Raw genomic sequence first — 60948 nt, 5'->3', positions numbered from 1 at the left:
CCCCCTCCTACTGAGGACCTAGGAAATCTGACGGGGAGGCGAGGAGTCTTTAAAGGCCGTTTCTGTTGGGGTAACTGTGTCAGCACGTTTGATCGTTTAATAATTTTTGAAGGGGGAAGTGTGTCGGCACTTTGATCTTCCTTTCTTAGGGGGTCAAAAGTTTACTTTTCTGAGGGGGTGAAATTGAAAGCTCCTCAATACGGGGGATGCGGATATTAAATGGAATGGCCCAATTACTAGTTGAATTACTATGTGAAGAATAGTCCGTCTATATCACCGAAAGCTCTCCGCTCCTATGAATTTCGAAGGTCGTTTGGCCCACATGGAAGCGATGGTAGTCACTCTCGAATGGGGAGCGCCAAATTGCAGTGCTCTGGTCAAAGATATCGGAGGCTTAAACCACATTAACAGTTTTAAAACGTTGACCATTGACTTTCTCAGACTTAAAAATGGGTGTGACACGTACAGTGAGAGTAAGCCCCGTCGAGTTGAACATCAGGAATTGATGTCCCTTTACATAACTTTGCTTCGACAAAATGCCCTTCTCTCGTCCAGCTCTGCGATGTAGCTTCTACGCGACTCGTCGACTCGAGAAAAACATGCTTCTTTACGATTGACACTTTCTACCCCAGGTCCGGGGACTTTCCCCAAAGCCAATAAAGCGTTACGTTGTTGAGAAGCAGACTTTCAAAAGTAATTCAAAAGTCCTTTCTCCGTTTGTCACTTCGTAGCAAGTCTTCACTGTGTCGCACAACGTGAATGGCGTGCCTTGCGTTTTTATACTTTACCTGTTATGTAAATATGTAAGAATTGAGAAGGAGCACCAGGGAGGAGAATGATGTTTCAATAATCAGCGGTCAAAACCATGTCATGCGCGTCAGAGCCAAGAGACACATGGAGTAAAGGCAACATGGCGGGTTTTACGAAAATACTACACTGACCTGTCGTCCCAGTGGATTTATTCAGTTAACCAAGAAGAAATACTAATACAATAAGGAAAGATTAAATTCTTGTCAATCATGTCGTCGAGTTTTGGCGATTTGCTGCAACAGGCAGAGCAACTGACGGCCGACATGGATAGTGGCTGGGAACTCCCGCGTGTAGAGAGAAATCTTCACCAACTCGCCGAGGCTGGGCAGAGATTGTGGTCTCAAACTACGGGAACTGCTGGAGATAATGCTCAGGTCAAGGCGTAAGTACGGTCATTGTGTGGTACTAAATTACGTTATAAGCCAGCAAATACCGCAGTTATTAAGATTAAAGCTTGTAATGTATGTAAGGTTAAACTTGTAAATGCCAGGCTGACTTAGAGTGATACATGTAGTTGTCAGAATTTAGAGAAACAGTAACAAAGTGCGTTTATTTGTGTTCTGGAAGGAGCGAGATTGTCATCTATCAAATTTTCTGTGGTTGATTTACATGCACATGTTAAGCACTTGATGACTGGCCCCACGGGAAACAGTGAGCTTTGTTTTCCCAACACCCCCAATAATAGGCCCTTTGCAGCTGGGGTCACGTGACCAAATTTTTTCGAGAAAATTTTCATATTATGGGCTATGACTTGAAGAATGCCAGAAATGGAAAGAGCGCATCGAAAATACCAAAATGGCCAAGTTTGACGCCCCTGGCATTAAAGAGTAAGTTTATATGACAGGTTGATTTTTCGGAAAATTTAAAGGATTTGTTAGGAAAATGTTGCTGGAGAGCAAGGCCTTGCTCTCCAACAACTTTTTCCATACAAATCTTCTTATTCTTTTAAATATTCAGACCGTCATAAAATCTCATTCCTTAATGATGGGGGCCTCAAACTTGACCATTTTGATATTTTCGACATGCTTTTTCCATTTCTGGCATTTGTTAAGTTATAACCCATAATTTTATGAAAAGTAGGTCACGTGATGGCTTAGCTGCAAAGGGCCTATTTTATTCACTGTTTCCCGCAGGCCAGTCACTAAGAGTTTTGTTATATCTCCCAACTCAAAAATGAAAAAAAGAAAACTGCAAAAAAATTGTTTGCCACAGTTTCAAGGAGCACAACCTGATCATGTGCAAGTCAAAAGTTCAAGTCATTGTTACCCTTGGGAGTTGGTGTGTTTTGTTTGCCCTAGGGAGTTAGTGAGCTTTGACCAACAACATGTGACACGATTTGGAAAATGTATTTGAGTTGGCAGGTAAAAAATATGGTTTGACACCCTCCCTCCCCTACAAAATAAAAATGGTAAGACATGCCTTCATCATACATGTATGTAATAACACTGCCAGTGAAACAGGAAATAAAGTTGGCAGGAAAAACAAACTGTAGGATCACAATCATCAGTGTTATATACAGGCAAAATTGTTGGTACATTGTACTAGTTTATTAATCTGTTTTATCACAGTTCCATTCTGCTGGGTACCAAAGGCTTTGATGTCCCACGGCTGTCAGAAAAACTGGATCGTCTGGACACAGCTAAGACGTTTGAGCCTCTTGAGCCTGTTAGAGAGACTGACATTCAGGTAAATGTGTGTTGTCCAAAGTATACATAGTGGTTTGAATCCCTCTCCTCTTCTACCTAGCTTTATAGTTCCCTTTATGAACTTGAACTTTATAAAATTCCCCTCCCCCCAGCATGAAAGCAACAATCCTTTTGGTGTGTATGTATGAAAAGATATTTGTAAGAACCACCCATTAGCTTGGAAGGTAAAAGTCCTTGGTAGTTTGGCTTAAAGGTGTGAAATTTCTTTCAGGGTTTTCTTCGAAATGAGAGGGAAAATGCTATCTTAGCTGCTATAGAGGAAGCTCGAAAAAATGTAAGTTCCAACACAGGCAGCCCAAGCACAAGATCAGAGGAAATAATTAATGTAAATGAAACATATGAATGTGACTCTTGCCTTTGAGCGGTGTTGTGTTACAAAGATGCGATTTACAAGGGTTTGTATGGGAACTTTACAGGTTTGCTTTAAATACCTAAAATTTAATGTTCTGTGAATAAAACTGACTTACCTTTCCTGTCGTATTCTTTGTTGTTTCACAGTGTTTGAGGCCGTTTTGAAGCGTTTTCAGCAAGTTAGCGCTGGTGGTGGTGTCCCACTAGAAAAAAACACAAGGCTGGCTGGCTCAGAATTGAACCATCATACTGCAAAGGCCAAAATATTCCTGAGGAATGGACGGAGCCGATTCAAATCACAATCAGCTGAAGTGTGAATACCTCGCTTCCCAGTCCGTCGGTGGCTGGTTCACAAATCTCAATGCAACGGCCTGAAAATCGCTCCTTTATCAGCTCAAATCTGCCTCTCTCGCTGCTGCATCATGCGTATAGCCAACGGTGAGGATACCAGATTTGAAAATCGTCAGATTTCACCGGATACTGCTAATGCTTTATGGGTTATTTGAAACCCTGCGAAAAGCCACGAACGCATTCAGAGCATATGTGTCATATTTGATGCAGTGTACCCTCGCACGGTTTTGATATGCATTTTGGCAATAGTTCCGTCCCACCCCGACCAAGTGCTGTTTTTGTTGAGCGGACGCGGTCACTAAGCTTCAATTTTCAAATCTGGTATCCTTACCATTGGCTATACGCATGATGCAGCAGCGAGAGAGGCAGATTTGAGCTGATAAAGGAGCGATTTTCAGGCCGTTGCAATGAGATTTGTGAACCAGCGACTGACGGACTGGGAAGTGAGGTATTCACGCTTTGGCTGATCGTGATTTGAATCGGCTCTGTCCATTCCTCAAGAATATTTTGGCCTTTGCAGTACGATGGTTCAATTCTGAGCCAGCCAACCTTGTGTTTTTTTCTAGTGGAACACCACCACCAGCGCTAACTCGCTGAAAACGCTTCAAAATGGCCTCAAACACCGTGAAACAACAAAGAATAGGACAGGAAAGCAAGGTAAGTCAGTTTTATTCACAGAACATTAAATTTTAGGTATTTAAAGCAAACCCATAAAGTTCCAGTACAAACCCTTGTAAATCGCATCTTTGTAACACAACACCACTTGAAGGCAAGAGTCACGTTTTCATACGTTTCTTTTACATTAATTATTTCCTCTCATCTCGCGCTTGGGCCGCCTGTGGTTCCAATAACCATTCATTGCAGAGCTCTGGTGGCCCAAAGGGTTGCCAAGTGGTGCCCATAACTATAGGAACAGCACCACATGCATGCATGCAAATAGAAAACCATGCAACTCTTTTTTGATGGTTAATATGGCTAGCGGCGTGGATTGTAGGTGTATGTGTCCAATGATGATGACAACGTTGCACAACATGGCGGCCATATTCCATCTTATAGGAAATACAGCCTTGGTTTACAGCATATATCTTTGATATTGGATATCTATTTTATGGTCAAGTGACACCTGCCAAAACAAGGTATCTGCTGACCAGTACCATGTGACCACATTGCAGGCTCAAGTTTTGAGCTCGTGTGACGCGTTTTTTCTTTTATTGAGTTAACCTCGGACTAAGTACTGGCTCTTCCATTGGATCACAGGCTCAAATTAGGTTAATTTACTGTAATCAGTGTCATGTTGTTCGGAACTAAGGTGGTTAACGCTAACCCAAGATGAAAAGCTAACACCAAAGTATAAATATTTATTGTCTAAACATATTTTTCTTTGCTTATGTTTTGTGTAGTTTGAGATTATTTAAACTCACAAGGCCAAACAGTGTAAACAGAAAACCTCACCGCAATGTCAAAAAAACTCAAATGAAAATTCTCAATCATCCTGGGTTACCTTAGTCAGGCATTGAACAACCTCCGCTTTTAGGCTTAGCTAAATCTATATATAATTTATTCAGGTATACATAAAGCATGCCAAGTGTATTTAGCCATTGTTACAATGCAGTGTTGTTTAGAATCTCTGATAGTATAGGTTGTACATTTTAAACTGATGCTAGTATTCATTGTATATATACCACTTTATGCAATTAGACATTTAACCAGGCTGAGAGGCATCAATGGTCCTGTATGGAGAATGAATGGGAAAAAGAGAAAGAGAAAATTCTAAATTCGCTGCTGGGAGCTGGACAGGAGACATTAGACTTCTCTGCAGAGGCTGAGGTTTGAATTAAAATCAACTTCTTTGTGAACGCAAATAGTTTCAAAGGTGCGACATAAGCATGCTATTGTTTGAGTAGAGAATAACGTATACAGTCTTAATAACCCCCGTTCAAAGTAGTAACATAATGACATGCATGTAACAACGTAAGCATGGCAACATAAGAAGGACATTATTTGTTATGTTTGCAGTGTGAACATCCTAAGATAATGACATAATAGCAACATAATATGAATGTAACTACATAAAGAAAAAAAGATCTTTTCCTTATGTCTTTACGTTGATCATAATCGATTATGTTATTATGTCATTTTTGTCGTTATGTCACTAGTATGAACCAGGCCGTACTGCCAACTTCCCACTTTAGAGGATACTTAAATTGGTTTTCAAATTAATTTTTATAATGCGAGCGGTTATAGTTTTTGTTAATTTTATACCTATGTATATTTAGGTATTCACCACCAGTTCATTAAATTTACAAGGAAGAAGTGCCCTTGATGCTACTGAACTGGCTTATGCCAGACAGGTAAGACTGAAAATGAATATTAAGATTTTCACAGTTAAAGTGGTACTGTGACGAAAATCACATCTTTCCTATCTAAGACATTTTAAAACATAACCAAGTAGTCTGCATGAGAAGAAAAATGCTGTTTACTATTTTCAAATATCTCTTTTTGTTCCAGAGATATTCAAGTTTTTAAAATATACAAATTAGCCAAGTGATGATGTCACACACTCAGCCAAATATGGATCAAATATTATGAAGAAAGATATCTCGACCAATTTGTATCAGAAGTGTTTGATTCTTTGCAGTAAGATTCTACTAAACGTGCTACACAATACAAGATGAACAGTTTTGTTACCATGGCAACATACTGGGTTCCAGACCTCCCCACTACTAAAGGTTTTTCTGGCCAACTTTGGTCTTCCATTTTGATATTTGCTAATGGTGCCTCATATGCATGATTCAGCAAGCATATAAATATGTTAGCTTGAGTTCGTGGCCTCATTTAATGTTTTTCGACCTGAAAATCACTAACATATTGATATCAAGTGGGTGGGGACTGGAAAAGAGTCAGTTGCCTTGGGAACAGAATTTTCATAGTAGTAGGTGTGTTGCCTGTAGAACTATTAGCCTACCAAGTTTCAATGGTCTGTGCTGCAAATTGACCGAGATACATGTAGCTCTATTCATAGACTTGATATAATACTGGGTTGAGTGTATGACATCATCAGTCATCTTATTTGCATATTTCACACATTTTTCAAACTTAAATATCTCCAGAACTAATGCAGATATTTGCAAATGGTAAATGGCGTTTTTATTCTTTCATGGAATTCTATGTGATACACCTAAAAAATCAAGGGGTAAAAATTTGATCATAGTACCTGATTTTAATTAGTTGAATGTATATTAAGTTTGTTGTTGTTATTTTTGTTGATCTTTGAATGGTTTACAGGTTTACATCCATAATGAAGCTCTGATTCAGTCAGCAAGGCACAACATAGTGGATGGATTCCTTGAAATGACAGACAGATTTGGAGATCCGGTGAATGTCAATTAAATGTTGATCACTGTTAAGGATGAGCATACATGTTTTTAAAAGTTGCAGAACCTATTTTATATTGTAGACTGCCTCCTGTCTTCTCTTGTCTGACTAAACTCTGCTTTATTTCTTGCTTGTAATGTGTTATGACCTTTTGATTGTGTTGTTTTTTGTTGTTACTTTGTTCTTTTTTCACAGATCATCAAGGATATGTGGATCTTTATCAAAGACCTGGGAGAAGAACTACAACATTCTCATGGTTCCTCTCAGGTCCAGACAGAGAAAGTTCGGTGAGAGTCTTACCCAATGACATTAACATTAGCAGTGTGACTATCACCTTAAAGCAGATTCAGCATTGCTGCATGTACAGGTGTACAGTGCCAAAGCCTACATTGGCTACAGCAGATAAAAACAGTGGAGGTCACTTATAATTTGTAAATTTATGTAAATTTATGTTCGTTTGTGACTGGATTGGAGCCATGACTATCATTAGCCCAGCAATCAAAGACCTTAATCTTATTGGCATTACCTGCTTCACATTGTTTGGATAAAGTGTTCATATACTAAGATAATATTAAGTATTTAAGTTTGAAAAATTACTAATTAATGATAATAAATAATAAGAATAATGTAATTCAGACTTACTCCTATTGTTGCTTCTTTGCTTGTTTTTTGTCACAGGTTTTCCCTTGATTTTCAAATGGCATTTATTCAAATGGCAAGAATTTTCTTAGAAAAAAGGTATGAATTACAATTTTCATTTTGTGTAAGTTGCACTTTTTATTTTTTCATAGCAGAGGAAATAATTTTACAAGTACATTAGGTTGTTTTCGGGTTATGATTGTGTGACTGTGTGTGTCTTGTTTGGCATTTAAATATCATCACTGTGATTTAGTTATTTGCAGTTTTTACCATCTAATAAATCCACTGACAGCAAGAATTGTTTCAGAAAATTAATCCTTACTAATTTTTCAAGTTGACTACAGTACGTGTATGACATTAAAATAATATAATTGGAGTATTTGAAGTGTTATGAAACATCCAGTAACAGAGCATCTCTTTTATGGGAACCAAAGCAAAGTAAAACACTCTTTTGTACCATAATTTTCTGCATCTCCAGGTACAAAAATTTTGTCCAGGATACAGTCTATGACAACCTGCATCAAGCAAAGTTAGGAGGAGTGCCAGGCACTTTTCACCTGGTCAAGAGCTTTCTGAAGATTAAACTTCCAACTGTTGTCCAAGGATTAGAGGTACAGCTGTAAATTTTTACCTGCGTATGTGTGTGACACCCAGCCAGTTGAACCTTACAGAGTAATGAACAGGATGAATTCCGGTTCCTCGAAATCATAACAAAATGACACCTAGGTATCCGACAGACATTTTTAAGGACTGCGCTTTAATAGCAGTAACTTCTTTGTCTTTTAAAGATTAACTTCATTTGTAGCTACATTTTTGTACTATTGCGATAGAAAACTGATGTGGCCAGCTATTTCACCTTGGTCTTTTTAGCTCTCCTGATGCCATGGGGCACATGACAGTTCAAACTTGGTCTGGATGTTAGAGAATAACATCCAGACCAAGGTAATCAATCTCATTATTATGTTCATTTTCCTCTCATTGTTTTCATTTTGACTTACCTAATACAGCAACACTTGGAAATGCACAGTAAATCTCAAATGCACATACAACTCTTAATGTCAGCTTTCCTGTTTCACTCACATGGTCACTAAAGGTAAAATTCATGTTGTTGTTGTTAACAGGATGGGGATGTTGATGGTTCCCCATTATGGCCTTTGATTTACTATTGCCTGCGATGTGGGGACCCAAAGGCAGCTTTACAGGCAGTTCAGTATGTGCCGTAAGTAGAAATCATATTGAAGCATTGTGTTAACCATTATGTTATATTATAAAATAATTAAGTCAATTCCAAATCTTTCATCCTTTTACATTAGTATTAAGCAGTGTAGCATTGGTGATCAAAATGTGACAGAATACAACAACATCAGTAACATCCTGTAAGTTTCAGTTACATATTCGGTGTTAAATGTTACTCATTTTGTTATATTCAGACAGCATTTGGGAGAATTCAGAGACTTTTTTGCTGAGTACATGAACAGCAAAGAGAGAAGGTCAGTGATCCAACTACATGTGTATGTTCATCGGAGTAATTTAATGCACAAATCAAGTACAAAATTATTCCATGTTAATTGTGGTCTTTCCAGTTCTCCTGACAATTTGTAACCCAAACACAGCTCAGCCTTATTTTCAGAAGTGAAAAAAAATAACATTTGAATAATAAATTTATTAACCATCAGGTATTTCATCCCACCCTATGGGATTTTCAAACTGGAGCTGCACTCAAGAGAATGTACTGTAACACTACACACAAAATGTCTCAAGATGGAACAATTTTATTTTAGGCATGTGTTAAGTACAATACAGAGTGATGCAATTATGATCATAACATACATTTATTGTGATTATCATTGTCCTCAGACTGAGTCCCAGCTCAGAAAGTAAACTTCGTCTTCAGTACAGGCGATCTATCCGTACCAGCCAAGATCCTTTTAAAAAGTAAGTTGTGCTACTCAACATTTCCACTGAGGAGGAAATGTCAGTTCTTCTTTACTGATTGCAAATTCATTTCCTTGTTAAAGGCTGGCACCGATAATTCTTTGGTACACTAAGTCAACAACACAAAGTCTGATATAATTATTGTCTCTTGCAATATGCATGTAGTTGACACTATTTAGCTGTCTATGTGTTGCAAGGATCACATTTTGTTACTCTTTGAATTGATGTTATTTTTCATGTGGTTTTTTTTTTTCGTGATTGGCAGGGCAGTGTACTGTTTGATTGGTCACTGTGATGTGATGCTGGATTCTCATCAGGAAGTTGCTAACAAAACTGAAGATTACTTGTGGGTAAAGGTATGCATGGATACTGTGATACATGTACACATGTAGAATTTCTAAATGATCTTTTAAAATAAAGTGCGATCAAGTGGACACCTTAGTGACCAGACAAAGTATTCACTGAGGAGGAGTGTCTTCTAATGAGATATTAGAGTGTGCATGAGTGACAAGGTGTCTTTGATTTGATTTTCAACCGTAAGACAGTTACTGTGAAACTATCATGGATTAGCGTTCAAGATCTTGTCCCAGAAAGGTTACACTGACTGTGTACTGATGTCTAGTTAAAATATTGGGACATTTTGATTTGGCTAATGCTGAAAAACCTTGTCTCGTGATCAGTCGATACTTATATGGCCACCTTACTTAAACTTTTTACAGCCGGCTTAACTGCCTGAACAACAGTTCATGTCTCTAGACAATCCAATATAGCCTTGGCAGATTAGTCGATCTGTTATCTGGGGGGGGGGGGGGGGGGGGGGGAGTCCATTCATTCCCCCAACCTCAAAAAATAAAATAAAATAAAATTTTAAAAAGCTAAGCATGATTAACCAATTAAAAATAAGATTAATACAATAATTTCATCTCTTACAGTACATGCACTTTCCTCAAATGTTCTTTCAAAACAGAAAAGAATCCACCATGCCAACTACAAAATCCACTAGCCCTCTCTGCACACTGCCATTGTATATTTTACAAATTTTCTCAATGTTATGATTTTGAAGCTCAATCAAGTGACTGTGGGTGATGAAGAAGGAAGCCATGACAGCCTTACATTCCAACAGCTACAGACCATGTTACTGGAACAGTTTGGTGAGAATTTTTTTTCTTTTTGTGGCTTTCAACTTCAAGAAATAATCTTGTTACAATTAAGTGCTTTTTTATAAGCTTCATGTGCCAGATATAAAACAGTTTGATTTTTCTATAAGTTATGATTTGGATGTACATGCATGTGGTTGTTGTCTTGTGGCAGGAATTCATTTCTGTGAGTGACTATTTTTTCATACCTTCTTTTATAATATAGATACATGTAGGACCCTGTGCACATTCTGATTGGTCAAAAACCCATGTTTTATCAGAGTATAAAACATAGAAAAAGCGTGTTTTATTCTTTTTCTCCACATTACCTCTGTATGATGAAGCAAATGATGAAGCCTTAACCGTGTATTACATGTACACTGTGATAAAATGCGACGGGCATTTGAGGACAAGGGGGAAATGTTGAAAACACAAGCCGCAGGCGAGTGTTTTCTACATTTCTTGAGTGTTCTCAAATGTCCAGAGTGTTTTTATCACAGTGTAATACACAGCTTAGGCTTTCTTATTTGTTAAATAATTTTTTATGTTTTGTGTATTTTTATTGGTAGGTATATACAGTTTATTTGTAGCTCTTTTCTGAATTGCTGGGTATTTTTTATAGGTGAGGCTCACTTTAACGCATATCAGAAACCTTTGTTGTACTTTCAAGTTCTGTTTTTAACAGGCCAGTTTGAAGCAGTAAGTTAACATCAAACCAGTAATCTCAAATTTATTATGTAATAATTATTTTTATAGTGGACTGTAATTGTAGTTGCTGAATGAGGAAATAAGTAATATTAGATGAGTAATAATAGATGAAAGACAATATTATTTTATTGCAAAATGACTTAAAGAAGTGTAATGCAGTATAACACAAGGAAAATGTCCGAAGTAATTCTGTAAATGATTGTATCTTTTGACAGGCCATCGAGTTCTTATCCCGTGTCGAGACCTTCAGGAGTCATGCTGTGCACTTTGCCATTGCACTTTTTAAGATGCATCTTCTCCTGTTACCAGATTCAATCCAAGCTCAGCTTTGTAAGTACATGTATTTTGTTACTTGTCCTGTTTTGGGGGGTTCTTTAGATAGGCAGCCTGCTTTTCTCTATTTCAGTTTTAGTAAGGCTGTGGTCTAAGAGAAATTTCGAGGAGTCCAAAGGTTCTTAACTATGAAATCCTGGGTGCCCAGCACTTAAGCTTATATGAGAAAGTGAGTTTTTCCAGTCATTCAAAGGCAAAAGTTAGTCGCCTGTGCACCTGGGCACTTCTAGGGTACACCCCTGGTTGTAGCCATATGTTATTTTCCACACATTCAAGACTTTAACAATGCAATGTGCAAATTGGTCATCCTTTTTCTGCTCAGTTTATCATTACTTCTTTGCTGTTTTCTACCTTGATAGACCATTGTTTGATTTTTCTGTGAGTTTGAAGGCCAATTGTTTTTTTTTACGTAAAGACTGTACAGTTAACAAATATGGTTGGTATATATGGTAACAGAGCCCACGTAAGGACCAACCTAAGCTAGTAATATACTACCCACATTCACTGAACACACTTTAGCTTCCTTGATTTACAATGTAGTTCATGACAGTCTGCAATGTGATCTAACAGGTCAAATATGGACCGCATTTGACAAACAGCTGAAACTGTTTGTTATGGTGGCCAAAACTTTTAATGATGGTAATGTTTGTGTTCACTACAGTGACACCTTTCTCTGGAGATCCTCCACCCAGTAGAAGATTGAACTTTGCTCGACTGATCATGTCTTATACTCGGAAATTTGAGGTTACAGATCCTCGAGAGGCTCTGCAATATTTTTTCTTGTTGAGGTAGACTGAAGTGAGAATCAAGCTGTTCTTGCTGTTCTTAATATGTACATAATTTAATATTTAATAGACATTTGAGTATGTGTAGCAACCTCTATGCCATAAAAAGTCTGGTACATGACTGTACCAATATACATGCACAGGAGAAAGGTTGTCCCACAGCATCATATTTAAGCGAATGCTGAAAGGTATTATGGCTAGTGATAGTTAGCCACTGCTTGATGAACGTTTGCTGTGTTTCACAGTGAAGGAAGGAGACACCAGGCACTTGGTTAGTCTTTCTATAGCATTTAAGATGGATTCCGCTCAAAGTTTGAGCTTTAAGTGCAAAAATTATTTACTAAAAATCAACTCATAGCACGGTAACTTTTGGAATACTATCTAAAACAACTCACTTTAGTTCACTTCTTTAAGTGACCACATGATTAAAGTCTCGAGCATTCTCAAGAAAGTTAATGTCAAACCTCATAAGAATGCTTAAAGTGTTTGTTGTTGTGTTTTCAACTAGAGCGAAACATCTGTTTGAAGTGAAATATAGATAACTTCAAGTTCAATTTTCTTTCATGGGGTCAGCCTGAGAGCTTAAGTCTATAAGTTCTTATTATATCTCTCAGGTAGTGTTTGTGCTGTGATTGGTCAGTTTAGCAGGCTGTATTCTACTGTGCGGCCTGCTAAAATTTAAAGCCGTTATTGTTGCCAAAATGTTTTGTGATTTATTGCCAAGTTTTCTTAACTTTTTTAGCAAGTAAAAGTTTAAAACTTTCTTTTACTTCTGAAATTGTATATTAAAACCGGCTAACGACGTAAGAGTCATTTAACAACAATTTCAAATTGACTCGTTTTGCTTTCGAGGTGCGTCAGAAATTTGAAGCCATTCCGCATGAGTAGAAATCGTTCCCGAACCCATCAGACACATGGTAGAGATATAATAAATATCTTACTAACCTCGTTTTCTTGGTCCGTACTGTAAGTTACGGAACCTCGTTTTTCCCCTTCGATTTATGGCCCCACGCTTTGCACTTGGGCCATAAATTGATGAGGAAAAAACTCGGTTTGTAACTTACAGTACGGCCCGCAAACGCGGTTAGTAAGATGTTTTTCTTAACTGTATTTAAAATAACACCATGCCATGAGGGTTTTTGGTAACTTAATTTTGGCCATTATTGCACGAATGTTCTGCAGAAATCATCTTAAACATTGTGAACTTCAATTGAGCAGTGGTAAACTACATTGTACCTGTCCACTACCCATGATACCTATTAGCACTGTTGCAGATGCTTTTATACCTCAGTAGTACAACCTTTTCAAAACTGATAATGGCTTGCTGCTACATAAAAAAGCTTTTCAGAAGCATAACACCATTCAAGGTCAGGGAAAAGTCAGGGAGTTTTGTATCAGGTCAGGAAATGTCTAAATGTTCAAAGTCAGTGAAAAGTCAGGTAACTTTATCTTCAGGTTGCTGCAAATTATTTTATTAGATGTTTTCATATAGTGTTCCAGTGGGTGGCAACCCCAATATCATTGACCATATATTGACAAGAGTAACATGAAGTATGCAGCTATACCTAAGTACTATTTTATGAACATTATATTAAACTTTGAGAGAAAGTAGGTGGACATTCAGCTCCAAATTATTGATGTTAGAGCTGCAGAAGTAGTTCAGTTATCCTTTGAAAGAGAATGGTTGCATTTGACAGATGTTGGTCACAGCTTACCAGTTCTTGATGATATCAGAGTCAAATCTCCCACAAATAAACACCCTCGGGAACTCAAAAGTGTCTGCCAGAAGGTTCCTGTATATGGCCGAGATCATGACTAGGTGTCCATCTAGTGGAAGTTAGCAAGGGTTGAAACTGTAGCCCCTATTAGGCCATATTATTTTATTCATCTTATTGAATTTTAGGGGAATGAATGGCCCACAGGGTGAAGACCTCTTTATGTCTTGTATAAGTGAACTGGTTTTGGAAACTAGAGAAGTAAGTTGGAAAAGGGAGGTTTACTAATTGCTTACTTTATTAATTGACTGACTTACTGACTTACCAACTGACCAACTAACCTACCAAACTACCCATCTGCTAACTGACGGACTGATGATTAGATGGATACGCAGATCAACAGTCATTTGTTTGTTCATTCATTCATTCATTCATTCCCTTTTGTGTTTTTTAAAGTTTGAAATGTTACTTGGCCGCCTAGAACCAGATGGAAAGAGAAAAGTAAGAAAATATGATCATTTTACATTAGTAGAAAAATGGCAGTTTACTTCTCTCTGTAAAATTTCATTTCATTTAAGTTTCATTAATAATTATTGTTCTTTTTGTTTTGTCTTAGCCTGGTTGCATTGACAAGTTTCACAAAGATACACTAAAGATAATTGAGCTTGTGGCCAAAGATTCTGCAGAGAAGGGTCTCTCTGAAGAGGCAGTCAAACTTTATGATCTAGCCAAGGTACATACAATGTGTATTCCTGTTTGTATTTATTCCACCATGATTTCCCCTTTCATCATGGGTTTGGTGCGTACTTCTATCACGCAACCTTTATGTATGTTAATATTACAGAATCATGAAAAAGCATTGGTAATCTTGAACAAGCTCTTGAGTCAGGTAAGCTTCTTCACCTCTATTTGCAAAGCTTGCAGCTGTCGAATATTAGTTAAGCTTTTTTATTTATAATTTAGACAATACTTTTCCATAATGTTGTTAACTTCTTTAGCAAGGACAATGTACAGTATGCAATTACAATGGTATATTCTTTGAACATTTCACCCACTGCCTCCACATGTGGTGAAAATGGTGCTTGTAGTGAAACTTCTGGGATAACATGGATTTAGTAAGATTGGGATTAGACTCATTTCCTCCTGGTCTCTTGCGTGCGGAGCTCCAGTTGTTCAAACGGTGGATAATGTTATCCACCAGATAACACACTATCTGGTGGACAGCATAGTTTGTTTTTTCAATGCTTATCCACTTGATAGCAATTTGTCCGGTGGATAGCATTATCCAGCCTTCAAACAACTGGGTCCAGATTCACAAGTCTCAGGTTAGTACACATCGTAAATTTTGTGCCTTCAAAGAAAGCCTCTAGGTACTTAAGATACAGTTATCCTGGCAAGGAGGGTGCAGCAGGTTAATTTGATAATTATTTTTTTCGTGTTCCCTTTTACTCAGGTGGTGTCAACATCCAGTGGTCTCCAGTCTCCAAGAGACAGACTTCAAACCTTGGCAGTGGACTTAGCACAGAGGTGTGTATTTATTTAGTTTGGTTGTAGATAATAATAGCTCTGGGATTTCAAGCCAATAATAATAATAATAATAATTTAATAACTTCTAGAGCACTATTTACATTCACTGATCAACAGCGCTTTACAACTTAAAATACTATTATTATATTTTTACTGCAGATTGCCATACTGTTGCCTTCTAACTTTTGTAACACAAACCATAGGACTAACAAATCAGATTGCAAGAATAGTGGGAGTCACACACAGATGTCAATTGTCAGAACACACCATTTCTAAAAACATTGTCACGTATTAATGCAAACTGAACATGAAAATCACAAACAGTCTTGAAATTTGAACAGCTTTCTGCCCATTATTTTGTGATTTGTTTATGCAAGCTCGAAACCTGTGAAATTTGTTTCATTACCTACAGAAAGTCATTGAGTCTATGTCATTGCAATTATCAAAATAATGAATTTTCTGTCATGAGGTGCACATTTATTTCTCCTTTAGATACAGAACTCTGGGTCACACAGCAAGCCAAAGTAGAACAAGCACATTTTTCTTGCTGTTGGATCTGATGCAGTTCTTTGACTTGTATCATGCTGGTCAGTTAGACACTGCTTTGGATGTAAGTGTTACTATAGAACTCTTATTTACAAGGATTTGTATTTGCCTTTATTTTCTATTGTTCTGTACGTTTACACTGGTAACATCAAAGCACTAATACAGCACATTGGTCAGGCAGTTACTGTACATGTAGATCTTGTAATGTCTTTGTAGGCAAGACACAGTTCTGTACTCTTGTAGTGACAGTGTCATTGCCAATGTTGCAGCTTTTCAGGGCAGACTTCATCTTCACCCTTTTAACAAGCCTACTGTCTGCCATGTAATATATCAAACAAGAGAGACTGTTTCATTGGGATATCCAAACACAGAGAAGAGAGTTGAAAATACGACGCACAGTGGAGTACATTTTATTTTTGATGAAATTTGAGGTGATTGGATAGCCGTTGAAACACTGTCTCAAGTGTTTGATATAATTATCTTCTCAGTCGAAACAAAAACTAAGGAGTAAATGGAGAACTAAAATCGTCAAAATCTATGCTAATTAAGAACAGTTATCCAAACCTACTTCAGGGTTCCCAGTTGTGATTTTCTTTGTTTTAACTTGATGAATTATGAATGAGTTTGAGAAGTTTGGTTGTGAACATAATATAGATTGACTAAGAGAAACTACACGTATCCCAAGTTAAGAGAGTGGTCATTATTAAATGAATGAAGTCCATTCGCATGGTTAATCTTCATTGCAGGTGATGCATAAGCTGAGACTAGTTCCACTTGGAAGTGAATCAGTGGAGGAGAGAGTGGCCGCCTTTAGACAATACAACGATGAAGTAAGGAATTGAAGTATATGCTTCTTTTAAGAGAAACACACTCAGCTCAGATTGTCCGTGGCTCTACCATCCTTTTAGTCACCATTCTCTTTAAAGCTCATCTGTTGTTGATGAGTTTAATGAGAAAAATTTGGGAGAGCAAGACAGTGTTGTTTATGGCAAATCCTTGCATGGTACATTTATGCTTAGAAGATCTCTTACTGTTTAGTTACTTGGAAAAGCATGTGCCTTCACTTAGTTATATTACATTTCCTTTATTGCATATTTGATACAGATTCGACGAAACTTACCAGATGTGCTTCTGGCAACGATGAACATTCTTTACACAAAGTATCGCAATACAAGGTCAGTAGACTTAATAAAAGGATTATCTTGTTTCATTTGTATCTTTTCTCTTCATTGTTGTAAGACATAGCAAATTGTTCAAATTTTTTTCTGTCCATTTGTTGTCTTCAGAGGGAGTACTCAGAGCCCCTTAATCGACAGACAAAGAGATGATGGTGGCCAAGAAAGGGTAAGGATGTTTGAGCAAAACATTTGTTAGACATGATATAAATAATATGTTTTTGGGATGAACACAGTTACCCACAAATTGAGGGATACCACAAAAATAAAACCTTTTAACTCTTTCACTCCCGGAAGTGATGGATTTGTAGATTCTCCTCACAATGCCAATACATTTTCAAGCAGATGGGTGATAAGAAAAAAGAAATTAATCAACTTTGAGATGTTGTTTTGAGTCACCAGTAAAATTAACACAACTAAATTCAAATGAAATTGTTAGCAGTCAATAAGGAGAATTTGCATTCAGATCTTGCGAACGAAAGGGTCTTGATTAATCTAGACAAACACCAAAAACAAAGATGTCTAATGGCTTGAGATGGAATGGGTAAGCCAAAGGAGATATTGTTTTGACGTTCCATCAAATTTTCTGAGCTAACATCGAAAGCAAAATATAACAGTCACTAAGGGGAAATGGTATTTCAGGACGTCTTAAGTTTCTTCACTGCACCTGCCACAGGTCATGAAAACGCCAAGGGATTATTTCATTCAGTGTCTGGTTAAGGAAATTCCAAACTGCATTCTCTTGTCAAAGTCGGGATTTCATTCAATCGTTCCTATTAGTGATACATGTAGTGAATGTTCTGGTCGGTGAAAAATTAGGGAAGTTTGGTGTTCTTCACCGATGGGACCATTTGAAAGCTACACAACCAGTAGTCACACTTGCATAGTACTGTGGATCTCTCCTAACCTACTGACTCCTGTGCCGGCCGTAACCGGCCGTGACGAGCGTTGGCCTTTGTTCCACTTCTGACGTCATCACCTTTTACCAAAATTAGCATCATCTATACTCAAGTTCTGCAGGAGGAAACGATCTTTCCAGTGATACCCAGATCAGAGTGATTGGCTCAATGGAGCCCGAGATATGCACGAAAATGCTCAGAAATTTGAGTGAAAAACTCGGAGCAAAATTTCCTGCAACTACACTTGGCTACTCCATGGTAAAAATTGCCCGTCTCGATGATGCTTTCTCAGAAAGTTTTGAATTGAAAGCAACCCCAGTAGAAGGTCAATCTGCCGCAAAAAGATAAGAAAAGGAGAAAAAGGAAAGGCGAAAAAACATTTTAAAAAACCGCCCATGCCCGAGCAAAAATGTCGTAAAATACGGTGCTAGTGGAAAGAAAGGTATACTGTCATGTTGCAAATGCCTTCTTGAGTAGATTAGAGCTAATTTGGCTTATATCCAGGTTGAAAATCTCCAAAATGTCCAAAAATGCGTTTTTGGCAAAAAGCTTCGGGAGTCAATGGGTTAAGTGAACGCCATTGGAGCCAGAAAGTGTTTAGCCGAATGGGTGTCCACTCATCAGAAATAAAAAAAAAATGTATTGTTTCTATGAGGCCAAGTATCCGCTTATTGTAGGTGTCAGTTAGCAAAGCTTAACACCTAATTTCTTTTCAGTATCGGGACATTTTGAGGCGCCAAGCCCGAGCCTTGATCACATTCGCGGGATTGATCCCGTACCGTCTTCCCGGAGACACGAACGCACGCCTCGTTCAGATGGAAGTCCTCATGAATTGAAGCATCCTACCAAGCCCCCCTCAGCTAACAAGCTGGTGCCCAGTTTCCTGGCAGTTTTTGAAGCGGGGAATGGTACGTCAAACGTCAACTGTAAGGTAAAATGACGTGAGCGAGTTCAGTCGCCTTCCATTACCGACGGTCCTCTCAGCCCTTTGGAACCAAGAGCATTCATTCTTTTTCTATTCCATCATAATTTACCTTCCCTGTAAAAAGGATTGATCTGAAACGTGGATAAGCGTGCAAGTATAAATGTTTACGGTACAAGTTCAGTTTATTGCAGACTGAAAACAAAATCGATTACATTTCTCATAGCAAAACAGTTTTGTAATTTTGACGATACTGTACAGTTTGTAGTCTTAATTGAATAAAAAGTATATATATGTTCTTGATTGTCTCGTATTGAATAACTTCATCAACCTTGCATTTACATTGGTAGTTAAAAGTTTACACCATCAAGTTTGCGGTCTCATGGTGACCCAGAGGAAGTTAGTTGGGGCGGAACGAGGTAAACTTGGCAAATATCCTAGCGGCAAGAGTTTTCAAGAACTGTTCCTCCATCCGTTCTTGTAAACTTTTGCTTCTACTCTGCTGTTGCCGCTACGCTAGCCTACGGCCCTGGATGTTTCTTACTTTTCTTATAGTTTGTCGCTGGTCTTCGAGTTGTCACACAACGCTTTTCGCACTCATTGCGTGACAGTGACGACCCCAGTTAATCCGTTAAGGAAACTACAAACTTAAGGATTAGAAATGCTCGCGGCCAAGTTATTTTGCTTTACCTTTTGGACGATTTTCCGTGCTTTTCTTAAAGCTTGACCGAAATCAAAAATTCTTGTTTTCTCTTGCTATCTCTTTAACTGTGCGATAGAAATGTTATGCAAATGATTTTAAAAACCCAGACATTTTTGTCTCTGGTGTTAACATTGACATGATTGTTTTCTGATAAGTAAGTAATGACAGCATCGTGCATAATACACTTATCTGCTTGACGAGTTTTCTTTCTGTAAACTCCTATTATTTTCATACTATAAATGGTCGATCACTTAGCTTGGATGTTGTTGCCTTTACGACAGGCAAACGGACTGAAAAAAATCTTTTAACATAAGAGGAGCCCACTATTCGCGAGGTATTTATACTGACGATATTTGGCTCCTTGGCGTTGGGATTGGCGGCTTTCCTTGCGAGCGACTGGCCAATCGTTGTACTGCTTCGTTGTGCATAAATGCCTGGCTTGTATCTCCAGAGATATTTTGATATGGCAGCGTAGCTGATCTCGCGGATCCCAGAGCGAGGTTTACATAGGGAGGCATTCCCACTCTCCGGCTCATTTCCCCATTCGACTTTGGGTAGCTTGAGCCGACTGCGGAAGTAAGATCCGTGGAAAAAGTTGTAGGTCTTTCGTGAGAGGATGGCAAATTGACATAAGGGACGTGAACGCGACCACCTTCAGCTCGTTCTCTTTTCACAGCTTCGGTCAGCTCCATCCATTCATCGTCGGACCAGTTTATTTCTAGAATTGCCTTCCTCAGATTATTTTTGGCCTCCCTTTCCGTCAGCTCCTCGCCGAAGGCGTCTGTGAAATAGTTCTGACAGCTCGGGCATATTTTGTTGAATTCCTCATGGCGTGGTTCTCTATCGTCGCTTTCTCTTCTGCCAGTACCACGACCGCTGTCACTCTGGCAACTATAGCCAAGCGGCCTAACTGATTCTGAATCATTCGCGTTGCTGGCAGGGCGTGTAGGTCCGTCGTTGGGTATCCCATGTCCTTCGCTGGTTTCGCCGCGGCAAGGATCACTGTCTCCGTGTTCCAATGGATTCTGGTATTGCCAGGCTCTGGAGCTTTCTCTAAATCCGAAGTGATGTGGCTCAGGCAACCCCAAAGCTTCTTGATCTTCCGGTGTGTTCGCCGGTGTGAAAGGTAGCGTCTTGTCTGGAATCTGGCTGTCTTGTGTTTCGACCTCTCTTTGATTCTTTGGCCAGTCTTTTCCACCATCGTTAGAGCTCTTTTGTTGGCCATTTGCGAACTCTCTGTTGCTGTCGGATGTAGGGGCCGTTTCCACACCCCTTGGTCGCTGGCTTTCTAGGCGAGATATGTGGACTAGCGCTTTCGTTAATTTCTCTTGTGTTTGCAGGTACTTTGTAATGCTACTCATGCACTCAAAGTCATCATCTCGTGGGCTAGATATTAGAATGTCTTCACACGAAGCTGCGTGTCTCGGTGGAATTTTCATGGATTTGCTTTTTGTTTTCAACACTTGCCCTTTGTCCTTTTTCGCGGACTTGCTCCCATCCTGACGAAACCACCTTGGTTTCCGAGTCAAGGAATGGAAAAAATTCTTCTTTGGGTTGTCTACGTTTGTGCGACTAAATTCCCCTTCGCTATTTCCTTCAGGACTTTTCAATTCTCCTTGCTGAACACTGCCTGCACTTTCGACATTGCTTTGTTGACACCGATACACATTTGAGGGGTAGTCATCAGATAGCTCTTCAGGATAACTGAGGTCGAGGTTTATATTGGTGCTATTTTCCTCGTTCTCGTCGCTTTGTTCAGGGGAGGACCTATCGCACTTCTGCTGCTCTCTTTTTGTAGCTTTTTCGCTGGTTTCTGTGCTGAAATTTTGGCTCAAATCGTTTTCCATGGAAAGCAAAGGCTTCCTCGGCAGGTGGGGTTCATGCACCTCGTCCGCTGTTTGAGATCTGATTCTCGGAAAACTGCGGGACAGTTGACACGGTGTCTGCGTCGGTTGGAAGGACTCAACTAAGCTTTGTTTAGGTCTGCTGTCCGTATTGACTCCTGCTACCAAAGTCAAATTTGCATTTACTTCAACTTCTGGTTCGTAAGCAGCTTTCTCGCTTTCAGATAAATTGTCACCTAAGATGTGCATCTTGGAAGATGAAGTTACGTCAGGCTGCCAAAGTGTGTTTTTGCTGGACTGATCGGGAGGCCAAAATAAGCCTTGATCATGAAGGTCATTCTGTAAACAGTATGTTGGTGCTTCCTGTTTACCGGGTATTTCGAAAGAAGTCCATTTCTTTTCACTTTCCCGCTTACTTTCGTTATCGTGAACTTGATTCTTTTTGGAGGAAACATGACATTGTGTCGCAATCAAGGTCATCTTTGGTGGAAGAGGAGGTGCCTCGTTTTCCGAGAAACTATCTGACTGGATTCCGTCGCATTTAAATGTAGGCTGTTGCTTTTGAGCTGTGGAGTGAAGCCCCAGGCGAAAGAAGTCTTGTTTTTGTGCTCTTGCATCTCCCCTTCCGGTCGTTACAACTCTTTGTTTTCTGGTGAAAGGGAAAGAGACAAACTGTAACATTTCCAAACCGTACCTCTTCACGGGGTCGCTTGTAAAATAAACACAGTCCTCGCTCAACCTGCTGTGCAGGACTTCGTCATTCTCTATTGCGTTCACAAGTTGTTTGTATTCAGCTCCACTGGAAGAGAGAAAGTCCTTCTGAGGCATGAATTGGGCAACAGAAATATCCAAAGTACTCGGTAACATTAAAATGCTGTTCCCTTTACGACGAGAAATTGCGAAAACTGTATCCCCTTCAATTTCGCGCTCGAGGTGAATATTTCCAATTGTATCAATCGGCAATGGTGTACCATGATTGCAAACGTTATCCACCGTAGTTCGCTCCAAAGCCACCACACGCACCTCGACCGGAAGTGCAGATTCTTTTAGAACTTCGTCAATGGAAAAGATTCCATATTTAGAGAGAACCTGAAACTTTCCTTCCACGCTTGCTGGCAAATCGACGTACACGGGATCTTTTAAGCTCACGAGGAGACAACGGACATCACATCCGTTAGAATACGGACGCTCCCGACTTAACTGCAATACGTCTCCAGCGAGAAGGCCGAACGATGTGATATTTTCAAGAACACGGATGTAACGAGAGGGAAGTGCTACCATTGGGTCCAATGTGCTGAACTCCTCACGGGAAGCATCTGGAACCAACATCTCCACTTTCAAGTCGCACGTTCGAGAGAAGCAAAGTCCTCGTCCGTTGCTTACTTTGCGTGCCAATATTTTCTTTTTTCTTTCCACTTTGAAGATGATCAGGACCTCTCCTGTCTCGACGCTTTGATCCGCTGATGTTCCATGAAAACCCTGTCCAACTTTGACAATCTGAGGAAGCTTGGTTCCGTGAAGTGCGATGAAATCGTCAAGTCGATGACAACGCATCTCGCGGCTAATTGTTGTTGGTGCTTTTGCCATTCTTGTTTATTTGTGATGTGCTGTTTCTTGCACACAGTATAACACGATGACCACTAAATGATTTGTTGTTTACAAACTGTTAAAGGCTACTCACTTAAGTTGCTTTTGTTTCGGAGCAATGTAAGTTGTTTTGGTTTCGAAGCCAGTCATGCAGTCCTCGGCTGCTTTGTTTTGTCTTTGTACGCAAATCTCTGCCGTGTCTTTATATAGATAGCGCGCTGCGGGGGAGAAGTCAAATTCTTGGAAACTTTAGAGTTTAGGGTCATAAGGAATATGAAAATATTTCTATTGCTGTCTCTGTGGCCATTAGTTGTTATTTGAGTCATTTCAGCAGTATTAACGTCTTGAAGACCCTATTCCAAAACTTCAATCCTTTGATTAGCCTACTGAACATAAGTACAAGATTTCTCGTCCGTGGAGTGTGTAGTTTTGATAGATCCCAAAGCTTAGTGCAGCAGTGCAATGGCCGGAAGTGCATTCGATTCCAAGAACCGATGTCATTTATCAATTCAAGTGTAAATGTTTCGTAAGAAGAACAAATTGCCCTTGTTGAATGTTTCTAATTCAAACAAAGGAAATTAAGCTCAAAGAAAAACAAATAAACATTTATTGAAGCGAAAACTGCCAAAGGTCACGCAATTTCTCGTGAACGGGCAATATAAACACTGTCAAGGAATACTGCTGATAAGAATATCAACTAGCGGATGTTATCTTGATGTAACTCGAAATTCTCATAACTGAAATTTCAAAAAATGTAAGGGAATCAGTAAGGAGAATTCGTATGTATTTCGAAATTGTGACCGTGAAGGTTGATAGGTTTGTTTAATTTCCTTCATGAAGAGTGTTCCGCTTTAGGATTTTGAGATAGAAATTGCAATGCACTTGAGTAAGAGAAGTTCAACTATTGCTGATGTTGTTTTTCCTTCTTTTTTTCCCACGCGTAAGTGTCTTAGTGCTTTTTATACGGAGTTACACAATAATCTGTTCACAAAGCGAGCGCACGATTGCGCGAGAGCGTAAAACGCGAGAGCGAACTTTGGCGTGCGTTCAAAAGAGTGAAGTGTAGGGGCGTCTGAGATCCCGCGGGTATATTTTTCTCAGTCGTTAGCAGGAAACGTTTGGAACCTTGGGCGTTTATCTTTTTGGGGGATCTACAGGAAAATACACCCTGGACTATGTCTTAAATTACAAAGAAATCCTGTAGATAGTTCGGCCAGATCAGCTGCCATAATAAACAACGGAACCTGAAACAAAGTGGAAACGGAAGTTGAAACGGAAGTTCAACATTAAATTGATGGCATAATGCAAATTCGAAGTAAAAAACTCTCTCTCTCGGTGTTGTAACTGAACGGGAAATAGAGATAGCACTTCCTTGTGCGGTTCGATTCAACTTCGCGGTAAGAAGCAGAACACGGAAATAGAGAGCAGGCTCTTTCTACAGCCGTTTTTTTACTTTTTGTCTTGGCATGTGTACACTCTCGATCTCTCATATTTTTATGACTACCTAGAGTGTGAGATTGAGTAAACTTTCGTGAACACGATAAGGACATCCCTACTGAGAATACACTTATTTTACTATATTTAGCAGCTTGCTCCACTTGCTTTTGCTTCCACCTTTATGTGTAGTCCTAGACTACTTCCTTAATGTAAACAATTAGAATGTGCAGTTCAGGTGAACCTAGAATGCTAGAACGCGTTTATGAAACGACGAAAAATTCCTGGAGAATAAAAACATGGTAATACTTTTAACACTAACCAATGACAAGAAAAACGCCGATTCCAATGTATTACTAGTAAATACGTAAACCTGGAAATTTGGTTTAAACTGAATAGCACATTCTCAACCAAGACATCTAAGACAAATTTGTCCATCTCAAGATAGCGATAAGCTTTTCTATACAGTACAAAACACTTTCTTTTTCATTTTTTTGTGGCTAGCTGACAAGCGTTGTGACATGACAATTACGTATTGACAGCAATCATGTACATTTATTGTTTGGTAACTTTCAACTGCCCTATAAAGAAATTACAACTCTTGTATTTTGCTCCATTATTTTAGTCTTCGAACGAAAAATAATAGAAGGTGGCAAGCCCTATAATGCTGTATGTTTCTGCTGTACAAAAGAAATTGAGAATTTTTCGGATAAGTCGCCAAACGATTCCGTAACATTTCAGCACCTATGCCAGTGGAATTAAGTCCTGTGCAGTGATATTAATCTGTACATAGTTTTACGGCTGAATCATCTCTTCCACCTGTAATACTGGGTGTCCTCGTATTAATAGGGGCTGATACGAAATGGTTATTTTTATAACGATCATATCATATGCATGCATTACAATCACAAATCGATGGCCGATTTCATCTCCAGGTTCTGTGAGTACAGTTTGTTTTCGTTTTGAGGAAACACTGGACGTTTCGTGACACTCCACTTCCGCTTTAATTGTTATGTTTTCATAATTTGCGGATGTCTTTTTTTTCTGTCATTCTGTGTCACGCAACGAAGAAGCCCGTTTTTTCGGTGGAAGGGGTGGCGGTTCCTCGATACAACCGACAGCGTTTGGAGGACCCTTACAGATAGATTTTTTCATTAGGAAAGTCTCTATTTCGGCAGTGACTGCCTTAAATGTGGCTTGTTGATTTCCTTTTGCCTTAATCATTGCAAGCCCTTTATCGCTCTCCTGCGTGTCGACATTCACGTGAACATTTTCTTCTACATCGTTCGGGTTGTCAAGCTACAGATAGTGTAATGTCAACGTTTCGTCCCTGTGTGTCTCAAACTCCTCAGTGTTGTAGTAAATCGAGTTGATTCCATCATCTTCATCTTCTATGTCATTACCACTTTGTTGTTGCCTTTCCACATTCACGTAATGATCGTGGAACTCTTTTTCACTGGTCACTTTTTCAAATGAATAATTGACTCCTGTTTGTTTGTTAACGTATACTCTGTCGTGACATTCTTCGTAGTCATCGTTGTCGTCTGAATCGTCGAGTTCTTTGACACTGGTGAGAGAGCACTTTTGATGGTAACTCACATTACCAGGGACAACTTTCTTAGGCGCAAATGAAGATAGACTAGGCTTTTTGTTTTCGAAATCCTCTGCTTCAAGCGAAGGTAGACTGGGGTTTTTCTGCATTTCGGTTTCATAATAATCTCCTCCGTTCAACGAGACACTCTCAGGTCTAGTTTTAGCATGGGTGCCTCTTTGGGAATGGTTACAGAACTCTCCAGATGAATCGAGGCGATTATGATTCTCGTCCAAGGAGTCGGCTTTGTCCATATGTGGTGGCGCTTGCCTATTGCGATCAGATGTTGGTAGTTGCTGTGTCTGGCTTTCAGCTGTAAGGCTTTGTCCTGTCACGGCGACCTGTTTTTCTAAATCGGCTTTTTTCGCAAGAGCTTCACTTAACTGTTTCCTGAGTTTAAGAAAATGTTCGATGTCTGTAAAATCCATCCAGTCCTCATCTCGGCGGCCAGATATTATAATGCCCCTTTGATTCATCGGACAAGTCGCGATCTCCGCCCGGCTTGGTCTTGTATCAGAGGAACCTTGGGTGGTTTTGCTCCTAGGACTCTTCAAGGGGCGTTCGATTTTTGCTTTTTCCTGACTCACTGCATTTTCCTTACTTTGATTTTTTCCCTGCGATGATTCATGTTGTTCTTCTATCTCTTCATAAGGGCAGTCTTCGTCGCTACTTTCCTCTTCAAGATGCTTAATTGCTTCATCTCCATTTTCTCTACCTGCCTTTCGAAGTTGTGAATTCTCCACTTCTTCAGAACCCCCTGTTTCATCAGGCTGAATAAGATCCTCTTTATGGGAATTCTCTCGGCCACTCCGCCTTCCATCCATTTCCATTTTCTCATTGCTTTCCATATCTACACAAGGTCTTCCATTCACCCCTGGGTTTTCCATGTCAATGTAGGCTTTCCTCTCATCTGGTGGGTACATCAAGGATAAGTCAAGATGTCTAACGCTATCTTGTTTAAAAACGTGTCCATCATCCTTCGCGTCGCTGTACAGACCCTCGTCCATAATAGTGTTTGGCCTGAAGGCTTTCTCATCGACTGCTCTCCAGTCAGTCACATCAACTACTAGATACGCCGGAAAACCAAATTGATTAGGTCCTGGACACCTTGGAGGTAGTGGTGGTGGACGTTCTTCCCTCGATACGTCGTCATCTTCTTCATCCTCGATACTCCTTACCCTTAGGAACTCCGGTCTAGGTGGTAATTCAGGGCAGGTGTCCTCGGCGTCATCTCCAGAGAACGGGCCAGTCCATTCAGCAAGATTTCTGTCTTGTGATTGTGCTTGCGTCACACATTTGTTGACGTTTTCTTGGTTCCTTTTCAATGCTGCATTAAGTCGCTTTCTTGGCTTGGGTACTGGTCGACTCTGCTCATTTGCTTGCGTAGTGTCCTTGGGTATTGTCGACCGTGATGTTCCAGTGGATAACTTGGGTGGAAGAACAGGTACTGCGTCTGTGCCTTCGTCCACGGCTTTTCGAGCCTCGGTTCCTAGGGAATTATTAAAACTCTCGTCAGTCTCACAATTTTCATAGTCAGCTGCATGTTGTTCAGAAAACCAGCCAGGTTTGGACGCTGATTGGGGACATGACATGGTTAACTTTTTTCTATTTATAGCTGTCTGTTCCGCTGTTTTGGTTTGTTTTGCTTTAGACGATAACTCCACTTTGCGCCCTTTAGTTGGCTGTGGAATTGAAATTGAAGGAGGCTGAAGTGACTCGAAATTAAAACGCCTGACAGGACATACTTTAAAGTAGAAAGAATTACTTGCTATTATGTCGAGTCGTTTTAAAGTTCTTTCACTCGCCGCAAGAGTCTGTCTGCATTCTTTGATCCTCTTGCTTGTATCCGCCGTGACTTTAAATCCGAAACTAACGTTAATGTCCAGTGTTCTCGGGAACAGGTTTAATGATAACGGGTCATCAACTGAAGCTGCGAAGATCATTTCCACTTCGGTTTCGTGCTCTAGATGAATGTTTTCCAAACTTGACAGTGGATTCGAAAGGCATGCACCATTATTGGCGCGAGACGGGAGAACAAATCGAATATTTACTGGCAGTTGATACTGCGCTAGAACCTCTTCTAAGTAGTATTCCCTCGCATCCAAGAGCGGCTGAAATCTCCCCTGTAGTTCCAATGGCAGTGAAACCTCCCTGGAATCATACAAGTCAACTACTTTACATTTCGCGAAGTTCGGAAAAGGCTGGTTGCTCAGCAGTTGAAGTGTAGTCTCTGAAGATATTTGAAGGGATGCAAGGTCTTCGAGAACGCGGAAATACTGTGTCTGATGAGCATTAAACAAATGTCGTACTCTTTTATATTCTCCGTGGTGTTCAAGCGGAAGAAGCTGAACTTTATTTTTCGTATTCCGTGGCACACATATCTCTTGATTGAGCTGATCAAATGCAATTATCGTGTTCTGCCTCTCAATTTTGTAGATAACGAGTATCTGGTCTCCTTCCAACGTATCCTCAGCGTTGGTTCCACAAAAGCCTTCCACAACCTTAACTGTGCATGGGAGTCTTGAGCCATGGCGCTGAAGAAATGCTTCGAGGTCCACCGGAGTGCTGGCGTCCCTTGTAGAGTCCATACTTCAATATCTAGTAAATTGTTTGTGAGCTAAGACATTGCCGGATGTTTTAGGCTCCAGCGATCATCTGATCATGATAAGAACAATAGAGAACTGTCTAATACAAAAAAGAAAGTCGGGTGAACTGAAAGGTCACGCTTGTGGTGTGAAATCGCATAAATTAGATACAGAAAACAGAAATGACTGCGCCGGTTGAGCTGCTTGTGAATTGTTTAGAATTCAACATGAGTGGTTTGGTTACAGCGTTGCTTTCACTGCCAGCTAGATGTTACCGCTACATGCGATGATGATTTAATCATCTCGAGCAGAAAGCAGGGTGTTGTTATCGCCATCTAGTAGAGTGGGTGTTTAGTCTGCACGTATCCGTAATTTTTACCCTTGTGCGTCATATCCCGAAACTCGATCACAGTTGAATAACATCTTGAACGCGAATAAAGCTGTTCTAACCGGCGGAAATTTGGTCAACAAATGTAATACCCATTGAGACTAATCTCGCTGATCAGTTTAGCTGGACATAGTACGGTGGAGAAACAATTGCAAGTTAATGCTTCTGTCTATTTTTGTAATAGATACTTGACAAAATGCCAAAACTTTTAGGCTGTGAGGGCGGCTGTGACACAGGCTTCAAAAATTTCTTTTTGTCTCGTTTTAATAGGTGGGATATGGAGTCACCAAGGCATGGGTAACTTAGGCTTCAACTGGTTCATATTGCATCCTGTATCACAGCGATAACGGTTTCCCAAGACCGCCAAGTTTGTTGTTTTTTGAAAGGCTGCGTAGCTTGCGGCTCCCCTCGCTGCATGATCATGGCAAAAAAATGTTGTCAAAGCAGCAAAAACAAGGAGAAAAGCTGGAGGATTACTTGAGCTATCGCGTGACATTGTAGCCAAAGCGTACAAAACACACCCTTGATGGCGGACACTGATCTTCAAAAACACTTGAAGATGTCAAGTTTAGGCTTATTTGTCAAGGAACAGCATTTCAGTCTATTTATATAACCTTGCGAAAAGGTGTCAAGCTATATTGGGTTGTTTTCACTCTTCAGGTGAATTTCTCGAATTCTATTCACGCTAAAGGAGGGCCCTGAAAGGGGGGAGGCTGAAATCCCGTTTTCGAGCCGACAATTTGCCCAAATCCCATTTCTCAGCATAGGGCAGGCCCAAATTTCCAATTTTGTGATTCCCAGTCCCAGTGATCCAGTGAAAAATACGCGAATCCCAGTTCCATCTAACCAGTTTAGGCCTGTTCTAAAACACTTCCTGGGATCAAGTAATCGGCTGCGTTGTTTTGGCTATAAATATAACGAGTCAAAATAACCTTCGTACCCAAAAGCTCGTATCGGAAATATTTCGTGAATGGTTAAGTGGTCTGTCAAACAACAAAATATAGCGGATTCCTTTTGCAAAACTTATTAATTCTGTATTCGTCCTGGGTTCGAAGAAATACAGGTCAAAACATGGGAGTCCGTGACATTGTTTTACTCTGGGATTGTTTCACTCTCTTTAGAAGAAGTTCTTTGAACCCCATTTACACGGCTAAAAAGTCGAAACGGCAAGTAAAACTTTATTGAGGCACGACACCCCGAATTTTCAACGTGCAAATTTATCAGTCCCAACAGTGCATAACTGAACTTTTAGGGGCCGAGGTAGTCTGGGCACTGACAATCGAGGCATCGTGCCAAAAATCAAGTTTGTGTAAAAATTCCGTTTATTATCAATCGTGTTCGAAGATCAGGCAGGAACAAGGAAAGGAGAAGCAGGATTTAATAGTCTTATTTGGCAACTTCGTTTCGCTGCCAAAAGAAAAATGTAATTTAACTCGCAGTAGATTGTTCAGTTATTAAAAAAGCTATAACTTGTGCGAAGAAAAGAGAAGATCTCTATTCCGAACACTTGCCGTATTTCCGCTTTCAACCATTTTGAAAGTTGTGCCGTTCTGAGACTTCTGACATACCTCGAATAATACAATTTTAGCCCCCGTTCGATGACAAGCTGTCGTCAATCTAAGAATGAGCACAAACGTGAAACGTCGTTGGGCGTTTCTCGGAGCTGGCAGGCATTCCCTCGCGTGACCGGAATTGGAAATACTCTTTGTTTGTAGGGGATCGGGAACGTTTGCGCGCAGGCTATTCCAAGTCATGATGTTGTGATTATGGCCCTGACCCAAGAACAAATGTGAAACACGTGACAAATGACGTGCGCTATAGCTGCAAATAGCCATTATTTTTTGTGTTTTTCTCCGAATGTCGCCAATTTATTAAAGATTTCGACCTGTTTCGTTCGTGTATCGTCAGCGATTCTTTTCGTTTCGAGAATATTTCACATTTTGCACTTTTAAGCGCAATGAACAATACTGCTTAAGCACTTCCCGCGGGGAAAATACCGATGAAAAAGTCAGGCCCAACAGGAGAACAAGCTTCTCTTTTGGGGTGTGTAAATGGAAAGTGTCGTGCTGAAATGATTTGGGCACAGTGACGAAATTTAATTGAGGTGCCGTGTCAATATTTTAGACCGTGAAAATGGGAATCCACTTTCTGTACATCAAGTTCAAATATGTAGTACTCCTTTCTAAAAATAAAACAAAACGCAACGGTGGAAATATCTCAGCACTTATGTCTTCCTACTAAGACAAAAATAATTCAATAAACCTCGTTCATTGTTGGTCGTGAATTTGACTGTCGTTTTCTCGAGCCCAGCTAAGACTGCATGCGTGATACGTACGATTCCGGCCTTCACAGGAAACTGATCGAAACTGAGATATTGGGTCTGCTGGGAGGTGTCTACGAGTAGGTTAGTTGACGGCTATGTGTTCTCGCAACTTTCAAGCTTATGAAGTGCGGTTGTAACTCCCTCTTTACTCTAAGGAGGTTCATCGCTCATTTTCGAGTTGACTTTCCATTTCACTCCCTTCGTGTGACAGCGAGACCGTTCATATCTCGTGAGCGAAATGTCACAGTCGTCGCTATGTCCTCAGACGTAATTCATAAATCTCTCCTTATGTATCCTGCGGAGATCAGAAGGATTTTGGGTATGTTTAAAATTCCGTTTAGAGACCGTATGATAACAAAGATAAGGCAATTCTTTTCTGATCACTGATGTAACATAATAAACTGAAACAAGGAAGTACACCGCCTTTGTTTATTTTTACAATACACTGTACAGTGGGCACATACTTAAAACGTTTACGAGTGGATCTAAAAATTAACGTCCGTTGAGTGAGTAATATCATCGTTTATTTCCTCTCTTCTATAAGTAGTCTCGGAACTGTACAAGTTCACAATTTTCAGAAACCTTTCATTGATATTTCAAAACGACGCAAAGGTCTTTTTTGTTGTTACTCCAAAAGTTTTGAAATTTTACAAAAATCTTTGGAATTTGCTTCGATTGAATAGAATGTAAAACAAGTGAATACTTTTTGCGCTTGAAAGGGTCAACAGCAGGAGCTGAATCTTATGAAAGTCGTCTATAACAGGTCAAATATCTCTCGAGTTGCAAATGTTGTTTCTGGACGATTTCGAATCTTCTGGAACATTGTTTAGAAATGTCTACGTGATAATTGTCAATTAGAAATCAATATTGACATGACATGATCCTCTTCGTGCCTAAGTGACACAGAAGGCTGCAACTGGAAATTGGAAACCGATATTGACGATGTATATTTTTATTCAAAGTTTAGAAATGTAAACAAACCGCAACAACTATTGCAAAAGAACATAATCAGACTCGAATCAATGTTCATGATTAAAAATTCCAAGTGGCACGAGGCGTACCAGTTGGTTTTTTACAAATTAAAAGCAGTGGGACTCAACCGACAACAAAATGGAGTAATATGCGACACTCAAATCCGGGACCACCGGATTCCAACTTCTCTAATCACACTTCCACGCTTCCTTACATAACTTTCGATAATCGTTTTTTACAAAGATATTAACTTTTGCAAAACAACTTATCTTTTAAAAACAAAATGTTAAATGTTGAATGTTTATAGTGGTCGATGCGCTTAGCTACTACTAGCTAGTTCTCAGGCATGCCACTTAGACTGAAAGAAAGAGACGTTTCAAATAAACAGTCCCTAAAATGATAAACACCTCATTCCTCCTTGACAAAGTAAAAGGAAGTCAAGTGTGTATAACAGTATAACATATCACGATCAGCATAGCAACAAAGATGCATCACGCTAGTGTAAAAACCCGCTGTAACCATGCGTTGTTGGCAGAATCTATATCAAAGTTCTAGAGATGTGTCACTGCTAGCTTCTATAGCTGTGGCCTCCAGCCATCGATTACTTTAAGAAGTTTTAAACGATGAAAACGATCCATTCCAAACGACTCCAGAGCTTCTTCGTCCAAACACACAAGCATGCTGCCATCAACCTGATGCTCGCTGAAAATCTTCTCAAACTGTTGCATGTTCAAACCTCTTAGACACTCAAGAACTTCAGGGACTCTCAGTGTGCTTAGGTCCTGCGGAATGATTAAATTGGACTTCGAGGTTTCTTTCATCGTTGCCTGGAACTCTTCTGGTGTTTTTGGCCCCTGTTCCGTTCCAGGCCGCGACGCTGTGCCGAGCGTTTTAGTGCCTGAAGCAGGTTGAATTTCCTTTTTATTTGGTAGAGGCAAATCGCTTTCTTCTTGAGACGTTTTGGAGAAAGGATGGTGCTTAACCCTTGGGGAGGGAATAGGTTGGCAACCTTTGGAGCTTGCAATGCTGTCAGTTTGTTTGATACGTGAAGGAAGTGGTGGTTGGTCTTCGGTCATATTCGTTGATACATCGGGTTCAACTGTAGCTGTAGGATTACGGAATGGTTGCTGTTGGGTTTTGATATTCGCGTATTTCTCACTTCTTTGAGAAGGTTCAGGGATTGCTTTCTTTTTCACGGTGCCGGTCGATAGAGCCTTGTTGCCAATAGCGCCACGACTTCCGTTTGATTCTGCCTTAGCGCCCACCGGAAGATCGCCACCCGACAAATGAGATTCCCCTGAACAACTTCCCTGTTGTGAAGGAAGTGGTGGAAGTGCATCTGCGCTTGAACGTGTTACCTTCGGGGCAAGCAGCACGTTTGGGTTTGCGGTCTCTGTTTCCTCAGAACCATAAAAAGGCGAGCTCTTCGTCGATGAAGACGACAATGGCGGTAGCAGATTCAGTTGCTGGCTAGCACAACCTTTGAAGACAACACTGTATACGTCACTTGACGCACTTTCATTTTCTATCACTGTTTCCTTTCTACCGAATGTCTTCATTTTCACGCGTGGCATTAAGGTCGGTGAGGTTTTCGCAATCTGCAACGAAACCATTTCGGCTGTAAATTGAGAGGTTTCAGGATCACTCGAGGTCTGACCCTGCACTTGTACCAAGTTTTCTAGATTCTGTTTCGATACCTGACGAGTGTTCGGGTCGCTTCGTCTTCTTCTTTCCATTAGCGATGGAGTACTTTTCACCTCTTCAGGTTTCGCACTAACATTAATTTCGTCGTAAAAGTTTTCTTTACTGTCCGTGAACATCGTTTGCAGTTGTAAGGCGCTCGTAGTCCTCTGTAATAAAACAGTTCCTTGTCGTGGCAGTGTCACACTTTGGCTTCTGAGCACTTTTTTAGAAGGAGCTGGTGAATAAGTGTTCTGGCGAGCTCCTAGCCCACCCAACCGTGCGATTGACATGCACTTGTCACTGATTTCACTGTTCCTTTTCCCTGTCTTTCCCCTTGTTTGCTGAGGTGAACCTAGCACCGACTTCATGCCAGACATGTCTTCATACTGAGTTTCGTCGTCGAGAAATTCTCTGTCATCATTACCTGCTTCGTTGTTTAGGTTCGAAGAGGTAGCTTTCATTGTCATAGGCACAACGCTAATCGGTAGCGTATTGGGAAATGAAAACTTTGATGTCACACCCTGAACTTCCGTTGTAGCCGTTACAAACGTGTCTACCAGAATCCCCTTCAGTTTAACAACACCCTCTGGCAACGTAGTGATAGAGTCCGGTCTTGAAGGACAAGGCAGTTCCCCTTGTTCAGCTTTGTCGTCGTTTGTACTTGTATCAATAAACCTCACATGGACGGGCAGTTTGGTCTTCTTTACAAACTTGGCAAGGGGCATTTCTTCGCCGTCCCAAAGCGCTACAACTTTAGCTTGGCAACTCGCCGGGACTTTTAACAGAGTCTTGCCCTTATCGTGGACTCTTTTGAAAGCCACAAAGTTTTCACGGCACTTTTTCTTTTCTATCTTAAGCTTGTCGCCATTCTTGATGACAGCTTCGTAATCTGGGTCGGTCTCAATCACACGCACAATCTTTACAGTCGAGCTATCATGGACCAGGTCTTGTAGTATGAACTTCTGTTGAAATCTCTCTTCCGCTACCCGTTCAACGGTACACGGGTAGTCAAGCGGGATTCGAGTTTCTTCGCCTTGGGCATTTTCATACAACACCGTTTCGACACTTTCGACCGTCAGCAGGTTGTAAACACCATCTGCACCAATGGTTGTGCGCTGATTTTCATCATAATAACCCTCACGTATCTTCACATGTTGAGGAAGAGTAAACGTGTCGAGAAAATCCCTTAGCGAGTATGTAGTGTCACCTTCTGAAACCGAATGAATCATTTGAACGTCGGACATTTGTGGAGTTAAGTACCTGTTATTCTCAGTAATATGGCCGTCTATCTAGACCAGAGTCACTTCAATCACTGAACCTTCGCTCGAGGACTTCTAAGCGTTGCTGTGTGCAGGGACAAACTCAATGGATCTACTTCGTCCTCCCATTTAAATTATCTAATCGCAACTTCCGTTCGAAATGAAACTGGTTTCGTTTCACGTTCAATGCCGAATCATCTTAAAAACAACAATGTTTTCTTTCTTGATTTCGTCTTTATTAAACAAATATGATATCGTTTCGAAACTGAAGTATGCTAATGAAGTTTTTTCGAAACCGACTCTTTTCGTCGTGGAAAATGTTGTGCGCTTCACTTGACAAAGCTGTAAGAAACGATCGATGAAGTGGCTCGCTCTTTTAAAAAATAACGTAGGTGAAGTCTGCATACGAGCCAAGTGGCTCATCAGGCCGGAGCTTATCCCGGTTTCTGTAGCGTGAAATGACTAGGAGTATTTCTACTCCCTCTGGATGGGATGCTAGTCCATCGCAGGGTTACCCCCCGCATTAAATTTGCCGGTATCCATTTATACACCTGGGTGGAGAGAGGCACTGTGAGAGTAAAGTGTCTTGCCCAAGAAAACAACACAATGTCCCCGGCCAGGGCTCGAACCCAGACCGCTCGCTTTGGAATCAAGCGCACTAACCATGGATCTACTGCGCCTCCCACCTTTCAGAGACTAGGTTCCATTAAATGGTATTAAAAAGGAGAATGGAGTCAGATTTATCAACTTTTTATTTTTATTGACTTTGCTATCGTCACTTTTTTTTTCTTTTTCATCATTTTAATCATTTCTGTTTTAACTTATTATGGCTTATTATAGCTCATTACCGAGTATTAATCTCAAGTCTACTTTTGATATACAGTTTTTGAAAGATGAAAGAATTTCCCTGAATTTCCCTATGTCCATCCATCTATCTTTATCTCATTTTTAAGAGAGTTACATTACATATATATACTTTATCTGATGAGGTGGGTTTGAATTAAGGTCGGCCAAAGGGCTGATGTAGACCTACTACAATAAATAACGTAGAAGCTAAAAATACAAACATGAAAGAATAAGAGGATAAAATGCGTACAGGAAAATTACACATAGAAAATATGTGGCTTAGTTGTGACTAAGACTAAGATTTATAATTAAAACACCACAGGCGATTGAAGTACGCTCAGACCTAGTTAGAAAAAAAACGTATTAAAATAGTAATATTAGACTAATAAATAAAATCATCCTTTTTCATGGCGAATAAAGGAGCTTCCTTATTAAAAGTAAACTTAGCAGTGTCAGGCGTGTTTCCGTAAAATCTGCTAAAATCTGCTAAAATGTAACAAGTCTATTTGAAAAGTTCCAAATTACAGGACCTCTGTACTGTAAGGTGTTCCGTCCAATATCCGACTTAAACCGGATGATGTTGAATTGGTTTTGTACGCGAGACGACCTAGAGGTTATTATTATTATTTTTTTTTTTTTTTTTTTTTTTTTTTTTTTTTTTTTGAAAACAGTTCACGTAGAGAATGACTCGAAGATTCATAAAATACTTTGTGCATAAACACGAGGACGGATCTTCGAAAGGCGTATGGATCCAGAGCAATTTCTGTCTCAGCCCCAGAACTTTGGAACTTGCTACCCAATGATATACGTTCATGCGATAATCCAAGTCTTTTTTTTTTTTTTGTATCTTTTTAAAAATTATTATTTAGCTAGAAATAATTTTCAATTTATTTTATTTTTAGCATTGTAATCGGTATTTTTATCTCGTAGAACTTTCTTTTTAAAGCGCTTAGAACAGATCTGGATAGGCGGCGCAATATAAATATCTATTATTATTGTGATTATTATTGTTATCATTATTATTATTATTATTTTGAGCCTTTTGTGACTTTAAGAACATTGATATTGACGTTGAAACCCAGGAGGGAGCCATTATGTAAACACTGTTGAAATAGGTTTTAATAGTTTATTTCTTTTATTTACTTTTACCTTGTAATATACCGATAGTGACGTTGAAACCCAGGAGGGAGCCATTATGTAAACACTGTTGAAATAGGTTTTAATAGTTTATTTCTTCTTTTACTTACTTTTACCTTGTATATACCTCATTTATAAAAAAAAAAAAAGCCTGAGTAGTAGTAGTAGTATTAGCATTAGTTGTAGTAACCATGATATCATGACATATATGATATGACGATGATGATAATAAATTGTTATTATTATTATTATTTTGATATTATTATTACTATTATAATTACCGAAAACTTAAGGAACAACAGAATTTCTGAATTTTTTACCAGATACATGTAAGATTCAAGTTTGTATGGAAAAGTGCTCAATAAAGTTTGAATTTCTTATTTAAATTTAAAAAAAAAAAAAAAAAATTTGATTGCTATTATTATTATTATTATTATTATTATTACTACTACTATTATTATTATTTATAAAAGTAAGAAATGGGCAGCCAGTTGGATTAAGCAAGGCATGTGTCCTCTGCAAACGATGACTGACGGTCACGAGCGGCCCTCGCATGGATGGGGTTGCTTCTCCGGCCATTTTTGTAGTATTAGGCTTCGAAATGGCCCGAGGCAAATGAAATAATTCGTGCGGCTACGGCTATAAACATACTAGTAATGCACCGCTTTCGAGTGGTATAACATGGAATATCCCACGAGTCATGACATACGAGGCTTTAGGTGAGTGACAAGTGAGATTCTCCATTGTATGCCACCAGAAAGTGTTGTATAATATATACTATGTCATAGAAATTACAGTGGCCAATGCAATCAGTGCAGCAGCTGTAGCTCCAAATACCATTGGTCGAAAAGCGGGAAAGACGAGAAAACTGTCAATCTATTATGTTTAATGAGGAACGATTTAAAATGTATATGACACGAAAAATACAAAATACAGAAGAATGGCGTTTTTCTTTTTGAAATATCTTTTTTCGTTTTAGAGATATTGACATTTTTCTATTATGCAAATTAATCATTGATGACGTCATATTGTTTGTAACTAAAAAGTGGAAAATACTGAATAAACGATATCTCTGGAAATATTGAAGTAGTGTTCTTGAAACTTGGCACCACAAATGTACATCACAAAAGAAACAAAATGACACCGTTAGTGCTGTTGCCATAGCAACTCTTTCGGCTCCAGTCTCTTTCCGTCAAAAAAACAAATATCCCCATTTGCAACCTCTAAAGTGAGACAAAGGGTCCTACTTTGAACAGACATAGTTCCCATATTGTCTTAACTCCCATCATTAGATTGGGTGAGGTAGATGGTTCTTGGTTTAAGACAAAAACTGGGAATTTCAGTTTTTATTACGACAGCACCAGCGGCAAAAGTGTTGTCATGGCAACAGCACTAAGGATGTCATTTTGTTTCTTTTGTGATACACATTTGTGGTGCCAGGTTTCAAGAACACTGCTTCAATATTTCCAGAAATATTGTTTATTCTGTGTTTTCCACTTCTTAGTTGCAAACCTTATGACGTCATCACTGATGTAATTTGCTTAATAGAAAAATGTCAATATCTCTAAAACGAAAAAAGATATTTCAAAACGAGAAACGCCGTTCTTCTGTATTTTGAAAGGCCTTTCAAATAAGTAGAAATTATTTTTCGTGTCATATACACTTTAAATCCCCATGAAGTCGGTAATTTACCGCACTATAGAAACAAGTCGTCCACATTTGGAGTCAGAGGAAGAGTTGCGTGTGCGTATTACTGATGTTCGAACAAAGTTCCAGTCTATTTCTGGTTAAATTTCGAACTAAAGAGAGAGCAGGAAATAACAGTTGGAAGTATGTTAATGAATCAAGACGTACTTGTCGTGTATATTACAAACGTATGTGATTGCAAACGGGCAACGAAACAACACGAAGGCGTTTGCCCGTTTATCAGCATCGGCAATGACCAGATTGCCAAAGCAAGATCACTTGGAATCAAGTGTGTGTCCTTAGTAGAAATAAAGTTTGACAGTTTTTCTTCGGCAAAAGTTAATCGACAACGGATATCGCAACTAAATGTTGTTATGAAAAGATTTACTATTTCCCCGAGAAATCTGAGCTGTCAAAGTTCATACCTCCGGTGAAATTAATTGACTTATTCAATTCTGCGGTTTCCGGGGTGGAAGTAAAAAATTTCCAGAGATCAGAGCAGGCTCACTTTCTCGCCTCGCGGTTTCGCCGCTCGATTTCGCGCTCGCGCTTGTGCTCCAACGTGAGCATGCTCACAGGCTACGCCCTATAAGGGTATACATATTGAGCTCTTCCTATTGAGAATAGAATAATAAGCGCTTAATGACTGGCCCCCAGGGAACAGTGACTTTTGTTTCGAGCCCCGAGACCCTCCGGGTAGAAGGGTGACAGCTTCACCAAATGGACAACTCTCATGATCCACCCATTCGAACAGCACCTCCCCCCCCCCCCCCACCCCTTGCCTCGCTGACAGGCAAGGAAGCTAGGCTAATAAAAGGTCTACCACAAATGAAAGTATCCAATGCATATTTATCGCGAAAACGAAGCAGTATGGCAACGTGTAAAAGTTATTTTCACCTTTGCGAAAACTGCACGTGTTAACAATCATTCAACTGAAAACCACGTGACCGATTCAGCAGCGTTTCAGTGCTGCAAAGCATTTATGTGTTGTAGTGCGTGTCAATCAGTGTCCAAAGTACTGTTGATCAACTAAGTGTGAGACAAAGCCTGTCACAAAGACAATGAAGGAAGATCGATCAAGCTAAGAAACGTCCTAGAGGTTACACTTGAAACGGCACTCTCAGAATATTCTTCAAAACCGTGAGATTTAGGTATTGTTTTAATGTCCGAGCCACAACAACAACTTCAAGCCGCCCATCATAGAAAAATAAACACATGTGAAATTGCCACATTCTAATTCGACATCTGATTTGTCCATGTAAAGGGTTAAATAAGCCAGCAATGGAATAGCATAAGTGTTTCTAAAATGTGCAGTATATTGTTTACCACCAAAGGTTAGAAAATGATAGTCAGGAAGTGTGATGTTTGACGCATTTAACACCAAACGTATAAATACACGATATGTATCTTCTTCCTCTAGCTACTAATGGTTCCACTTTACTCTGACCGGACGGACTGGCGTTCGAAACCTCAGCTTTACAAACTCTCGATGGCGGTTAATTTATATTGATCAACTTCACGTTGATAAATAATGTTCCGCTTGCCCCCAGACAAAGCATACGTGTTTCTTCAGAATAACAAGTTTGATCCTATAAATTGCCTGTCTGCATTTTTCATTATCAGTTGCATCCTTAAAACCGGATATGGCTTTGTCTCTTCTATATTTAGATTTTATTTAAATTGTCAATTCTTTGTCATAAAATGTCATTCAAAAAGGCGAAATTTAAATTTTCACATGTAAGAATATCCGGATCCGAGTAAATATTAGAGTTCTAAATTACTTTTTAGGGAAGTTGAGTGTCGATAGCTTGATCGCTCCCAAAGTGGATCAACAGGTATCCTCTCCTTAAGAAATACGTGATAAGAATAAAGAGACAAATCTCGCAGATGAGTAGCCTGCGATGCAATTAAAATGTTCTTAACCAGTTCTTGAATCTATATAGGAGCTAATCTATATACTCAACAAAATTTCTGAATTTTTGTACGGTCTCGACTCTCGAGGATCAGTGATTTTCTGTTACCTTCACCGACGGGTAGCTTTATTTGCAAGACACATTGTAGACTGATTGGTTGGAATAAAATGAGTGGTTGATCGAGCCCATTTTAACAAAATTTGCATGATTCGCAATGTTCAAATTAATAAATTGGGTTGTGCATAACCGCATGCAAACAAAGAAAGTAATACATCGGTAGCAATATTCTTTGGAAAATTCTCAAACTTCCATGGGGGCCTGCCTTCATGCAGTTGTCTGTACCGATCACGACTTATTTCTTCACAATTTAATCATTTTTTGTAAACATGAGCTTTGTCACGCGTAATTGACTTTCAATTCTTTAACAGCAAACTTTAAACTTTAAACAGCAAACTCCTATCCATACCATCCTCAACAAATTTCCTGCTAATTAATAAAATTACTAAAGGCACTAGGGGGCTACCCGCCTCCAACTGTGAGAGGAACGCAATGAAAGACCATGAAATAATGTATAGTTCTCGCTCCTGTCAGAATAAGGAAATAGTTTGCTTCGGCTTTTGATCATCCGTGCATGAGACCAATTGTTCACAAAGTCAGAAATGCGCATATATTAATTACTATCCTCGTAAATTACGGATCGGCATGAATAAGACGAGCCACCAATGTTACTGGATGAAAATAGGGTAACATATGAATAGATGTATCAGTTTGTATTTGTGAACGTCTCAAGATTGCTGTGAGAATTCTAGTTCACTTAGCCCTTGCAGCTTCATGAGATAGACTTGTGCATTCCATTCATGAAAGCGCGCTACAAACACAATGTCTGAAAATAACGTCTGGAGCGCAGAATCTTGTTCGTTGAAGAGCTTTGTACACAGCTACACTCTTCCACAACTAGTGAAGGTCGAAGAAGGGTTCTGTAGTAAAGATGACACCGAAACTCTTTCGACCGGGGAGATTCTTATGCTACACTCTGCCACCACTGAGCTGCTCGTGGAAGATGCTGATCACAGGCAGTATTTTGTACCACTCAATTGTCAGTGTAAAGTGGAAATACTTCCTAGGATCTGCGAGGACAGGTATTACACCGTGAAAGATGTTGTCGACGCCTGGACGCCCTCTGATTTCAAGTTCATTCGTGTTGTTGAAGTCCACTCGCCTCCCCCTTCGTTACGTATAAGAGCAGGACAAATCTTGAAACTCAACAAAACCGTCGAACACAACCGTATAAAGTTTCTGGAATGTGTGTTTTATCGCAAGACTGAATACCTTGTGAAGCTCCCTTTCGATGTCAGAGCTGTTTTTGAGCCCTTAGCCAGAAAAGAATCATACCCTTTCCAAGAGGTCCTAGACTGGTTTGAGTTTCCTGTTCGAGTGAAATTCAAGTCAAATTGCAAGACACAAGATACAAACAACAACCAGTCGCGAGGCTCTGTTCTCCTTACGAACATTCGACGAGAGTCGAAAATTACTGCTACCAATCGGGATGACGACATGAATCCAGTTTTAATGATTCCGACTGATTTGGATGTGTACGTGTTTCCCGCGCGTGGAGCTATTCTGGGCGATAAAGAATACGCCAGATTTTGTAAAGCAATCCACAATTTCACGAAGCTCTCAAAGGTCGACCTCTTTAGAAATAGTTCCAGATTGTGTAAATGTTTTGTAGATCCTGCTGAAGAGAAAATTGAAAATAACGAAGTGGTAGACTTTCTCCCATCCCAAACGATTCAGGACACTCATAGACATTCAATACCAAAACCAGCAAATCCTAAACAGGCTTCATCTTTGAGCGGCATGCTGATACGAACTGGTGGACATGTTTTGACGACATCGAATGAAAACCCGTCTAACACTTCAAATGACCATGCACCACGTTGCCCACTTCGAGTTGAATCGCCGCCGCGATCGAAACCTCCAATACCTCCAGAAACTTCTAAACAGGCCCCATCGCCTAGCGCCAGGCTAAACCAGTCACCGCATCAGAGCATACAGGGTGAATATCTGTGAACAACATCGAATGAACACCCGTCCAATTCTATTGATGACCAGGCACGACCTCGTCCACCTCGAGTTGAATCCCTGCCGCATTCAAACGCTACCGGCGGTGATAAGGAGGACGATTATCATCATTATGATGAAATTTCTTTCACGAATAGGAATTCAGATCTTGCTCTCTCACGTGAACGCTACCACATGGACAACGACAGTGAGAGAGTACCGAAACGTCAAAAAGACAAACTCGGCCAAAGTAAAAGTTCTAAGAGAAATTCGCTACCGACAGTGATTACCAAGTTTCCCTCGACCCTTTCTGGCCATTTGCAATGTGAAACTAATGATTCTGCGGTCTCTCCACAAAGACCTCATCTGACTAGTCCTTTATCTGGAGCATCGTCAAGCGTCTTGTCTTCAGATGCTGCATTTTCGAGTCAGAAATCATCCACCCAGGAAGGACCTATACCTGAACAGTCAATCCTTCCGACTCAATCTCTGGTATTCTCTTGTCTGGAACAATCCCAGGATTACCCAGCTGAGAATTTATGCATTGAACCTGTACCCGCACCATCGATCCTTTCTAATTCTATTTCAGAATTTTCAGTTTTTTCTCAAGATCTTAAAGACCCCTCTGTGGCAGGAGTAGTGGAATGTCTCACAAATCTGCACATGGGACAGTATGCTGAAATGTTTCAAAGAAACCTAATTGATGGACAACTTTTAATGGAACTAGATCTGGAGTCTCTCTCAGACCTTGGAGTAAGGAATCCCTTACATCAGAATAAAATACTTAAGTTTATAAACGGATGGAGGCCCAATGCAAGTTAATAGACACTCAGTTGCACATAGTTGTTGCATATAGTATTTCTTAAACCCAAGCTAAACGATCAAACATGCCAAAAATTCACGCAACATTTTGTTGCATGAGCTGACAAATCATCTTACTAGTATTGCTTTTCAGTCAAAATGTTGGATGGCTCCGCTATGTTTGAACCATGTTCAGCTAATGACCTTAGAAATATAACAAATCTAAACGCTAGCATGAATATGTTAAATTAAGATTGAAGGGAATGTCTACAGGTAAACAGTGATGAGTCATATATTGATTGCAGATAGATTATAAAGTAAAGAAATGATCTTGTTGTCTAATCACCCTATGGTGAAATGAAAACAAAATAATATCTAACTTAGTACAAGTAAGAAAGACCAGTCGAAGAGGATTGGGGCACCTACTTTATTGATCAGACATCGGCCATAGCATATAGTTTTTTACAACAAATGTACTGAAGAAACATGGAAATTGAAGTGATCAAAAACGGAAATGCCGGCGAGTGACAACTCCTCACGGACAAACTCATTAAATGTTCACTTCTTAACATTATTACGCGACCGGCATACCAACGAATCTACATACCGACAAACAACTATCTAACGATAACAACGTGAAAATTAATACGTTACAGGCTATGAGAAGTATCTGAGAGTACTTCAGTAAACATGCCTGAAAACTATAGTCATACAATGGACCAACTATACATAGTTCTTACATGTAGTTATAAGTCACGCATAATGATTTTTTTAAAATTATTCGTGAAGTTTTACCCATATCAGAGTGATTAAATATTCACGGATTTTTTTGGAAAGGAAGTCTAGAAGTTTCCACGTTGCGCAACAGTGGTCGTCATTGTCGATTTATGAGCGTTTTTGCGTGTTTTTTTTTTTTTTTTTTTCAGTTATCCAATCAGCATTTATTTACAACTCTTTAATTATATTGACCGCAATCAGAATCTTGCTTCAGGGGTCTTCTTCATCAAGCTTATTGCTTCAGTAGGATCTTTTATTTGAGCAATGAATAATAGTTGGAATGAACTATCATTTCATCCCAATTATGAACCACTCAATCTTGTTGGTAAACGATAGCAGCAAGAATGCGTTTTGTTTAATCAAATATGCTATATATCTAACTCATTCGACTTCTCCTACAATCCCTCCCCCACCTTTACATGACCAAGGCAACTGAGCTGAAACGAACCAAAAATTCAGCTGCGTATGGCTTTCGATGATTATGTGTTCGAGTTTTGGGGAATAGAAGCAGCAATATATGTTGTGCATAGCAATTTGTGGTGCTTTCTTTGACGAAAGCCGAGAAATATTGAACTTGGGTCCTTAACTGTAATTTGGCTAAATGCATGCATGCTCTCTTTTCGGCACTCTTTTTCACAGAAAATTGCTAACCTGGCGTTGAGTCTGCTTTGGTGTCTTAACATAAAAATAAGAAATCAACCTCTCTTCATGTTAATTCATTCATTTAAACGGCCGGAATATGGCCAGCTATAGCACCAACACTACTGAGTGCAGTAAGCACTATTCTTACAGAAAACCTCATTAGTAGATCAATTAATCTTAGCTTTTCTTTGGAGTCCAGCCCTTGCGGATAAACAATTCGAGTTTCTTTCTCTGCAATGGATTTGAAATTCCAAGATGCAGCATCATTTCGGCATCCAACTCTAGTAGCAAATCCCCGTCAATCGACTCATTTTCAAATCTGTCCACATGTTCAGTTAAGCCAAGCTTGGTTAGCCATGTACAGACTTCGGACACCGAAATGCCTCCCAAAAGTTCTTTAGCCGCTTGGCCTTGAACCATTCCAACGTCGCCTCCTAACTTGACAGTTGTCTTGTGTGACTCGATGTTATGCGAGGTCACCTTAGTTGCGATCTCTTCACTGTCAGATTTTTTAAACCGGCTGATTGGATTTTCCAATGGTGGACCAGTACACGTGTGAAGTGAGCTCTGTGTTTCTTTCTTCTCCAATGGTTTCCGTTTGGTCACATCTGGCGTCGGTTTGCCAAGAGGAAGAGATAGCGCTTTCACGCTTTCCCTGGGAGCGATGGGATCTACAGGTTCTCTCGCAGGTTTCGCCTTTGCAGGTGAGACATCTAGAGTATCTCCGATAAATACCCTGTCCAACTGTGCCAAACTGAGTGTGCTACAGTTGTTGTTTACTTCTGGCCTTTTTAACATAGTGTTTGACTTGATGTTTTTCGAGGTCAACTTAGTTCGATTCTCTTCACTTTCGCGGCATTTCTCTGAGACGATGGAATCGTGCATCGGTGGAATGGGATGATGAGAGTTTGGCGACTTCTCTTTTGGTGGATTTTGTGTGTTGTCATTTGGCTTCGGTTTGCAAAGTGTAGGGGAAACCGGTTTTGTGCTTCCCTTAGGAAAAACAGACGCTTGATGTTTATTGGCAGCTTTTGGCGTAACTGGTGAAACAGACTGAGAGCCACCGCTATGTCTGGTGTTATCTCCTGCCTTTTCAGGTCGGTTGCAGTGAGATTGTTCTTCTGCCCTTTTTCGTTCAGTATGGGATTTGACGTCGTTTCGCGAATTAGTGTTAGTTGGACAGTCACTGTCAGTTACCATTTGAGAGTGACAAGAATTCCGTTTGTCCATACTGGGTTTTTTGGCAACTGGAGGTGGTCCCGAGTTCCCGGTTTCCTTTTTAACGACAAGACTGTCAGGTTTCCTTCGCGGTTTCAGCTGGGAAGGTAGAACATAACGTATTTCATTACCCGGTGGTTTGTTTGATCTCGTGTATTGGTTTGAATTTGGCCCCGTTGGTTTATTTGATGGTGATCTTGGTGGCAGGCGAGGGACTATTTCTTCATAGAAGTCATCAGGTTGTGCAGCCTCAATGTCTTGTTCAGTATCTGAGATGTCGAAAAACCAAGATGCGGCCCTGTTGCCGGTTGTGATCGTTGACTCAATGTTCACTTCCTCATCGATTCGTCGACAAATTTCGGTGAACATCTTTGGATCAAGTTTAGAAGTCTTTCTTTTGACTCTTATTTCCAAGTCAATCGGAACTTTCACAACTCTTAAATCCTTTTCATATAGGGTATAAACAATTAACACCTTCTCTTGCGCTACTTCTTGGATAGTAAACAATCCCTCCAACATCACCTTGCTTATGTTTGTCTGGTTGCAGAATCGTCTACCGCCAGCTCGAACTCGCACTCGTGTCGGTAGGAGATGCTTGTCAGTGATGTCTCGCATAGTAATCGGTTCAATGTCTTCGAGAGTTTCAAAAGGTCCAAGCTGGTCCTCAGAGAGAGTTACCGGACGAGCGTTTCCTACTACCTTGCACTTGAGTTCCGCGCAACCAGCAACTTTAGACGATGTCTCAAGAGGACAAAGTATGTCGCCAACTTTAACACCACTATGAGGTATGTTCTGAAGCGAACGAACATATTTCGGAAAGTCAACGATAAGTTCTCCAACATTTTCATACCTATCGCTGCATCTGTTCGGAATACCCTCGAATATTTTCTCCGGGTAGTTAAGAGGGATGCAAAAGCGATTTCCTTTCCTATCCAGAGCTAAAACCTGAGTCACATCCTTCATGGCGTGCAGGTAAACAGTTTCGCCTGAAGACCAAGACATTTCCGCGGACTCATTTGAATCGTATCCTTCGACAATTTCGATTGTTTCGGGGAGTTGACACTCTCTCAAGAACTCGCAAAGCAAAGAGGAATCGAGCAGGCTCATATCTGGATTAAACGGCAGCGAAACTCATCACAAGAACTGAATCTCCTCCTCTGTCCATAAATGAGCTTAAGTTTGTTATTCGCGCAACCTCATTTCCTTCAGCGTGACCGCGTGACACTGAGAGAGTCAGGGGGTATCCCGAGTTGTTTCCTCTGTAACTTATCTATTATCCGGATGCTTTTGACGGATAAATCGCACTCACTTTTCTTATTTAGATTGTTTCAACCTAAAATTTGACGACATTTTAGTAATAAAGACCTCCTTTTTAAACATACAAATACCTCAGAACTCGTTTTATGCAATTGCACTTCCGCTGTCCGGTCCCCCCCGGAACCACATTTTCCGTATCAGCGATAACGGAATGACACGGCTACTCAACTGCATAACCATGCTGTTGTCTATATTTCATTTTGTATCGCTTGATCTCGAACAAATTGAAAGTAAAACTGAACCGCGAGTAAATTGAGGCTCATTCAAAGCAAAATTGGCCGTAGAACTAAATTTGCTTAGAGTTCTTTCATGTAATTGTGCCGCCGTTGTTTGTATTAAGCCCTACCGAATGACGTCGAGAAATGCTGATGACATACACGGTTTAATACGCATGTCAATATAGTTACCTGTCCGTGTAAATTGACGATAGGCTCGTCAGCTGCACTTAGCTGTGTTATCTGGAGAAGAAATGAAATAATGAACGTAGTCTTCCCTCTCTAACGGGCTGTTCATAGCAAGTGCATCGACGCAAAGTTTCAGCCGAAGATGTGCAGTTCACCGAACACGGTACGTTCCGCGGTTTAGTCCTTTATGACGTAAATACTGTAGAGGAAGTAATGTTTGAAAATATTGTGTGGAGCGAGGAATCGTGTACCTTGAAAACGTTCGTCGATAGGTACCCTCTTCCACAACTGGTGAAAGTCGAAGACGGGTTCTATAGTGTCAAAGAAGCTGAAACACTTTCGAACGACGATATTCTTACGCTACATTTCACCAAACAAACTGATAAGCTGCTCGTAGAAGCCGCTGATCACAAGCGGCATTTCGTACCACTCAATTGCCCATGTAAACTTGAAATACTTCCCAGATTCAGCGCAGACAGGTATTACAGCGTGGAAGATGTTGTCGACGCCTGGACTTCCGCTGATTTCAAGTTCATTCGTGTTGTCCATAACGGTCCTCCTCAACTACGTATAAGAGCAGGAGACATCTTGAAACTCAGGAATACAGTCGAAGAAAAACGGATCAAGTTTCTGGAATGTGAATTTCATGACAAGACAAGGGACCTTGTGAGGCTTCCTTTAGATTTCAAGGCTGCATTCGAGCCTTTAGCCAATGCCGAGCAGTGTCATTTGCAGGAAGTAAGGAAGATGCTTCCTGTCCGAGCGAAGTTTACCTCTGGTGAAACCACGATACAAGGTGTAAATGACATCAACGTTGATTTGGCGTCACTCGGCTCTGTTCTCTTAAAAGAATTTCGAGAGGAGAGAACAGTCATTGCTACCAGTCGTCATGACAATTTGGTCACGGTTTTAATGATTCCCGAACATCTGGATGTAAATGTATTTCCAGCACTTGGGGCTGTAATAGGCGATAAAGAATACGCCAGATTTTGCAAAGAAATCCACGATGGCACTGAGCTTACAAAGGTTGACTTCTCCAAGCATGATACTATCACGTTGGAAGAACCGACTGTTGATGTTATCTATGATTACGCGGAAGTAAAACCACTGCTCCCCCGTCGTAAACGTCGGGAATCGAATCAAAGTGACAACTCAGACTCCGATGATTACGACAGTATCGATGTCAACAAACCTCCAATACCACCAAGAACAACATCTATGAGTCACAAGCCCTTGACACAGTCTAAAGTTTGTGAGGATGCCGAGCCACCCTCAAGACCACCAAAGCCACAACCGAAACCAAAACCACAACCGAAACCAAAGCCTCACACGCCATTGTCTATGAGCGTCCACCCAGTACCACTGTATGAAAACACGCAGGTTGACAGTGAGTTTAAAGCACCGATAGAAAAGCCGCTTGGGTTTCGCGAGGGACCACCTCGTCACTTTGATGATGGCAACGACGACAATGTGGATGAAGACGACGAAAACTCACACTCTAGTTCGGACGAAGATTACATCTACCCTGAACTTGATTGGAGTGCGTCCAGTTACGGCGAGCCCGAATCACCAAAAGAACAACTGGACCTCGGTGAACGACCTAAGAAAATCTCAATGAGGGAAAGATTTTTCCCCAGGTTTGTGAAGGCCGTTCCTAAATCGCCAACCGTCTTCTCTTCTAACGTCTCGGGGTCTCCACAAGGTTCGCGCCCGACTCCATCATCACTTGCAGTTCCGTCATCTTCTTCCACCTCATCGCGGGCAGCGAAGGGTCGCGATTTACCTCAGAGTTTCCCGGATGATCTCGGAAACCTGTCTGTGTCAAAAGTGAGCGAATGCCTCAGACTGCTCAACATGGGAGAGCACGTGGAAACGTTTGAAAGCGAGCAGATTGATGGACAGCTTTTCATAACGCTAAATGAGGAAACGTTACCATGTCTTGGAGTAATTGACAAATTCCAGCAGCAAAAATTACTTAAGTTTATACAGGGATGGAGGCCTGTAAAGAAATAATCAACTCTAAGCAATTGATCGAATCACTGATTAAGGCACTCAGTGAGGGTGCAAGTCTGTTGTTATAACCTTGCAAGGTGCGTGTTGTGGATATCTTTGAACAAAGAGTGATTTCATTATGAGTTGTGCTCATTTCTAAGTATCAGCGACTATATTGGACATAGATATTATTACTCTGCAAATCCGAAATAGGAAACCACTTTGATCTGAATGTATTATGTTTTAGTTGAAATCTACTTGTGCTCTATCACGAATGCCGTTCTTCTGTTGATTACGCTACTTATTGTCTATTCTTTTGTAGATGTTGAGTAGCCCGCGGTTGTTAACAAAATGGCGGCGGCGTTTTTGCGTTTTTCACGACTAGTAGGCCTATACTAAGACAATACATTATTCGCTCTGGATTTCTATGTATAGTAGTTGACCCGAGTTGTGCCGTCCTCGTCAACTATCACGCAAGCCTGCAAATAACAGTCGGTCATCGGACAATTGTCTGGTGAATGAGGGTTTTGAGACTTGTTACATATATAGCAATCGCATGTCAGTTAGCGTCAAGAATTGTCTGGTGAATTTGAGGTTTTGACAGGTAAAAGCTTAGTCAGGTCGGGCAGTCTCACCGGGCATTTCTACTACACGAAAAATATTTTAGCTGGAAATTTGTGACCGAATATGAAACAAGTTATTTTATTGCGCTGTCACACCCAAAAAAGCTTTGTTATCGCAGTTTCATTTTTATTCCATTTCTGAGAAATAATTTTGTCACGCGCAATGCGTCGTCACAAATGTCACGTCGAATTGTAAACACGCCACATCAGCGCCACTATTCAATCTGTGTTAAATTACGCATTTTGCGGTGGTGTCGTGAAAGATCGTGAAGCCCCATTTAAGTCTGAATTACGTTCGTCTGAATAAGTAGTAAAACCTGAGTTCTTATGTTGTTACTCGTAGTTTGATATCTGCAAGTGTTGTGAAATAAATTTTTAGTCGTAATTTGACCCGATTGAAATATTATGCAAATAGCGAAGCGCGCGAGGTCTAAAAAGAGATTGCATACTCTTTGACCCCCCGCGAGACTGAGACAAACATCAGCGCATTCTGGGAGAAATAGATGGAAGAAGGCAAATGTTTCGTCTGAAAAAAGTGTTTTAGCCGCCTTATTTCGCTCAATATGGTAAGTACCAAACACTGCTGCGAGGAACATGCAACAGTGATTCCAGATAGCCGGATAAACTGCATAAATCGCTGAAACAAATGTTGGAATTAGGTATGAAAATATTTATACCCTTTCCGAAGCCTTCGCAACGAATCGAACGCTGTCAACGATGGATTAATGCTTGTTCCCGTGAACATTTTACTATCAATGAGATTACCAGAAACACATACAGTACACTACACTGAAAAAGACAGAGAGATCCAACTGACGAGTTTCCCGATCGCTTGAAAGCATACTTTACAGCTCATGAAGTGATTAAAGCATCTCGCCCGACGCGTAAAGCACCTCAGCCAAGAGTCTTGGTGAACAAACGATGTTTTGACACTTTGAAAACATCACACTCTCAATCCGGTGTCAACTCTCATAGACTTGAGTCCACAAAAATTACAGTTGAACCCCCCTGAAAGTACTCAATATTTGTTCAGAAATGCCAAGCGATTCTAAATAATGTCTTGGTTTCGTAGTGGACGAATTCTCGACTCACAGGCACGGTTGTTCAAAAAACTGGATACCCAGCAGCCAAAAATTAAATTCATAGATAATCAAAAAAATAGTGTTATTATTTGAAACCTCCCGACAGTATTTAGTATTTTGATCGATCTCGGGTCAGAAACGTCTAGGCAGGGAAACACAAGTTGCGTGACATTGTTGATACCATGACCCACTGATTGACGGAAGAGTTTGCAGTTTCTAGAACAGTGCAACTGTTGGCTATAAAGCTTTTAAAGCAGCCTATTCGATATTCGACGGCCAGTTAAAAAAGTGTGTTTGTAATAGATATAAATTGAAAAAAATACGACATTCATGATGGTCAAGGACTTCATGGTTTGAAATTTTTGACTGCCGGGTATCAAGGTTTTTTTTTAACAACCGTGCCTGTGCGTCGATATTTTAATAGTATGCCGAAGCTAAAAAAAAACAAAACATTATTTAGAACCGCTTGGCATTTCTGAACAAACATCGAATACTCTCAGAGGGATTCAACTGTAATTTTTGTGGACCTAAGTCTATGAGAGTTGACACAGGAGTCAGCGTACGTCAAAACATTGCGGTTTTATAGTGTCCAAGCTCGAAAATTTCGTTTGCTACAAAGCCAAAATAATACTTGAAATCGCTTGACATTTCGTTTTAATTACTCTACAGTATAGTCTTCAGGTTCACCCTCAAACTTACAGCCCGGAACACCGTTGTTTTGTGTGAGAATTGTGGCTTTCGCGCTTGAAGAAAGCTTCAAGTCTTTCGCCATTCCGGTTTGTTTATCCGAGTCTTGTGGGGGGTCTAAATTTTTATGACGTCACTCGCGCACTTCGCTGTAGATCATTTTCACGTGACGTCATCACTTTCTAAAATCCAAAACGAAAGAGCCACCAAAGGTTTTGTCCTCATCAGGCACAAGAGGCGGTATATTTATATCTGTTTACAATTTTACAGCTCAATAGCGTGCTTCGTTTGGAATCCAGAGCATATTGAATTTCAGGGTTATGGAGGTGCGTGACACAAGGCTATGATCGAGTTTGTCGAAAAATATATACTTATCCCATGATTTTGAGCCTTTTTAGAAGTTAAAGCATTACAAAAAGTGCTTATGTAAATGCTTGTTTGATCAGTACTGATAATCAGTCGCCTAGATAGCCAAAGTAAGTTCCAGATGTTTACACTATTTTCCGGCCGCCATATTGGTGTACCGGGCTCTGTAAATATCGGCGAAACATTTCGACGAATATCTGAAGTTTGGGGAAACGCACAGGCCTAAAACTTGGAGAAGTGGCTTATTTAGTTATCTTCTATAACATCATAATTTCATAGCTTTTTCCACTGGATGGTTTTCGATTTATTTTTTATTGCGTGACAGTGAAAACGATTTATTAAATACACGGCCCAAATTCTCAAGTTTTGTTTATCTGAATGCAATCGCTTTCAAAAATTTTAAAACCTCTGAAACGTAACCAAATGTTTTTGTAGTCCGCATGATCAAAAATCAGTTTTATAGCTCCATAGGTTTTTTTACGTCTGTGGTTTAATATACTTTGAATTAGTTACCGTGCCACAGACAGACATGGTTTTGTTTTTTGTTGAAAAGCGTGAATGTACAAATTCGTCACGCTTTATAGTCACGACCACGCAAATTTTTTATTCAATTGACGCCGAAACGTTTCAGGGGAAACTTGCCTGCAGAAATAGTCGAAGAATTCATTTCAGCCAATTTTCAAGTCTCTTAATGTTATTGTGAGTTTTTATACTGATAAGCTGTTCACGAGGGATTTTCCCGTGGATTTCCTTAGACGTCGTGGGAAACTTATTTCGCGGGAAAATACGGAGCAGAGTGTGTTCACGTGACGTCATCAAATTCTCAAATCCAAAACTAAGGAGCCCCTAAAGGTTTTATCCTCATCGAGCTTAAGAGGTGCTAAATTTGTATCGGTTAACAACTTTCCAGCCCAATAGCGTCCTTCGTTTGGAAACCAGCGCATTCTGAGTTTCGGAGGGTGACGTAGCCTGCGTTGCAGCCGGACGTGTCATAGAATCCCCAATATACCGGCGGTTTAGACTGTCTGTGACGCAGGCTAAGGATGACGGTGCGTGACATGGAGTTAAGATCGCGTTTGTCGAAAAATGTACACTTATCTCGTGATTTTTAGCCATTTTAGGAGTTAAAGTATTAGGAAATGTGCTTGTGTAAATGTTTCTTGGTTCGGTTCAGATAATCAGTCGTCTAGATAGCCAAAGTAAGTTCCAGATGTTTACACTATTTTCCGGCCACCTCTATTTTTTTTTTTTTTTTTTTTTACACTTAATTTCAAACACATAGCACTATATTACAATATAATTTACTTAACCAAATTACACTACTTTACACAACTTACACTACATTTCAAACAGACTACGTTAAACTACGTTATACTGCTTTACATACATACGACGTCTAGTCGGTGAAAATAAGCTATTATTACTTTTTTTACAGCGAATACGTGCAGATCATAAAAAGGTTTTTTTTTCTGAAACTTACAATTCCCTTTTCTGTACATTTCGAGGCATAATTACACTTGTATGTTGACTTAAAATCCTTCTGAATGATACTTGAATTCCAGTTTCCTGGTAAATTTGTTCAAGCTTCCTTGTTTTGAACTAAGCTTATTGTTATAAATATAGTATTTACCAAACAGAAGGACATAGTTAAGCTTTTTTAACATGTTCTGGGATGAACCGGGGTCAGGTTCACTTGATAATTTCCCAAAGAGTAATTCAATTGTGTTAAGTGAGTAGGAGGTGTCATTTTCCTCATTAAACCATTTAATTACTTCAGAGAAAAATGTTTTTGACCATCGACAATGGATGAATGAGTGGCTTATCGAGTCAGACTCCTTACAGTACACGCATGCACTGTTGCATTCTATACCATACAGACATAATTCCTTTTTCATTACAATGATTCTGTGTAGAAATTTAAAGTAGAATTCTCTTAGTTTATTTTCTTTGCAGATACCTTTTAGGTTTTTGAAGTAGACATTAAATTCTATATCACTAGTCTGCAAATCACGAGTCCATTTTCCAGGCGCCTTAAGTTCTGCATCTAATTTGTTTTGAAAAGACCAATAGTAATCTTTACTCTTCATTTTCAGAAGGTTCACATTTATTGAAGGTGATAGCTGGGAAAAACTGTTTTCTGGTGAAAAGGTAAATTTGGCATCCAGGTTTTGCTTTGCTTTTTCAGCAAGTCGCCGGGGTATTGCTGAAACTACTTGTAAATACTGTAGGAAATTGCATTTTAAGTCATACTTGTGGGTAAAATCACCATGCGAAAGAAAGGTGCCATTCCTCGTGAGGAGGTCGTGTATCTTCCGGCCACCTCTATAATTTTGCGCGAAACATTTCGACGAATATCTCAAATTTGGGACAACGCACACACCTTAAACTTGGAGAACTGTCTTCTTTATTTATCGTCTATAGTATCACAATTTCTTGACTTTATCCACTGGATGGTTTTTGATTTTATTGTTTATTGCGTGACAATGCACACACTCTATTCACGTTTGATCAAGTGAGTGAATGCAAACAAGAGAGTTTCCTCATTTTCTCTTGATGCAAACTAGGGGTACAAACGTTTATAAATTTGTTAATTTTCAAGGGTAAAATAATACCTGACCTAATGTAAAGGTCCCCTTTCTGGTGTTAGTATTGATTTTACACTCAATTGACTTAACTCTCAAGCTATTCAACATTTTGTCGAAGGGTCTACACTGAAATAGCAAAATGTGTCAATGTCTCTTATTTTTAATTTCTAACGGCAAAACATTTTTTTGTCTGACCAGACTGGTTTTTTGTCAGGTCAAACTGAGTTGTCCTTGGCCTGACAAATGACCTGCTTATAGACAAAAATTATTTGCAGGCTTCATCACGCGATAGAAATCTCGAGCTCCTAATATAATTGTTGAATGTAAGTATGGAATTTATTTATTTTGTATTTGCGGTACAATGGATAGCACAGCTAAAAATAACTCGAGAGAGATTAAGGCAGTGTCCACAGCACGCCGGAGAAATTGGAAAACGCAACTTTATTTCTGCGGTTATGCCTACCTTCCACACTAATCCGTCACGAAAACGGAGTTTTTCGAAAACACTCTTCAAACCGGAGGAGTTTGAAAACGCCGGCTTTTCGTTTTCGCTTGGACCAGGAAAGAAAGCTTCTCCAAAACGATGCAGTCACGATAATAATGCGATCTCCTCATCCAAGTTTTCTTCGAACACAAACCCAAAATAACCGAACACAAATCCAAAATTCCTCCGGCGTAGTGTGGATGGAAAAGATCTGATGATTAATAGTAAGAGCTATTTGGTCCGTTTAAAGATAACAAGAACCTACCCGTATCATCAAAACCAGCCTACTTACCTGTCCAACAGACTAATGGTGTCACGTTTCCCACGGGGGAAGAATCCCATATGAAAAGGTTGAGGATGTTCGTCGTCTCACTTAGGGGTAAAAATCAAGGATTCTTGCATGACTTAGGATGGACGAAGCACCACCATTCCTAGCGGTCAAGGTATCTTTTAGGGTGCACTCGAAGAAATGATAACAATGAAAAAACCGCTCTTATTTCTAGAGTCCGGTCTACTAGCGCGGGCTCCTTTTCTGAACAGCAGCTGGTAATCGAGTCTATTCCGTTGTAACTGGTATCTTTTAGGAGTCAAATAAAGCTTGAACCACGCCCAGATGGTTCTCTTTTAGGGGTTTAATTCAAATTTTCCCACGAGCATCCCCGAGCTTTAAATATGGGAGTACCCCCCCCCCCGGGTCACGTCACCAGTTTAATGTATATAACGTACATTTTCTTTGTTTATGTTTTGATGTGAACGTAGTACGCTCTCAGTCAGTTCGCGAGACTAGTGAAAATAAAATATACCGATAAAATAAAACACATATAAAACACCTTGTGCATTCCTACGCACGAGATCAGACTTTCAACCTCATTCTTTAACACTGGCAAAATAGTTACGACCAACAATCTTCCAAAATTTGCATTATTAACCTCGTTGAAAAAAAAAAAAATCAAGCAACAGCCTTTCCCTTTTCCCTTACAAAGTTGTTGCTTATAGGTGTTGCTGCTTAAAGAGGAATGGAAAATACGTGTGCAACGACGTTTCGTTATTAAAATGTTCAAAATGACCACCATATGGCTATAGCTATCAGTGTGTGTTCTTTCTTTTCATTTTCTTTTCGCTGATAGTGACAGAACATGTTTGTACAGCAACAACAACATCTTTATTTCTCAATATCAATACAGTGGAACCTCGATTTAACGAAGGGCCAAGGGACTGGAAAAAGTTTTTCGCCATAACGAGGTTTGGTTGTATCGAGATTCTTTACCACATATTTTACTATTACTAGGGCGAAGAATGTCGCTCGTTACACCGAGGTCTTCGTAAAACAGAGGTTCTGGTTAAATGGAGGTTCTACAGTATAAACATTATAACATTGTTAGTTTATTTAATATGTTTAGTATGTTTTAGATGAGGCAGCCTGAGTATCAGGCTTACCTTACTTGCGGGGTAGCAGGAGGAAGCACCCGGCAAAGGAAAGGGCTTTCTATGCATTTCCCCCTAACCCTGCCCTCTTGCTAAGAAAGGCCTGATACTCAGGTTATACATGAGGTAACTGTTATTGTCTTGTTTAAATGAGACTGAAAACTAAATGAACCGTTCGGTTTTCGAGTTAGCCAGCACGACAGGTGAGATGTACGAAGAATTTGCAGTTTACTGTTTGGTTTCAAGGAGCTACGTCACGGTTTGCGCATATTGAAAAGTTTAGCCTCAATTTTTCAAATTCGTCGTTTGTAATCCGTGTCAATCTTCTATATCCTTAGCCATCCTTGTTCCTTTATGGTTTATCATTATCTCTTTGATGTTTTTCTACTTTATTAAACTGTTATTTTCAGGTTTCCTACCATTTAAAGGTAATTTTGTATGTGGCCAAAATAACTCAAAATACCGTGACTTAGTTCCTTTAAGGGAAAACAAAAAATCAAGAGTTAACTAATTCGGGTATTGGTCTGACAGTAAATAATGTTTTATTGTTTTTGTACGCGCTGAGGTGTGCTGACAGGGATGAAATGTATCTTTCACTTACTGCCTAAGGGTGAATGGAAACAAAGCTTCAATTCCGGAGGGTGATTAACATTTTGTTTCTCCCAACAACGCTTAACAGCATCAACACATCTGTCTAGTAGATAGTGAGGAGAACAAAGAAATTGGTCAAGTATGGATTTGTTTGTTTTGTTTATGTATTTGTTTATTTATTTATTTATTTTTGTTTATTTATTTATTTATTTATTTATTTTGCCATTTTGAAATATATTTATAAAATATGAATATATAAGGCAAGGAAGCCCAGGGAAGCAATAAGCCTTATGCAAAGGACAGTCTTAAAGATACCTAAGAGAATAATTAGGTCTTGATAGACATGCCAGCCGGCATAATGGGCAGGAGTGAGTGAGTGAGTGAGAGTGAGACGTAAAACTAAATTCTCACAACTGCTGTTCCGTAAGAGGAAGTTTACGTAATTAAGACTTAAACTGCTTGATACGATTCAGATCTAATAATATTTCAGTTTAAACTCAGTGTAAGCTAGATTTGAGGAACAGTGGTTTTAGAAAACACTGATTGATTTTGACACCAAAGATCGAATATGACCCAGCCTGTGGAAGGTAAGCAACAGATTTCCTTTCTGAAATACTGGCACAAAATCAAGATTATGATTGTCTTTGTGGTACAAAAAGAGCTGAAATTTGCCTTTCACTTTATAGCTACAAGCTACAAGACTCAACCGCTTGAAGACACACTTGCTAACTTCATTATTCGATACCGACTTCCTTATACAGTGCAAGTGTTGGGGGGAGTTGACAGTCCAACAGGAGCGTGTTCGCTCTCATTGGATGAAATAATAACAGTTCACACAGTTGTGCGGTTAAAGCGAATTAAAGTGAAGAATTCGAAAGGCGGGTATTTTTTCCTGCCTATAGACAACTCGGCCAGAGTCGAGATAGTTCCCAAAACACGCACGCGGCAGAGTAAAGGTGGGCTACGTTCGCACGCTCGACGCCCAGTCATGATCACGTTTCTGCGCACCCTTACAGAAGTCCCTGAGCTGAATCTAGAAGATGGAGATATTCTGGAACCAATCGTGGCTGAAACTCCGCGGGGAAAGAAAGCAGGACCTGAAACTTTAACATGTAAGATTCTTCGTAACCCCGATAGGGAAATACGATTGCCACTTGATTATGTTATGCCTTTCGAGTCATTTGAAGAGTTCGACCCAAGGCGCTACTCTTTGAGGTACGTCGCTGATAACATTGCTTTTCCCGTTGCTGTACGGTTTATCGGAGACGTTAAGTTCAGCCCAGAGGCTAGGATAGCCTTAAAAGGAGAGTTTCGCTTTGAAGAAATGGTGGAAGAGTCCATTGTGATCGCAACCACAAAACTACGCGACCAGTTTACCATACTGAAGCTCCCAGTTGATCTTCAAGTCACCGTATTTCCGATCAGAAAGCTCCGTTGCAATGCAGAGTACATAAGGAAATATTGGGAACGTCTACAGCCGGAAATTGACAAGCTTGAAACGCAGATTACAAGTGTGGAAGACGACTTGCTACCCACGTGCTATTTTCAAGAAAACGCACTTTCAGCTGGGCTAGAGGAAAGTGGGGATACTGGTTATCACAAAGCAGTGGATGTCTCCACTGTTAATGAATACGTGTCTCCACTAGAGGGGGATGGACATGTTTACGAAGCCATGAGCCCCTCTTTTTCAGATAGGCAAGACCAGTGCTTGCAAGTGCTAGAAGAAACTGAAGATTATTACGAAGCAATGGAACTCCCCACCACAAGGAAGGTCTGTGAATACATGCCAGTTCCAGGAGAAGGTGAGGCTGACTACGTGGCCATGGAAACCTCCATCGCGCGGAAGCTCGACGAATACCACATGTCACTTCTGGACAGGTGTGAGCATGTTTACGAAGCAATGAAACCCTCGAACGCGCACAAGTTCAGCGAGGGCCTGCCGTACTCAAGGGCTAGGAGCTGTGAACGTACCGACAGTAAAATTACTCAAGGCTACGGAGAAAAATCACTTAATTCATCTGTTGCTTCTTTCCCACAAGACAGCGCTTCCATGGAGAGCAGGGAAACTGCAAGATCAAGCAGAAAGGATTAAAACTGAATTGCCTGGGTTACACATTTAGTATGTTACTCCAGATGGCTAAACAGACCTTTCTTTTCTCACTACATAATATATCATTATAATCAAATGGTGACGAGTAAAATTAGGATATAAGTTCCGGGTGCGTTTTGTCAAAGTTCGTATAATTTCCCGAGCCTTTACGCGAGGGAAATTATAATAATTTTGACCAAAAGCTAGCGAAACTATTTCCTAATTTTACGAGTATGCCATTCGGTTACCTTTCATCGTCGGTGACAAATTACGCTTACAATTGTGGGCTTTTGGTTTATTTATTTTATCGATAAATTTCGCGTCATACGTTCCATTTGTAATTTCACATGTGAAATTATAAATTAGCGCTGAAATTTCGCGCCAAAATTAAGGAGTAATTTGTCACCCATGATACAAATGAAACGTTAAAGAGAAGAACAGCTTACATGTAGGTTGAAAATGAAGCAACAAGTGCAAATGACTTTTAAAACAAACTTATATTGCAGTTTTGGATTCATATCTTGTGTTTTTTTACAAAATGTCGTCTCTGATTACTTCGCATCGCTGAGAATATCAGCTGATATCCTGAGTCCATTGGTGGATTGTTTTCATCGATTGGCAGGTTAAATATTTGGTAAAATAAAACGTTTAGATGATTTACGTTGGCCCAATATGGCAAACTATGCAAGTCTACAATTTTTTGACAATTTCTCCGAAGAGAATGTTAATGGGGCCGGAAAGATCCAGCTAAGAGTATCACTTGACCTTATAAACTGATCCAGCTCAGAGCTTTATAGGTTAGAAGTTTGGAATTTAATCATCCGTATTACATCGTATTATAACAGTTTTCCCGGAATTACTCCTTTTCTTCAAAATGATCTGATATTTAGAGATGATATGCATTTTATTCAAGCCTTTAATTCTCCCTGATATAATGATG

General features: G+C 39.9%; 6 protein-coding genes, 1 non-coding gene and 1 pseudogene across 7 annotated transcripts in view; 4 read left to right on the top strand and 4 right to left on the bottom strand.

Annotated features, from left to right (window-relative positions):
* Window positions 1-460: 460 nt before the first annotated feature.
* On the bottom strand, window positions 461-748 carry LOC149106555 (RNase MRP). The gene has a single exon (XR_016210064.1).
* Window positions 749-848: 100 nt separating this feature from the next.
* On the top strand, window positions 849-19211 carry LOC110041912 (nuclear pore complex protein Nup93-like). Its single transcript, XM_020747238.2, has 27 exons — window positions 849-1192; window positions 2379-2496; window positions 2728-2790; window positions 4917-5045; window positions 5495-5569; window positions 6504-6593; window positions 6789-6880; window positions 7272-7331; window positions 7711-7843; window positions 8354-8451; window positions 8663-8722; window positions 9090-9167; window positions 9433-9523; window positions 10231-10318; window positions 10926-11002; window positions 11227-11341; window positions 12006-12132; window positions 14033-14105; window positions 14301-14345; window positions 14461-14577; window positions 14689-14733; window positions 15298-15371; window positions 15864-15981; window positions 16664-16747; window positions 17022-17092; window positions 17204-17261; window positions 18708-19211. The coding sequence occupies exons 1-27, from the start codon at window positions 1020-1022 to the stop codon at window positions 18825-18827; spliced, it is 2472 nt and encodes an 823-aa protein (XP_020602897.2). The 5' UTR covers window positions 849-1019; the 3' UTR covers window positions 18828-19211.
* Window positions 19212-25016: 5805 nt separating this feature from the next.
* On the bottom strand, window positions 25017-29243 carry LOC149106554 (uncharacterized). The gene has a single exon (XM_089297335.1). The coding sequence runs from the start codon at window positions 28658-28660 to the stop codon at window positions 25781-25783; it is 2880 nt and encodes a 959-aa protein (XP_089153461.1). The 5' UTR covers window positions 28661-29243; the 3' UTR covers window positions 25017-25780.
* Window positions 29244-31783: 2540 nt separating this feature from the next.
* On the bottom strand, window positions 31784-35496 carry LOC110041913 (uncharacterized). The gene has a single exon (XM_020747239.2). The coding sequence runs from the start codon at window positions 35265-35267 to the stop codon at window positions 32916-32918; it is 2352 nt and encodes a 783-aa protein (XP_020602898.2). The 5' UTR covers window positions 35268-35496; the 3' UTR covers window positions 31784-32915.
* A 5608-nt stretch (window positions 35497-41104) lies between these two features.
* Window positions 41105-44562, top strand: LOC149106553 (uncharacterized). Its single transcript, XM_089297334.1, has one exon. The coding sequence runs from the start codon at window positions 41744-41746 to the stop codon at window positions 42932-42934; it is 1191 nt and encodes a 396-aa protein (XP_089153460.1). The 5' UTR covers window positions 41105-41743; the 3' UTR covers window positions 42935-44562.
* On the bottom strand, window positions 44135-48033 carry LOC110041841 (uncharacterized). The gene has a single exon (XM_020747165.2). It carries the CDS (start codon window positions 47468-47470, stop codon window positions 45323-45325), a length of 2148 nt encoding a protein of 715 aa, XP_020602824.2. The 5' UTR covers window positions 47471-48033; the 3' UTR covers window positions 44135-45322.
* Window positions 48034-48093: 60 nt separating this feature from the next.
* LOC110041888 (uncharacterized) lies at window positions 48094-51089 on the top strand (annotated as a pseudogene).
* A 6975-nt stretch (window positions 51090-58064) lies between these two features.
* The window catches only part of LOC110041853 (uncharacterized), a 3558-nt gene continuing 674 nt past the window's right edge, over window positions 58065-60948 (top strand). The window contains exons 1-2 of the mRNA XM_020747179.2: window positions 58065-58506; window positions 58606-60948. The exon at window positions 58606-60948 is cut by the window's right edge and continues 674 nt beyond it. Of these exons, the coding sequence (XP_020602838.2) occupies window positions 58488-58506; window positions 58606-60011 (1425 nt within the window). The 5' untranslated portion in view covers window positions 58065-58487 and the 3' untranslated portion in view covers window positions 60012-60948. The remainder of the gene's footprint in view (window positions 58507-58605) is intronic.

This window comes from Orbicella faveolata, unplaced genomic scaffold, assembly GCF_042242905.1.
Source record: "Orbicella faveolata isolate gen_17 unplaced genomic scaffold, um_ofav_v1 contig_3, whole genome shotgun sequence".
NCBI lineage: Eukaryota > Metazoa > Cnidaria > Anthozoa > Scleractinia > Merulinidae > Orbicella > Orbicella faveolata.
Note: the sequence above shows the minus strand (reverse complement) of the source record. Positions and strands in the feature narration are given on the sequence as shown.

Bases quoted from the DNA above. Each gene is read 5' to 3' on its own strand.
- LOC149106554 (XM_089297335.1), bottom strand. From the start codon at position 28,660: ATGGACTCTACAAGGGACGCCAGCACTCCGGTGGACCTCGAAGCATTT.
- LOC110041913 (XM_020747239.2), bottom strand. From the start codon at position 35,267: ATGTCCGACGTTCAAATGATTCATTCGGTTTCAGAAGGTGACACTACA.
- LOC110041841 (XM_020747165.2), bottom strand. From the start codon at position 47,470: ATGAGCCTGCTCGATTCCTCTTTGCTTTGCGAGTTCTTGAGAGAGTGT.
- LOC149106553 (XM_089297334.1), top strand. From the start codon at position 41,744: ATGTCTGAAAATAACGTCTGGAGCGCAGAATCTTGTTCGTTGAAGAGC.
- LOC110041912 (XM_020747238.2), top strand. From the start codon at position 1,020: ATGTCGTCGAGTTTTGGCGATTTGCTGCAACAGGCAGAGCAACTGACG. The intron at 7,332-7,710 runs GTATGAATTACA...CTGCATCTCCAG, and splicing joins AGAATTTTCTTAGAAAAAAG to GTACAAAAATTTTGTCCAGG. The intron at 17,262-18,707 runs GTAAGGATGTTT...ATTTCTTTTCAG, and splicing joins ATGATGGTGGCCAAGAAAGG to TATCGGGACATTTTGAGGCG.